The 71,796-nt window shown below is 49.0% G+C and overlaps 1 protein-coding gene and 1 long non-coding RNA gene across 4 annotated transcripts; one reads left to right on the forward strand and one right to left on the reverse strand.

The window, feature by feature from the left end:
• The first annotated feature begins 29,893 nt into the window (after positions 1 to 29,893).
• LOC144112452 (uncharacterized) lies at positions 29,894 to 37,852 on the forward strand. 3 transcript variants are annotated; one of them, XM_077645285.1, is made up of 6 exons: positions 29,895 to 30,002; positions 33,242 to 33,289; positions 33,405 to 33,433; positions 34,413 to 34,574; positions 35,142 to 36,447; positions 36,859 to 37,852. In XM_077645285.1, the coding sequence occupies exons 2-6, from the start codon at positions 33,256 to 33,258 to the stop codon at positions 37,119 to 37,121; spliced, it is 1,794 nt and encodes a 597-aa protein (XP_077501411.1). In that variant the 5' UTR covers positions 29,895 to 30,002; positions 33,242 to 33,255; the 3' UTR covers positions 37,122 to 37,852. The 3 variants fall into 3 exon arrangements, with proteins under 3 accessions (XP_077501409.1, XP_077501411.1, XP_077501410.1); XM_077645283.1 differs by having other exon boundaries at positions 29,894 to 30,002; positions 35,142 to 37,852; XM_077645284.1 differs by lacking the exon at positions 29,895 to 30,002 and adding an exon at positions 30,014 to 30,158 and having other exon boundaries at positions 35,142 to 37,852.
• On the reverse strand, positions 37,667 to 39,704 carry LOC144112453 (uncharacterized). The gene is made up of 2 exons (XR_013310263.1): positions 39,093 to 39,704; positions 37,667 to 39,047 (listed from the first exon to the last, which is right to left on the reverse strand). It is a non-coding gene; the product is annotated as an uncharacterized LOC144112453 (long non-coding RNA).
• Positions 39,705 to 71,796: the final 32,092 nt, after the last annotated feature.

Raw genomic sequence — 71,796 nt, forward strand, 5'->3', positions numbered from 1 at the left:
GAAATAAAATGAAAGCGCCAACTGTCAGACGGAGCCGTGGCTCGCAGCCAAGTCGCTGGCACTTAGCGTCACGCGCTCGGCCGATTAGAACTAGACGGTGGACATGCGCCGCCTTCCTTGTGGCGCTACAACTTCTCATCTACTGTTGCAACGTTCGCGAACGCACGTACGCATAGCGCACAACAAATGCACAATTCAAACCATTCGCTGGTTCACTTTACATATGCCAAATGGGCTCTGACAGCTAGATTACGTCGTAGTAGCCCCGGTCAAACAAGCTTTCCCTTCTAGTGAGCTACAGCAAGAAGAAAAACACCCAGCGAGGCTTGAGAAAGGTCGGTAGAGCGTGACTTGCTCTCCGACTGTGCGCTCAGTTGTCAGGAAATTTTGCGGGGAGAGAAGTGTTGTTGTGTTACGCGTAGCGCCAGCTTTCACCTTGCCTCAAACGAGCTGGCCATGCTGGCAGCTTATGGCCGCTCGGTTGCCAACAGCAGCTTTTGCACGTATGCTCATTGAGCAGCCCCGCAACGTAGCGGCCCGTGCTGAACATTTTTCGTGCGGACTGACGCCTGTTTGTGCTCTGAAGGACTTACTAACTCTTCTAACCTCAACTTAGCACGCCTCGTGCAAAGAATTCGTCCAGAAGATGGTCCAGAAGATGTCAACTGTCAGGAGTTGATCACTAATGCTCCCTTGTTGCTTGGGGCCTTGCAGGCCACAGCAGTCGAAAAAGTCATAATAGACAAGGAAATTCGAGACAGCTGTAGACCGAGTAGAATAAAATTTGTTTACAAAGGAAAAGGAGGTACGACTAATTTTAAATATTTAGGACTAACTACGATAACGTCGATTACTTATAGGTTTGAAACCGAGCCTATAAAATTATAGATGCACGCACGGACAGAAAGTAATAAGATATTGGGAGAATTTCAGGATTTGTTGAGAACCGGCAATACAAAAACATATCAGGAGCTAATGTCTAAGTATTTGTATGGAAATAGAGTTGACTCACAGTGGAGGCAAATACTATAAAATTGAGTAAGTATGCCGGAACTACCACGGGAGAAGGCACAGCACCTGCCTCCTACCGATCGGGAGAAACCGCAGAGCATTTGATGCGACTCAGCCAGTCTCAGCGGCTGCTTTGAGTCGCAAATCTTTCTAGCCAAGGCCCACCCTCCTTCTACGTACAGCGTACTACTTACATCACTCGAGCCAGCATATCACCTCGCCATTCTTTTGCATGAATCGGAAGAGCTTAAGTCGGTGGCAATTTTTTCTCACGGCAAGCAGAGGCCGTGGTGCCACATCGCCGACGCCGCGGCGCTGTTCCGCGACTGGGGACCAGGTGAGACGAGGGCGCGGAGCAAAACTTAAAGTGAAATGCGTGCACAGTGAGCGGCAGAGCTCTCACTTTCTCCCTCGTCTGGCTGGCTGCTCTTGCGTCACCGCGTCTTCGCCTTGGCGAGGGCAGCCTCTCTTCTTTCCGTTTGTTGACACCTCGGCCGGCCGCATCCTTGGTTCATTGTCAGGGCCACGCCGATTCTGGCACGGAGACGGGTTTCGCAAGCGGCCCCTGCGCATAGCATCCGGGCCAATTATACCTCGCGCATCTCTCGGCACTGGAGGCCGCCCGCGGGGGAATCCCGCCGTTGCGGGAGGCGCCGATCCTTCGCAACTACTCTTCTCCCGGACCGCGGACAGCGAGCGCTTCCTGGTTGTATTGTGGGGGCCGTGGGGCGTGTCTCCGATTGACCCCGGGGCATTCGCGTGCGTCAAGAGGACGCCCCGGCTGCCACCGGCAGCGCAGGGAGCGCCGTGTCGTGCAGCTTCCGGGACTTTGTTCTGCGTCGTAGTTTTTCGACACGCGTGGCGACACTGCCAGAGGGGTCCCACTTGGAGGATTGAAGGGCGAGGAAGATGTTGCCACACGCGGCAGTCGCGAGAACCTTGACGCGCGGACCTTGCTGGAGGGTGCCCTTCTGGCACGTGGCGAACAGATGCTCCACTCCGACTCTGTCAAACTCGTCTCCGTAATATACATTTCTGAGAAGAACACGCCGGAACTGCGCCTACTGGGCAGCACGAATCGACCAGCAGAGCGAACGCACTCCCCACGTCTGAAGCGGTCGAAGAACGTGTGCGAAATGGGCTGCTCTCCCTTAAATGGAGCAAAAATTTTCGCATCGGCTGGCTAGCACACTGTGTACGGTATGTTAGACGGAGCGAGCGCAACAAGAGCGGTTTTCGACAGCAAAATGGCACCTGACATGTGGAATGAGCGATAGAGAATTAGCTTCCCGTTTAATTTAAACCGTATGGAAATTTTTAACGGGCACAAGGGACGGCGCCAGAACATTCGTAGCAGGATGTCATGGGGAAGGGGGGACTGAAATTCCTGGTAGGTATGCCGTGTCTATGCCTATGGCATTCCTTCGTCATAAAAACGTATATATTCTTCAGGACAGCCGTACCGCGGTCGAAACATCGGCAATAAAAGTGTCTTCGCAGAACTGTCTACAGCACTTAACCTTTTCCCTGCGGAAGCCAACGGAGCCTACTTTCACGCACGCATGCACGCACGTACACACATACACACACACGCACACACACACACACACACACACACACACACACACACACACACACACACACACACACACACACACACACACACACACACACACACATATATATATATATATATATATATATATCAACAGCAGCATACCGCTGTGAGTGCTGCACATACGCGAGGAGGCCTGGGCTGCATTGTCAAGTAGCGTCCTCCTCGCAGGGTCCTTAAGAAAAGATGCAAAATTTTTTGTATGATCCGAAAAATTTTTGGGATGGCCGTTGCCCCCCTCACCTCCCCTTGTCGCCGCCACTGGACGGGGAGAGCTTCCAGCAAAATTGTAGCCTGCGGACTTCGCCCTGATTTGGTGAAGCCGTGAAGTCCGCAAGAAATCCACAGGAAGTCCACAGGATCTGGAGGTCACATGCTCAGAACCGACAAGGCTTTCTTTTCTGCGTTGAACTTTCCAAGAGGTGCCATGATTATCTTGAGTCTTCTTGCCGTGGCTGTGAAATGTGTGCTGTCGTTTCCTTAACTAGGTTCAAACAAAGCGCGGGGCAGTGGTGTCCTTGGCGATGTCAGTGCATTTTAAAGGACCCCAGGTGGCCAAAATTATTCTCGGGCCGTCCGCTACGGCGGCCCACATAGACTGAGTCGCAATCGGGCCTTAAACCCCATGAACCAAACCTTCACAGCCCAAGTCCAACGACGGGACGTTAAACGCCACATACCATGCCATACTTTCTGCAATTTCATCTGGCTGTCTAACGTACTGTCGACAGCTTAATCAGAACCCGCTCTATAAGCTGCCTCATTGGTCGGCGCACGTAGGCCAGCACTGACCAAGTGTTCGCATATGCCGTAGACGCTGTGGTGGTGGTGTCGCACAGGCGGTACCCGTGAGGCTGCTCAAGTCTTTCGTGCGCGTTGGTGTCCGGTTAACAATGGGATAAGTCATCTGTACAGGGTTGTTGTTCGCATGGGCCCTTTCACCGCGCACTGCGGGCATCCATTATGCCCTATGGTTTCGCAGCCTGTATTCTGACTTAAACTAATCCGCCGCATTCGGTGCGACTCATACCCAACATTTCTGGACAAAAGCATTTCTAGAGCGGGAAAGCGGTTATGAACGCTATATATATATATATATATATATATATATATATATATATATATATATATATATATATATATATATATATATATATAATCACCAAAAATTGAAGAAACATAACAGGATTTAATTCACGACGTTTCGGCTCGAGGACCAGCCTTCTTCCAGTGTAGTACAGCGTTTGAAACACGCAGCTTTTATAGAGCGTGCGCGAGGTACAAAGTTACAGCAAAGCACGAGTTCAGGAAGAACAATTTTTTTTTTACAGATGAAGAGAGAGAATCAGTGACAATCTAAGAAGGCGTCTCCTAACCTGAATGTAGGTGTTCCCAATAATATAATAATAATTGGTTTTTGAGGAAAGGAAATGGCGCAGTATCTGTCTCATATATCGTTGGACACCTGAACCGCGCCGTAAGGGAAGGGATAAGGGAGGGAGTAAAAGAGGAAAGTAAGAAGAAGGTGCCGCAGTGGAGGGCTCCGGAATAATTTCGACCACCTGGGGATCGTTAACGTGCACCACAGCACACGGGCGCCTTAGCGTTTTTCCTCCATAAAAACACAGCCGCCGCGGTCGGGTTCGAACCCTGGAACTCCGGATCAGTAGTCGAGCGCCCTAACCACTGAGCCACCGCGGCGGGTGTTCCCAAGGTGCCCAAGAAATGTTTTTTTAATAAAGAAGAATAAGAAGACTAAGATAATAAAAATATGAAAAGGGGGAGATTCTTTCCCACCACCTCAGGGCTGCCTTGGAAAGGCCCTCGAGGTGTCTCTCCTCGCAGCATTTTGGTAACAAGAGTGAAGGACTCGACCCCTGTACAAGGAGGAAGCAACATTCCAGAGAAACTGGTGTGTGTTTGTGCATACATACATACATACATACATACATACATACATACATACATACATACATACATACATACATACATACATACATACATACATACATACATACATACATACATACATACATACATACATACATACATACATACATACATACATACATACATACATACATACATACATACATACATACATACATACATACATACATACACACATACATACATACATACATACATACATACATACATACATACATACATACATACATACATACATACATACATACATACATACATACATACATACATACATACATACATACATACATACATACATACATACATGCCTTGAGTATTTCCATAAGAGTATTTTACAATTTTGTAATTTTCAATTGTTTTTTTTCCAAGCAAGTTGGACATGGGTACGCACGCGCGCAGGCTTCAGGTGACACCCTTCCACTGTGATGTCAGCGTAAAATGAAAAACGAACAAGCCAATTCAAGTTCGAAGAGAAAATAAAGACGGTTTTATTCGAAGGAGACTGATTACGAATACTCGAACATATGCTTTTTCTTGTAAATTAATTCAGCAGAAGAGCACGGCAGCACTGAAGAAGACCCACACAAGACCAGCGCGTCTTCATCTGCCCCCATCCTTTAGCCCTGAATTCGCTTCAAATGACATCATCTGTCCATCATGTGTAGTTTCCTTCCAAATGTGCTGGTGTGGTTTGTACAGCTGTGTTTTTCATGCTTTTTTATATTTTATATATCTCTAAGGGAGCCGCCGCGGTGGCTGAGTGGTTATGGCACTCGGCTGCTGTCCCGAAAGACGTGGGCTCGACTCCCGGCCGCGGCGGTCGAATTTCGATGGAGGCGAACTTTTAGAGGCCCGTGTACTGTGCGATGTCAGTGCACGTTAAAGAACCCCAGGTGGTCGAAATTCCCGGAGGCCTTCTCTACGGCGTCTCTCATAGCCTGAATCGCTTTGGGACGTTAAACCTTCACAAAACAAAAAAAACATATATGTAGGCTACTCGCTAGGGTGCTTAGCCTGAATTACGCTGTAAATAATAAGAAACAAAAATAAGATTCGCCCAGCTTTCCATCTTTTTTTTTTAGTAGATTTCCGCTTCGAATACCGGTTTTTGGATGTGTTAAAGGAAGCCTTCTGTATGTGCTTTGCAGCAGCGGACTATGTTGTGTTTTTGGGTTCGCCTTTTTTTTTTTTTTACTCCGATAGTGCGTACCACGATGCCGAGTTCGATGCACGCTATTAACGAAACGTCCACGCGTACGTCGAGTATGGCACCCTATTGGCGAATTTACGCGTTGTGGAAAAAAATGCGCGCGCATTTGTCTCCTCTATAATGCGGCTGCGTTTTTCGTCCGAGAGGGGCCGTTCTCTCGCCACACTTAGCGCGTCGTCCCTGGGCCCGGACTAAAGAGCGTCGTCTGTCAATGCGCACGCAGTCCAGTAATCGCCTCAGTGTGCGGACGCTCACTGCGGCTCGCGGCCGGAGAACCTGCAGATTGCTTTACAAGTGCTTGGGGATTTGCCAAGTGACTCAAGTGAGGGACGCCGCAGATGTCGGCTGCTGCCTGTACGCGGTGGCGCGTGGTAAATTTGTTTTACGGCGGCATCACTCGTTGATTATAGCCCCTGCGCTTATGGCCGGCACCGCATGCCGTGCATTTCTCTCCCCTCGCGGTGCTAAAGGACGCACGAGTTGACTGCCTGTTGCGCGCCTGTTTACAACGCAAGGGTGATTTTTCGGCACTTGCGTAACCGCGTAGCTTCTCCACCCTCACTTATCTTGGACAGATAGCGTTGCCCTCCGTAGTCGTCGCCTGATCTCGCACACCGTGCACAACCACGGACGTCATGATATACGGCCCTGAACACGCGGGTGTGTTAATGCTTTTGCGTGGCTCGGATGAAAAGGTTATTATTTTTCTCTATTATATATGTGCTTGAGTGCGTAAGTGCGTCTTGGGCATGTAGAGATGCGTCTGTTGTGGCGAGTTTCGAAAAGACACATCAACTGACGATGCTGTGTAACGTGACTCTAGGTTTCTTTTTCTTCTCAGGCGGAAACCTTTACTAGTTTTCATATTCCAGGCAGACGCCTTAAATTTGCTTGACGCTCACCTGGCTATAGATTCTTCTGTCGCGATTTTGACGAATTATATGAAAAAAAAAAGTTTTCATTTGTGGCCGCGCTTTTATTTTGTTTTCATATGAAGGGCACAGATTTGAATACACTGCATGAGAATGAAATGGAAATTTTTGAAAAATTGTACTCTTGCGCACGAAAGCCATTTGCGATTCAATAGTATCCGCCGCGGTGGCTAGGTGGTTATGGCGCTCGGCTGCTGACCCGATTGACGCGGGTTCGATCCCAGCCGCGGCGGTCGAATTTCGATGGAGGCGAAATTCTAGAGGCCTGTGTACTGTGCTGTGCTGTACTGTGCTGTACTGTGGCCAGTGCACGTAAAAGAACCCCAGGTGGTCGAAATTTCCGGAGCTCTTCACTACGGTGTCCCTCATAGCGCGAGTCGCTTTGGGACGTTAAACACCCATAAACCAAACCATTCAGTAGTAACTCTGGGCCCGGAAGGACAGCGGCCGAGAAGCATAAAAGCGACTATAACAATAGGGCGCTATAAAATGCCTTTATTGCGCCGCATTCCACTTGTACATGTAATGTTAAAACAAACAGCAATTAAAAAAGACCCTTTTTTGTATAGCGCATTAGTGAAGCTATTTATTCAAGACCAAATAGCCCCACTCGCAGCTTTATTGACGTTGTACTCGCAGATAAACTCGCAAAAACTCTGTTGCGTAAGAATTCTGTAATAACGTAGCCTTTATTTTAATCTCTTTGTTCACTAATCACTGTTTTATACACAAATAAATAGTTTTTTAACATAATTGAGTTTTTAGTGCTCATCTTAATTCTTGAGGGTACATAAGCAAACATTTGTGAGGAACATAGAATTGCTTCTTCCTTATTAATTTCTGCGTCTATACCCACTGGAGACTTGAGCGACGAATTCTTGTTTTGTATTGTCAGTGTAGACAACCTTACTATAACTATACATAGTTATGCCCAAGTATTTATCCGTATTTTTTGTCCCATTTGTCATATTTTGAAAATATTTTTGCCGCTTCTTTCATATTGCGCGTAGTTGTTTGCATTTATTTCCCACTGGTATGCCTTGTAGCGGCTACCGGAGCCACATGAAGCTGTCTTTTGGCAGCTTTTAGCTCAGGTAGCCTACCAAAACTTCCTCAGAAAAGTGAATTAAAAAAAAAAAAACTCGTGTACTAAGTGCTTCGAAGCAAACACTTGGGGGTGTTACTCCCTCGGAAAGCATTTTCTAGCTCCAATGACAGTAATCCGGCGAGACCAAAGCCTTGTTCGCCCTCGCCTCTCCAGCAGAACTGCTAAATACTTGGCATCAGCTAAGACATGCGTACAGTAAACGCGAAAGCATCGATTTCACACAGCACGTGCCTGCACAAAATCAATAGAAAAAAAAAAGCAATGGTCTTTTCTTTTTACTTTCATGGCAAGCGAGCCTCCATCGGTTCAAAAATATCTTAGCGGCAGAAGAAAAAAAAAACCTGGAAAAGTTTATATCGCGGCAAAAACAAAACAAAACAAAACGGTGCGCTCATTGTACTACCTGCCCTGCACGTGTTTCGTTTGCTGAGATGAAGCGCGAAGGTGAAGGCCGCTACAGTAGCGTGCCACATGGACTGTGCATCGATAAAGAGGCTCGCACAGGGCTGCCGTATAGAATAGCCTTGGGCCATCGTAAGCCTTGATTGCATCCTGGTGAGACGCGCGCGCCTCGCGTAGTATCCGCTTCGGCCAACAACCACTATCAACCGCGCTGGTGCGTAGCCATTCTCCGCCTTGGGTTAGGCACGCCTCGGGAGGGGACTCGAGGCTTGCGAACGATGCGCACCCAGGTCACTTTCGAAACGCTGCTCGTTGCCAGGGGGAGTCCTCACGGGGGGCGCATTTTCCTGTCTTGGCCGAACCCGCCAGCGCGATTGACTGCCTCGTTTATTTCTGTTTCCCTCTCTTACTGTTTGTTGGTGGCAAGACTGCCATCAACGAATTGCAGGACTCGCGCACTGCAATCAGGCCGCCGGCGCGGTTGCGGCGCGTTGGTCAATCCTCGGGTACCCTCAGTTAGTCCCCTTTGTTCATTTATTTTTTTACGCCTTTAGACTTAACGACCGTGTCGTCAACAAACACAATGTAAAACAGTGCGACGCCCAGGCCGCGCCAGTGCTTTCCTCGTGGTGCGGTCTGACAAAACAGGAAAGGTGAGCCACCTGTCGCTTTACGAGGTGGGCTCTGCGGCAACGCGGCCGCGATGTCGTCACACCTCGTGACGTGTCGTTAGAGGCGCTTCGTGGATCCTTGAAGAAGAGTTGCGAGGTTTCATGCAAATGAGGTGATGCCCTTCGTGGCAGCCGCACATTGGCGTAAAAGCTGTATTAATGCGGGAATGCATTTAGCGGCTACATTTGCACCCCCCCTTTTGTCCGCAGAATGTTTTGTCCCACCGTCCACACCACAGGAAAATGACTCGGCGCCACTATCACTGCCGCGTGCAGACAGAAGAAAGGAGTTGACAGAAATAAATGCAAAAAAAAAATATTGAAAAAAAAAATACCCGCGTTGGCAGCAACCACGTCCAATCAAGAGATTGCGGCAGCAACATACCCCCAATACTCCCCTGACATCTGGCATGCAGGTAATAAAAGCTTATGCAAAGCCCACTTGCTCATGTACAAGCTTGCAATAAGTACGAAGTAAGAACAACAGCATTGCTAAAAACTCCTCTAATTTAGTACGCAGCGACGCACTACAAGAGGAGACCAAAGATGTATATAAAAGACACCGTACGAGAGATAAATTTTATTCGCTTATGAATGCAAAAATATCTTCACGAGATGAGCAAAGGGAGGCTCCTTGAATTGGTTAAAGCCTTTTATGCTTTTGGAACGGGCGGTGCGTGTTTCGTCTCTGTTGCGTTCCAGCCCAAGTTTTGTAGCCTCCCTCGCGCGTGTGCTCTTGTCTGTGCTCGCGCGTGCTTGTAGTGTCCGCTTCACTCCCTACGAGTGCGGTATATACTTTTGGTGTGCCTGGTAGCGTGCACGAAAAATCTATAAATATGCTGAAACACTGACCAACAGCACGCATACATTTCTGCAGTAGGGTAATCTAGGCGCAGCAGGGAGTAGACCGCCAATTTTTTTTTTTTAACAATGTACAGGGTATTTAGCCCCTTTGCAGGGCGAGGTTCTGTGGACGGCGACATTTATATTTGAAGATGAATTTCAGAAATGATAGTTGACATGCATTTATTCACTCCTGCCGTAGGCTTAGACTAGCTGATAAAGTGGTAATACAGTCAGTGGAGGGATACTTGTGACTGGCTGAGGAGATGTGCACTCCGAATGCTGACAATCACGCGAATCCTCGCTCTCATTCGTCATCCGGAAATGTTATGACAGACTTGCGTAAAATGCCTGCTCATCCGCAGACATATGCCATGCGGATACATCAGAGAGGGTGATCAGCGCCTAAAGGATGAACACGGCGACGTTGGCAACTTTCCGGATGTTCCATTTACGCTCAGAGCGGGAATGGCTATAAGAGCAGAAAGAGAGAAAAGATGGCAAAAGGTGTAGCAGTCATGTCAAGGACATTTCTGTGCACTTCCGCGATTAAATGAAACGCGAACACTGCTTCAGCGAGCACATTACGCGAGTGCTGGCGTGCAAACATTGGCACGTAACCAGATTATTAGCATGCCGTAGACATCCGCACTTCCTACTCGAGCGATAACCAGCCAACTGTTGCATAATAAGTAACACGCAGTAAAACGCGAGTTATGGCGTTCGAGCTTTGTTTCGTCCCTGCAGGGCATACAAGGGCCTCACTATGGAGAACACTATGCAGGAAAAAGGTGGATGCAGCTGGCAAAGGACAGGGTTAACTGGAGAGACATGGTAGAGGCCTTTGCCTTGCAGTGGGTGTAGTAAGGCTGCCTCTGCTGCTACTGCTGATGATGATTATGATGATTATGATGATGATGATGGAATCTGATAAGGCGGCCCGATACGCACGATTAGATATGTAACGACAGCGCACGCATGTTCGTTGGTGCAACCGTGCGTTTCTGCGGGCAAATCGCGATAAAAGAAAGGGAAAGGTTGATAACTTAGGGAGTTTAACGTCCCAAAGCGACTCAGGCTATGAGGGACGCCGTAGTGAAGGGCTCCGGAAATTTCGACCACCTGGGGTTCTTTAACGTGCACATACATTGCACAGCACACGGGCCTCTAGAATTTTGCCTCCATCGAAATTCGACTGCCGCGGCCGGGATCGAGCCCGCGACTTTCGGGCCAGCAGCCGAGCGCCATAACCACTGAGCCGCCGCGGCGGCTAAAAGCGAAATATGTGCACTAAATTTTTGATCACGCGCTTTCACCTTTGAAACGATGCGTTAGCCATTACTATACATGGATCAGCGCGTGGCGTTCCTCTACGACCGCTAATTAATTTATAACAAGAATTTCTTCTCTCATGCTGTTTCAGTTTTGGTGTCAACATCAGCGTTTCTGCTTTATAAACTGCATCCGGTTTATAGCCCTCATCACTCTGTCGTCGCGCTACCAGTCTACCTTTATTTCATAAAATCATCAACAGCGCCATGTGCACCCCCGCCTTATATTCTTCCTTCCTCAGCCCGCATATCACACCCGATCATTTTCACTTTTCTCGTCCACTCTCACGCATTGCACCTTCGCCCATTCTTTTCTTTTCCCGCACAACGGCAGACTGGAACGGCCTTCCAAGGGTCATTGCCATCGTCACCTGCTCATCCAAGTTCAGTGAAAACGTATAAAAATATGAACTATCGTAAGACTCGATTCGTAATAGCTTCCACTTCTTATGTAGACTAATACCCCACTCTTGGGGCCAGTAAAGAACTATAATGAAATGAAAATGAAATGAAACCGGAAGATGGCTGTGACGTCAAGATCAGTTTAGGTCACGTGAGGCATGAAAAAATGCGATATAATCGCTCCTTTTTCATTTTAATTTATTACGACACTAAACCGGCCTGAATCAAGAGCCGTAATGACAACGAATGGAAAGCAGCGATTATATTGCGTTTTTTTTCCTGCCTAACGTGCCTACAATGAGTTTCGACGTTACACCCTTCATTCGGCTGTCGAAACCGAAGCCAAAAGATGGTGAGAAAGAAAAATCAATTACATATTATTTAGCGGTCGTTGACTAACATCACGTAGTGATCCTTGCATATATTTCTTAAACATAATTACAGAAAAGAAAAGATGCAACTAGAATTAATTGTTCTTGCGCCTTTAACATAAGTTTTACTGTGCACATTGTCCCATGAAGAAATCATGCGCCGCTACGTAATTTTGACGTTTTCCACTTTCGAAGAAGCGGATATCGTACGTAAAGGCTGCTGTAGCGAATGTATGACTAATTATCTAAAGTACATAATATATCTAATTACCGTTGTGGAACGCGTGTGTGCATTGCGTAGCTGAAGGCTATAATTATCTAGGACTAACCTATGGTTGTTAAGGCACTCGCGGCGAGTGTGCGCTCTGAAATATATCCGTCGCAAACGCTGGCGTGCACTCAAGGCGCCTAATTACGCAACCCGGCATGCGCCTCTGGCCCCGCCGTAGACGAGGCGTAGGAGGACATCTCCGCCCGCGACGGCGTAGCGCGACACGCCGGAGCTGACTGCGTTCTATCTGCCAGGGAATAAAATAAACGAGCATGGATAAATGCGCATAATTCCTTCTGCAAAAAGCCTCACTAAAAGGTCACCGCGATGCACAAGGAAAAGGCGTGGTTGTTCAATCAGGAGCCGAATTCATAAAGCTCGTCGCGCGAGAGAATAGTCTATGATTGGAGATAGAGAGTTCATAGGCCAATCGCGATGGAGACGCAGAGGGTGCCTATCGAGCAAGGAAATCTGCGAATTAAGATTACGTGGTTAGATTAAAAATCATCCGCAATGCTTCACAGCTGAATAAAAAGAAAAGAGCAGGCAGAGAGTACATGGGCAGTATCTGCGAGTGAATGCTGAGAGCAGCCGAATTACGCCTTTATCGACGGATTTCTCGAAGTACAGGCCTTATAGTAAGACAAAAATGGAATTGCTCTGCGCTAGCGGTTCAGATCTATAGCCGAAAATCAGTGATTAAAAGAGGATCAATGCACTGTAGCTAATTATTCACGTCTCCTGGAAAGCTAGCCCTGCTGGTAATAGCGAAGAGGTGCAGCCCGTGAGGGACAGGACACGGTTAGCGACACGGAGGAGCACTGGAAACATGGTTGAAAAGATGAACGCTGAAAAGAGCACTCCGTGCGATAAATGAAATTCACTTAGTTCGCACCTTGGGCTAGTTGGTGCCACAGCGAAGAAGAGAGAGCGCGTGGAAGACAGTGAGAGACGTGGCCTCTCCCCGCGCTGTGTCTCTTCGCTGTGTCACACCAGCTTGCCTAAAGTACCGCCTTGCTGGTAATGTTCCTTCAGCCAACCAGTGAAGCTACAGTTAAGGAAACCTTGTGGCGACCAAAGCTTTTTGTGGGAATTTTGTCTCGAATGTAGAGTCGCTAACTGCGTCGACGGTGGACTCGGTCTGTAAACAGAGTCAGGCTCTGCCCACAGTTTGTTTAATTTTAATTTCTCTCCGGATGCAACAAAGTAATATGATTAATTCTAATAATTGCCAGTCAAACTCAACGTCTCACTGCAGGCCGTGCAAAGATACGCAAGTTGCTAATCGCTCGTACAAACAAGGCATGAGAGAATATTGCGGTCGCGTTATACAGGACGTCGGGGAAGCACTCTAGTTCGCTTAATCTGTATTGCCACCACATGGCGTATGACATAAAACTAGCGGCTGCATTAATTTTTTTGTCAGGGAAAAATACGTGGTGGTTCCGTCTGGGAACCTATTCATCTTTGCGGTGTAGTGTGCTACGGCGCGACGTATGCGTGCGCCTGGAGGCACTGCATGGCTTGGTGGCAATTTTTCCGACGTAGAAGGGGCGCCTCAGTTCTTCCAATATGGCGGCGCTGTGGAGGACTGTTTCTGGGCACAGCCTAGGCGGAACAGTGCGTGTTTTAAAATTTCACCCAAAACAGGCGCTTGTTTCTCGATGGTGGCGCCGTGCCGTTAGTCAGTATCTCGTTGCTCGATAGTGTTAAATGAGTGTACGAGACACAAGAGAGGAATCGCGGTCTGGCGAGTAAAAACGACTGGCGGGGCAACGGAGCGGCGGACGGTGGACGTGCACTGGGAGAGAATTTAAAAATCATTAACATTACCGTTGGAGATTTGTAGGACGGGTGAACGACATAACTAGAAGCGCAGTTGTTTTGCACATAACACTACAGTTAAATAAGAATCAGAGACTGTCATGTGGCTTGCACAGAAAACAAGTTAGAAGAGTTCTTATTGTCGCATTGGTTTGAACACTTAAAGCTGCCCCCGTTTTGTGGCCTACCGGTTTGAGCATCCGCCTCGCATGCGGGAGGTGCGGGGTTTGATCCCCAGTTCCGCCGGGTACCCACCGGTGACAAGTGGGTACAAGCTTTCCCCCGGCCTGGGGCTCGCCTTATCTGGGGTGAAATGCTCGAAAAAATGGGCCTCTGACCTCATCTTGTGTAAGAAAAAAGGACCACAGTAGGCTTTACTGCGCAAGGCGGATTTCGATTCCTCACGGATAGATTCTCCATAGGGGGAGGGGTGAGGTGACCAAAGGCCCTTTGCCAAGCATTTTACACCAGAAGAGCCGAGCATTAGGCTGGAGGAAATCTTGTACCCATTAAAGATTTTACTGACCACATGGTACTTCAGGTACAAATATAGATTTTTAATCGAATGTAAATGCGAAAGGCGAGAACATAATGAGATCGCTTTCCCCGAGCACTATTTTCCCGCATCAAACGCTCAACCGCGCCTTCCGGAGTCTATTCGTAAGCACAGTAGATGGAAGGCACCTCATCAATTAAAGAACACTACAATATAACCTTTTCGTCTGATTCTATTAGGTCCTTACCATCCGCTTGTCTTAGTGCATGTTTCATGTCACAGAGAAGGCATGGAGCAATAACGAAGTGCAGAAAGATTTATGACGAAATAGAGCATGAGTAAATTACTGTACCGCCACTTCCCTATCCGTGGTAAGAAACCACCGTGTGCATGCACGTCATTATAAGGCCTGACATTACAGGAACATTAATGAGCAGAACTCCTCGCGCTTCCATCAGTCGTTTGTGCTCTGCGGTGGCTGCTAACAAATATCGCCTTGCGTTTACATTTGGTCCACATAAATCATATTTTTAGAAATAGAGGCTCGGTGTCTGATAAAACCTGTGCTTTCATGGTCCCTACAAGCTCTCGACTACACAGCATGCAAACTTCCTATTCACAAGCTCTCTCTGTATTGGTCGTACCAGAAAACCCGCGCAATGACGTCTACCGCTTCCTCTGTCTCGCCAGCGTCCAAACATCCGCGTAAGGGGGCCACTAAGATGCACGCTTGCAGCAAAACTTTGGCAAAAACGCCTGAATGTGCCGGGAAACCACTCATAGAGGCGTGTTTCCGCGCCGGTACTTCTAAGACTAGTTCGCGAGGGTGCAGCGCTGAGAGCAGACGTGTACGTAACGCGCAAGTATTTGTTACTTGCAATAAATTACATTTCCTTAATGCAGGGGAACTAGAGCCTACAAATAAACGCCACACAGTAGAGAAGACACGTGCACAAGGCTGACCAACAACTGAGCTCTACTGATGCAAAGACAGGCGCATATTTTGTGGAATGAGGGAGAGGAGGGTAAGAAAAGGGGAAGGCGCACTGAGCGACGACGGGCGATCGGAAGTAGTCGCGTCATAGGGTAAAATCGAAAAAGGGTCACTCTGATGAAACCAAGCAGAAACAAACTAAAAACGAGTCTAAAAAAACAGGGAAGATGAAAACTAGAGAACATTTATAGAAAGTTAAAAGCGCGCTACCACAAGTCACACGTCAGGTGAACGATGGCCTAGGCCTAAAATGATGAAATTGACCCAAGATATTTGAATTCTTTATCGGTAAGCGCGACGGACGGGGTGCTAATGCAAGCCCCCTCGTCATCAGCAATCGCCACTGCCTCCAAGACTTCGCGTGTTAACACATCATTCTTTCTGGCTGGGGAAACAGAGTCCTGCAAGAGGGGACTGCATCCGCCTGGCAGGCAGTGCGTGCAATGCTGATGGAGGTTTCTCCCCGAAACGTTCTTTACCAACCTCGCATGTTCCATCCCGAGTTCGTTAAAGCATCTACCGGTCTGTCCAATATACACCCTTCCACACGGCACAAAAAAACTTGTGGTTGTAGACCACGCCTACCTCGCACGACGTGCACGGTTTTTGATGTCGCGTGTCACATCTTGGCTCAGATTCACCGTTGTTCCCTTTCGCGCACATTGATATAGCTTTCCTAGGTGCGGAAAAGAGAACTGAGAGACCACGCCTTGCGGCGATCTTCCTGACGTTGTGTGCAAGCAAATGTGTGTAAGCAATGACGACTTTTGGACTTTCGACACTCCCTTCCGTGGATGAGCCAGACGTCCGGCCGTTGGGAATGCCTTTTTTACCGGAGCAGCAACTTTTTGCACGCAGTCGATAAAATGTTTAGTGGTTTTATTCTATTTATCTAACTTTTTTTTCAAGTTAACCCTACGACGCGACTACTTCTGATCACCCGCCTCCACAGAGCATACCTTCCGTGTTTGCTGCCCTCCTCTCCCTCAATCCGCTATATATGTGCCTGTTTTTGCATCACTAAAGCTCAGCTCTTAGTCAGCCTTTTGTACGTGTCGTCTTTATCCTGGGGCGTTTATTTGTCGGCTTAAGTTCCCCTGCGTCATGAACCACGAACTAAGCTCAGAGACAAATCCCTCTATTTTTTTTTTCTCGGAATGCACTGATTACTTTTTGCGAGGAGTAACGTTCTCGGTAATCCCTTACTAGTAACCTGTTCCATTTTTTTTTTCAAAACCATGTTGTAACCAGTCGTACAACTATGATCACCTGAACTCGGTGGCAAATACTGGTCTAGCCCCGAATTACCTCGCGTTAGGGCGACAACGGTGGAGCTGCGGAGAAGCCACCCGCTGGCGCGAAGATGTCCCCACGTTCAAGCCCGAGCGGCCTGCATTTTGACTGCCCCCTGTTCCGCGCTTCACAGTTCGCATTTCACCGCGACGGCACCACGGAATGTCATGTCCCAAGCAGCACAGGTCATCGGCCCAATATTTCAACAGGATGGTCCCATCCATGTCCTTTGTAGGGCCAGCTTTGCCAATACAGTTCCAATGTTGGGCCAATCACTTGTGCTGCTTGGGGTTTAGTGATATTGGGCTTTGCTCCCCCAGAGCGCGAACAGCGAAGCGCGGGTCTTTGCGAGGAGGTGGTGGGGGAGGTCTGCGCATGTCAAAGCAACGCGCTCCCTTCCGGCACGAACATGGAGATGCTGTGCAGTGTCGCTACTGATGAGTTCAAAAGTAAACATGCAAAAAATGCCGGAGAAAACTTGGAAAAACAACAGCACAACATGCCAACGTATGTTCTGCAAGAGACTACAGATCAAACAAGCCCCACTAACCCGTTCTGTTTCGTGTATGTTTGTTCTGTGCTAATAAAAGACGAATTGAAAATGACGTAATCATAATCGATTACTTCTATGTAACTCATTGTGGGTGGTACAGGCGAACTAGACGACGGAGGAAAGCAAGAAGGCAACACAGACGACCGCTTCTTGCTTTAGTTCATCGTCTGGTTCGCGCTCTACCAGCCACAATGAGTTATTACCAACTTGCCCAGGTGTTCATCCTTTTTTCTAACTGTTCAGTTACTTTTCATGGGCTGTAATTGACCACTGAAATCAGTTACATTTCAGATGAAGTAATTTTAATCGCTTACTTGTTTTCGGTAACGTGTGCGAGACTGGCTTCATCGTGACAGTGACCCTCAAGCTACCCTCGCACTCATTTATATTATCTATCTATTCGCATCTACGTGCTCAATCTTTGAGCAGGCTTCACGCAGGGAGAGTGTGTGTCACAAGGACAAAAAAAAAATGACGGGCGATTTAGCGTGGCTAGCCCGAATGCGAGACTAGGTGCGCTTGTACTTCGGTTTCGGTGTTGGGATGCATTGCGCACAGATGGGAGACTACGACCTCAAAAGCCCAGCGCGAGAGACTGCAGCAGTTAAGCATGCGGGATGTTCCTCTGCGGCGATGGCGTATAGTGGTCTAACGCAGTGGCCAGCGAAGCTGATGTGTTCCCACCGCCGCAGGTCCGAAACCCACTCGCGACCACGGAGTGTTTTGTTTTAGTTTATTTTATTTCAGGGCAAGTTTAGCCAGCCGGACAAAACGATATCGGTGAGTGGGGATCTTAGTGCTCGCGCGCCAAAAAAAAAAAAGAAAGGGGGAACAAGAACGAAGCCTTAACAGTTTTCCAAGGAAGGTCGAAAATTGTATCGAAAGAAACATGCGAGGGCATAGTGGGTTTGGAAGAAGAGAGAACGCAGAGCAAAGCTAAAGGTATGCGGCTGCGACGCAGAAGAACGTTCGGCACGCCGCGACACTTGGCCCCTGGAGATGTCCGCTGCGAACCTGACGGGCGAACAAATGACCACTGCCGACGGCGAAGGCCGGCCACCTGTTCGGCGCACTGCAGTCACGGCGGATGGCGGCTGCACAGCCGCTGAGTCACTCGAGAGGCGCGGCTGCCTTTGCGGAGAGACCCGAACACCGCCAACGCAGACAGGCGCCCCGCTCTCGGGCGCAGCCGATGCGGCACGGTTAGCAGTGAAGGGGGGAGTCCGTGGAGCGGGCCTCGCTCTTAACTGCTGCCGACGGGGGGCCTACTACGTTGTTTGGAAACAGAGAATGCTGCTGGAGAGCGTCCCCGGTCACCGTGCAACGCATCCTAATTAGCCGGAGGAGTCAGCCGAGCGCGTGGTGTCCGCGGACCGCTTCGGCTCCGCGGGGCGCCCTTTATTTAGGAAAGCCTATATGTCGGATCGGCGCATCGCGGGACGCCAGCGCGCTTACAAAGCTTGCGCGCCGGCAGGCACCCTTTTCTAACGGAACGGCAGCTATCCGACCCCAATCTCGTGGGCTTCGCTTGGGCACCGTGTTTTCGTTTCACTGCGCATTGTTCGTCTTTCCGCGCTGCCACATGCAGCAGATTTTGCGCCTTTGAACTTTGAAAACTACACTTCCGCATGGAATTAAGCTTGATTCAGCCTTCCAAAGCGAATGGCGCCGAGAAGTCGTGCTACTTCTGTTTTCCCTTTTGCTCGAATATGTCCTCTCACCCGTTATGCTTTATAGCGAAAGCTGTATTAGCTTTGTATAAGCCATTCAGTGGGTACAACGGCAGCCGTAACGCGTTGCACATGACGTTACGCTTTTAAGGTTGAAGTGTGCGAGGCAGACACTGCGCCGTTCCTTTCCTCAAAACTAACCGGCGGCTCTTACTCCCTCACGTTTCGCCTCTATCGAACCGGGGTACTCCATCCAGGGGTACCGCGCCGGCCTGAGCCCAATGGTACTATGTTGCCAAATTTTGCCAAATTATCAAACACCATAATTTTCAGGCACCTTCCATAGAGCGAAGGGCTTCCAAAGGCTCGGAGCTTTCCTCTAGGACTCGCGACATACGCGAGCTGTTGATTAAACGAGATTCAAAAAAATGCTGTTTGCCGTTTATTCTGAGTGTCCGTTCACGTAATCTTCGAATTGAGCTTTGCCAACTGCGCGTAAGTATAATTTCACTTAAAATAAGACATTGCGAAAGCGGATACACGGGGAACAACTTATGCGATTTCAGTGCAGAGAACGTCGGCCGGAGTCGGCCATGAAGCTTTCAAAAGACGCAGAATAGCGCCGAGAGCAAAAGGAGAAAGGAAGGAGCGAACGAACGTAGGAAGAAAGAGGAGCCCTAGTGGAGGGCTCTGTCGGAGCCTCGGCCAGGCGCGGCACGTTTCTCTTTCTTCTTTCAATCCTACCTCCCCCCCCCCCCCCCCCCCAGGCGCTGTCTTGCATCTTTTCTTTCCTTCCTGCACTCCTTGCCACGTCTATTAAAAAAAAAAGGCCGCCACCGTCTGGAAGACGAAGTAACAAGCGTTAGCTGTTTGGTTTACTAGATAGAAGAACGCGCCGCTCGTCTCCAGAAAAGGAATGTAATACCCTTTGAAACGGGGTGGATTGCCCCCATGCTCGGTTGGATGGACGGATGGATGGATGGATGGATACGGATACGGCTCCCCTGCTCATCGCAAGCATTGTGACTACGACCTGCCGAGCCAGGCTTCTTGGGTTCTACCAGCGAAAAGGCCTCATTCCAAGTGAGGTCACTGGCCTGTTCGGTCTTTTCAAACCGTCCTTCGGTCATGCCAAAAGAGTATGCAAGATCCTCCGGTCCGAACTATGGAACCAAGTGAGGTTACTTCAAGACCTTCTACGTGCGGCATGCTATGCCCAAAACCAGGAGTGGCTCGCGGGCATCAGACACCGCCAGTTCATGAAGCTCGCAGTCCAGACAACGGAAGTTTGGTGGAAGTGCTCCATCAACCAGGCGATAAGACGCCTGGAAGAATTGAGGAAAGTCAAGATGAAGGCACCGGAACGCCAAGATGTGCTAGTCTTGGGAGGAGCCGAAGTACCGGAAGAGTTTGCGTCCGTCCTAAAGGAGGGGCCGAAATTCAGCGTCCCAGCCATTCTCAAGCCTCACGAATGGCTGTCCCTGAACCGACGACTTGCGAACAGAACGGAGCAAGAAAACCAGGAAAGGTGCCTCCTGGACGGCATCGACACCATCACGAGGTCAGTCTGTAATAGGAGTACTCCAAACCACCGATCCGATCCCACCGCAAGGGTTGTTGCTTTTTTCAAAGCCAATTCGCTCGAGCTTATGGAGGCAGACAAAGAAAGCGGTTTCGTCGTTATTCCGTCAGGCCTTTTCAACGAAAAGGCAGTTGAAGCCGTCACCAAGTCTTTTAAGTCAGTGGAAGTGAAAAGATCTTCAGTGAAGAAAAGTGCCATGTCACTCTGCGAGGAACTTCAACTGCACAGACTAGCCGGCGCCATTGGGAAGGCTGAAGGGAATTGTTTATCGGTTTTTTTCACCGCAAAAACCCACAAGAGCGGCATTCCTTTTCGGACCATATTTAGCGAAAAGGGCACATGGCAAAAGGAAGTCAGCCAGTTCCTGCTCAAGCACCTCAGGACACTGCAAGATGCGGACCCTTATGCCACTAAGAACTCTGATGAAGTGATAGCCTTTGTTCAGTCTGCGAGGAATATTAAGACCGGTTTCTCAATCGATGTTAAGGATCTTTTCTATTCTATACCACACCAGCCCCTGTTCACCGCGGTGCGTGATTGTATAGATAGAAATGGTATCACCGCGTTTCAAAATGCCACTGGTTTGAACGTGGACAACTTTATGTCATTACTAGAGCTTTACATGAATGCCACTTTTATTGAATTTAATGATCGTACCTATCTTCAAAAGCAAGGTATTTGCATAGGCTCTTGCGTAGCGCCGGTTCTTTCTACTATTTTTTTATCGCAAGTTGACCGCTCTTTGAGTGAAACTTTTGACTCAGACCGTATAGCTCATGTCTTCAGATATGTAGATGACTACCTGGTTCTGTTGAAGGAAAGTGAGTTTAGTTTTGACGAGGCCGTAGCTGATGTTTTAGATACGTTTGGTAGGAAAGGCATGGGACTCACCTTTAACCATGAAAAGCCAAGCAGTGATAACCAACTGCAGTTTTTAGATATCACCTTAACATTTAACCCTTCACATGTTTGCTGGCGGTATTGTCCGCGCGCAAAGAAAGATTTGCTACCATTTCTTTCTAATAATTCTAAGACGGTCAAAAGGGCTATCGCTTTACAATGTCTTTCATCGGCACTAACGAAGTCCTGTCACCACGCTGTGTACGCTGGCTTCTTGTCACAGGTCTCAAGGCTGGAAAAGGCAGGCTTCCCTGATTCCCTCAATCTTGCTGTGACGCAGTCCTTGGTCAAAAAATTGAAGGGCAGCAAGCAGAGCAACGCGAAAGACCCAACGAAGTGTTCAAGGCCGGAGGTGGTACCATACGTACACAGAACTTCCCACAACATCAAGAAGGTGGCCAAGAAGTACGGAGTAGAAGTTGTTTTTTCTGCTCCGCAAAAGTTGTCCGGTCTGTGCGCACGCATAAGAAGAAAAGAAAAACGGCAAGAGTGTGGCGTAAAACACCGTAAGCCCCACGTAACCTGCAAAAAAGGAGTTGTGTATGAGTTCCCGCTCACTTGCGGGAAGGTTTACGTTGGGCAAACTGGACGCTGCCTCAACCAGCGCCTTCTGGAGCACAAAAATTCTTTAAAGAAGACAGGCTCCCATCTCCCGGACCATTGCCAAGAATGCACCAAGAAGACTAAGGTCGCCTGTTTTCCCCGATTATCGGACTGTAGAGTATTGTTGAGAAGCCGCGATCAGATTGAACGGGAACTGGTGGAAGCCTATTACATCAGAAAAAAAGGAGATAACTGCATCAGTGATTCGTCTGTAATGCTTCGCCGCTCTGAAACGGTTTTCTTAGATAGATTTCTGTAATCGCCTACCTTTCGATTTCTTTTGGTGTTTTCTGTTACCCACGTGCTTGTGATTCGCACAGTGGCGCTTGGGTAGGCGAAAGTATATTAACGGTCTACGTCAAATAAAGCCTGTTGATAGTAAGCGCTCGTCCCTGTCTACTTCTATGTCCGTGTGTTTTTGTTGCGCCCCTGTGTCCTCCTGAAAAGATATGAACCAGCACGCCCAAATACAAGTACTTCTGAACCCTTTAAGTCGGGCGGTGACTCAATCCACCTAGCCATGACTTATGAAGTTTTACACTTCTCTTGATTTTAGCCACCAATCAGAAAACCTTCGCTTGGTTACTTCTACCCGCTTAAAATCGGCTACGCGTGCACGCACGCCGCCTGGCGGAACGATCGCCGCCTAGCGTCATCTATCAGAGAAATTACAATGCACGTCTACCCATTGTCGAGTTGCACCCCCTCAAGATGCGTCCCAAACGGAATTTGCTCCGTTTGGGAGGGGGGTGGGGGGTTGGGTGGGGGGGTCAAGGCGCTACCGTCCTGGTTGTATGCATGCGCGAGACCGGTCTTATCTGCCGGAAACGCCGCTATTTCCAACCAGCTTTCGTTAAATAATGTGCTGAGTCGGTAAGCTTAGCTCTACTAATTTTTTAGCTATTATATTCTTTTTTTATAAGCTACAGGAGCAGCAACGGTGAAGCAGGTCTGCCACTCCGTGCGCTGGAATCACGCCGCGCTCTTGCATTCTTCGTCAGCTTCTGCACCCTGGGCGCCCGTGACCATTCTGCTTACAGGCAGCCTAGAGAGCTTGTAGCAGCAACAACAAGAAAAAATATAATGTGTTGAGTGAAATGCACGACTGCCGTTTCGTCCAGCTGGAGCCTCAAAAAGCCTCCTCCCCAGATGAATCCTTGCGCGAAAGTGAACTCTCCATTATAATTATATGTTTGCGTTGAATAATTGTTTTTTGGGGGGAAGGAAATGGCACAGTATCTGTCTCATATATCGTTGGACAGCTGAACCGCGCCGTAAGGGAAAGGATAAAGGAGGGAATGAAGGAAGAAAGGAAGGAAGAGGTGCCGTAGTGGAGGGCTCCGGAATAATTTCGACCACCTGGGGATCTTTAACGTGCACTGACATCGCACAGCACACGGGCGCCTTAGCGTTTTTCCTCCATAAAAACGCAGCCGCCGCGGTCGGGTTCGAACCCGGGAACTCCGGATCAGTAGCCGAGCGCCCTAACCACTGAGCCACCGCGGCGGGGTGTTTGCGTTGAACGTTTCTGTTTTTGATTTTTTTTAAAATTCGGTGGACCTTTAGATCATCAGCCCTTATTAACGTTCCTCAATTTCGCGCCGTTGTCGGCGTCGCCGTCCGCAGCGCCACCTGCCTCTGTTGGCAGGTGGCAAAGTCATCGTCACCAGCCCGACTACGCTCACCGCGGAGCAAAGGGCATAGAAAGAAATCTCCCCTGAGGAGACAGAAGGATATAGGAGAAAGAGAAGAAGGAGAGAGAGCGAGCAGCGGCGGGGGACCTAGTGGCTTGGGCCTCCGCCTTGGCTGTGGGAGGTGGTTGGTTCGAAACCCACTGCAGAGTATCACTAAAGTCACGGGTAAGTCCTGATTCACCTCCGGCTGTTTGACCTTGCGAGAGAAAAAAAACGCAACACGGCTGCGAAAAATACTTTGCTTTCAGACCACAGCTAACGTAAACTTTCGCGTTACACAGCCGTAACCGTCCTGCGGTTGGTGTTTTACCCCGATAGCGTTTATGCTGCCTTCCACAGAAAATCTGGCGTCGTCGGCAGCGGCGGCGTTTTGAGCGAGAAAGCAGGTGGCACACCTGTTACCTAGGTCACCTGACCTTGTGGCGTCATCGCATCCTGCCCATCGCGGCAGGTGGGAGTTAAATTAATGATTGGTTGCGAGAGGTTACTCGGGAAGAGTGACCTGGATATCACAAGCACCACCGGTGGCTCTGTTGAAACAGCCACCTGCGTGCAGTGGCGCATCGCTTAACCGCTGCACTACTGCGCCAGTAGTGGCAAGAGGACTCCCCGCGATCTATGAATGTAGAGTTACCAATTCCATATAGCTGAGCATTAACCAATTAAGGCTATTTTGTCATACCGCTACCTCCTTTTTTTTAAATTTCAGAATGCAATTCTCTTTCTTTCTTTAGTTTCTGTTGATAATATTTCTGATAAAAGAAATGTCAGTTTTTACGGGGGACTTATGCAGTACATCCCTGTGCGATCAAAATTATTCAAGCAGATGTTTATACACGTCTGCTTCTTAGCCCGCGCAGTTGATGTACCGGTAATTAACGCTCATATGGCCGCATTTAGAGCAACGGTTGCAGGATGAAATGCTATCGCCATTAGGAAATATAACAGCGTGGAAGTTAAGTCACCGGGCCGCAAAATTTCTAAAAAATTGGCTTTGCATAAAAAAAGGAATAAAAACAAACAAGCACGAGAGAGCAACAGGTGAGCCGCGGGCATGCACACTTGCCACATTTATGCAAATGGAACCGAGACTTTCTATTTAGTTGCTTTCATGTCGGAACCACTTAACTGTGGCAGACGCACCTGTAATTCTTTCTCCCGAAACGTTGCTCACTGCTTCTCTAATTGAAGGAGCGGTGAAAACAGCAAAAGCTTCACAAGACCAGAGTTTCGATCTCCAAAGAAAGGAAAAGTGATTGTATCAGAAATGCAAACAGTTGCCAGAGGATCAATCATCACGTGGTTTGCGTGAGCGCAGCAGCGTTGGAAGTGCCGCTCAATCATCGCTGAAGCAGATGACCGCATTATTTTTTGTTACGCTTCAGCGGGGTTTCGCGCTGACGGCGGCCGTTTGCAAACATATGGTATCTACTACCCTGAAAGCCTGCAGTGAAGAAGTCCCTATCGCTCAGTAACGGTTTGTAAGTAGACGGCCCTACGCTAGCAGACGAATCCTGATAAGGAACCGGAGCTTCCCGGTCTGCACCGCCATGTGCGTGAGGTCACTGAGCAGTGGCCTCAAACGTACTAGCCCGCTACTACTTAATTACTTAAATTAGCTCCTTAATTAACTCTGTCACCGTGCCCTTGGCTTCCGCACTTTATTTTCTCTTTTCCTTTCGTTGTCAATAACCATCAAGCTGTGGTGTACACGCAAGGCTACTGACCTTTTACCGTTAAAACCGAATTTGAAAAAATTAATTCGGTGTAAGTTCACCGGTTTTTCTCGGTCTAAACCGAAAAGTCCAATCCCTAGCTATAAGTAAGATGATTTTATCCGCATTTTTGAGCCCATTATATCAGAAACGATGCTCAATTTACAAACTCTTACGAGTACGGTAGATCATCATATTCACGTATTGAAACAAAGTTGAAAGCAAGTACACGTTCTGACGCCTTCGCAGAGTACTGGCGGAGCACCAGCACTGTTATAATGACAGCCAGGGTGTTCGCGTCCATTATAGTTATCATTTAAGTGCTTCCCGTTCTCTTCTTTCACTGATGCTTGGGTGTGCAAATAAACACCCTGCAAACCGAAGACATAAGCAATCAACGTGCGGGCGAGAATAACTCTTTTTTTTTTTCGGCCACAATTTCCTCGGAGCTTTGCCGCCAATATTTTTTTTTTACTTTTTCACCTCAAGGTTACTGGTCGGGTTATGTTGTGGTTCGGTTTATATTCCGCAGTACATGATGGCCTGCTCTTAGTTGGTTTAATTGTAGAACCCGTTTAAAGACGTTGACTTCGCATGGTCAAACGAAATTATTTTCGCGGCATGTTGCAAAGCGGAAAACTGAAAGCTTGTTCCCTCTTCTCACTTTGTGCGCGAGAAAATACACATGACAACATTTACAGCTCCTTCGCGTTCCTTCGCGCTGCTTTCTCCTAGAGTGCCATAATTCGTGTTCCCTTTCTTTAGCACTGACATCAGATTTTCAGCGAGCCACTGTCGCCATAGGTTTTGAGACGCCCAGAGTGGGCGTGGCCAACTGCCGGAGTGGGCGCGCAGTGCAATCGGTCCGAAGGGCGGTGCGTATAGGCATATAGACGAGCCCAGAGAAGCCTTTCTCAGAATACACGATTGCCCGTCTGACTAGGCGGGCCTGCGCGTCATGCTTTGCACATGGCCATCATCGTAAACAGCGAAGGTGAAGCTATAAAACGTATTTCGATATTGGAAAGAGTCTACTCAGTCAACTTCCTTCTCCGTTAAAAATATTGACAGAAAAAATAAAATAAAAAAAACTGTTTAGTACCGTCCCGACTGCAAGGCTGCTGCCTGCAAACTTGTTCCAACATAAACTGAAATTGTCTTGCATCGCTGTCTAACATTGCGAACATTGTTCAGGGATTTGTGTGAGAGCTTACGAGCACCGTGCCGGCTGTGCATACCGTCTTCTACCACTATCCTTCAACCCCCGCCCGTCAAATTCTGCTCCTATGGAGTTATCAATGTGATCCCTAGAAACAGACACAGGTTGTGACGGGCGGAAGTCGGCAGATAGGTCTCTACATGGTTTTGCGCTGCTTTCAGTGTTCGTGAAACGCTCGCAATCCAAATGTTTTGTCGAGCGCAACGTGTATGGCCGCGTGCCTTTGTCCTGCTGTCACTTGTAGTGCCGCGTCGTTCGGAGCCCTCTGCTTCTCCTTCCTGCTCTCTGGCGCATATCGGTCTTCTGGTTATGCTTCTACGATAATTTATGTATTGCATATGCTTGGCATGGCACGGGAAGAGAAGAAAGAGTAAATTATTGTTATTCGTAAACGCATAAAAAACTATTGCGCTGTCTAAAAATGCCAACCAAGTAGTTTAGTGGTTAATTTCATTGCCGAATCATTCTGAAAAGCTATCAGTTAACGAAGCTGCCACTTTTGTCATTATGCTTGTGGTACCTGACTACAGTTATATTGCGTCGTGCTGGAATACGTTAGCCCTAGCCCGTGTTGACCGTTATCAAGTCGTGTTTGTAAAACATTACGCATACAGTCATAAGCGATTAAAGGAAGATATTATTCTTGGAGGTCCCAGTGCTAGAAGCCGTTAAGGGGAATGCCTAACACAAAATAAAAACGACTCAACATAGTACTAAAGCAAGAACAGCAGCTTCCTGATTGCAGGGGCTGGAAGAGTGCATTAAAGGTTTGAAGCTTTCTGGAATCATTTCTCAGGCGTCTTGGCGGTTAAGTGCGCAGAAAACAGACATTCTGCCTGCTTGCCTGCGACGATGCTGGTTGTATTTATTTCTGCCGAAATGAGCTGAAGATAGTCCGGGGACGATGGCATGGTTTTTCGCCTCTCAAGTAGCAGCCTTTTTGCGCGGGACTGCCCCTCCCCGAAGGGCAGCATATCATATCACGCCGCGGTCTGCGTCGTTAGAAAATTCGAGAGAGCCGGCTGCCGCCACTCTCGAGACCATCTTCCCCTTTTTGAAGTACGCGTTTTTCTTATCGGCGTTGTTTTGTTAGCTTGCCGGGCCCGAGCGAGAGAAAACAAAAGGAGCCCAGGTTCCGAGCGAATCTCGCAAGGAGGGAATATTGCTCTCGTTTCCGCCCTCAGAAGCATTAAAAATGCACAGTGAGTCTGCACACTACGTTCCCGGGTGCAATCGCGTAGCGCGCCGGCCGCCGGAGCAAAACGCCAGCAACCTGTGCAGGCCGGAACTCCTCCGGCGCGGCAGCTTCTGTCTCTCGCGAAATGAAGCGCGCCTCGAAGTAAGAGAGAATTGAGGCCATAACTCTTGCCCGCTTGAGCTACGTGAGTTCCCAGTGTTACGAAGTCACAATATTTTTTTCCTTCTTCGCTAACACTCTCCTAAATTGAGCATTATGTTGAGAGAAAAAAAATATACGGGAAACTAGCAGTATGCATGACTATTTAGCCCTTACACGAGCGTGCAATAGGCATTAGGAGGTAGGATCGTCGCCGCTTATTAAATTGGTGCGCCAGTGCGCTCAAGCTTATTTAAGAGACACGCCTTAAGCTCCGACCGCACAGCAACCAGCATGATGTGCGCGCGCCATTGTGGGGGGCGCATATATTCTCTCCTTCCGCCCAGCTATACGCAGTTGGAGCTGTGGGCGCTTGGTGCAGATTTACGACGCAGGAAGTACGAATCTCTTTCTTTGGTTTTGTTTTTCTAGCCGTTCTGTTGCTTCTTGAGCGACTCATTCGATTTGACGTCTCGCCCGGCTTTAACTTCCGCGCAGAAATTTGTCACTCTGGGACCGACATCGCTACATGACGGCACGTCGCAAGACTCGAAACGGCCACTTTGCCGGTGGCTTATGAGCGACGTATGCCATCATTCATCGTGTTCTTTTTTTTTTCCCCCAAATGGAACGAATGGAAAAGGGTGACAGATAAGACATGGGCTTTCGTTCCAAGCAGTCGGTGCAAGATTGTTCCTGGAACGTTTTCCTAGGCCCCAGCTTTCGTTCCACTGAAAAATATAAAGAAATGATACGGACGTATCATTTGTTTAAGACTTAGGCGCATTAAAAAGAGAAAATGCAGGATTAAAAACAACAATGCGTGTCTTCGTAAGCAACTATACCCTCTTGCTTGCAATGCACCGTCGGTTGCGTAAGAAGCAGTTATCCTTCTCGCGTAAATAAAAGGCCGGTCGAGGTTTACAGGACAGTTTTCAGAAGACCTCACCGCAACTACGAACTTAATCTGCGATAACTTGTACAAAGCACACGCGTAGTCTCGGTCACGGATAGCAACTCGTCATAAGATGAAACTATCACTGGAGGGGCGTGTTGTTGTACTATGGGCACCAACAGAAAATATACCAGCACCTTAACAGGATCTTTCCCAACAGGAACAGGAAGGATCGCGCAGTCCTTTGATTTCAGCACACGAAAATGCAGCCATCCGGCGCCTCATTGCGAACGTGGCTCGGCAGTGTCTCCCCAGGACACGGCAACCATGCATCAAAGCAAACGGCGTTAAACACAACGCCCTAGCCAAATATTTTTGCCTCCCGTTACCGTTCTCGGGCGAGCCAAAATAAACTCCTAACACCTAAGGTAGCTAAGCGCGGCTGGAACCAGGAGCCAAGACTACGCGAGGCGCCGCGGCAGTTTGAGCCCCGCGAGTTTCTCGGAGAGCGACTTGTGCAAGAGTTTCTGCGAGCCGCGATTGACGCGCTCGTCTACGCGGCCGTGCTTGGTCCACGCCGAGATGGACACCTCCTCACTGCTCGCGTGGGGAAACGCGAATCCGCGTGTGTGCCGCAACTGGCGCTGGCATCACTGGTTAAAAAAGCACGCCCATTAAAAGGCGCACTGAGCCAACAGCGTAGTGTTGGACGCGCATTCCAGGAGCCCGCGTACCCGGACCTGGCCACCACCTCACGCGGACGTGCTGGGAGAAGCCCTCCGGAAGCGAGGGTGCGGACAGCGCGCGGCGCCTCCGCCACGGCACGCGTGGGAGCAGCGCGATTGTTCTGCCGGCCGCCGGGACAGGGCGTTGCGCGCGACCCCGGCCTTGAACCGCGATGACGGCGGCGCCGGTGGGTGCTGCTCGCCGTGAGCGTCAGGCAGCGTGAGGAGGAAGGAGGAGGGCGACCACGTCAAAACAAAAGCAACCGGTTTCCAGCGGGGAAGAAGATGCAGCGGATCCCTACTCCTATAAAACGCCTGTCCCCGGGAGCCGGAGCCTCCACTTTTTTCGGCCCCCATCATCCGTACAAGCAACACCCGCGGATCCGGTGAGCTCGACAGCTGGCTTTGCTCTGCCCGGCGTGCTGATTCTTGGCTGCCCCCTCCTGCCGATGGGACTTGTGCCGCGCGGCGTACACCCATTCCCGATCGTTTCCCCATAGCGAGCCCTCACCGTCGGGCCGAGCGGAGCGGTTCGCGAAAAGGTGCTGTGCGCGTGTGTGCTTGTGTATGAGCGCGGCCCATGCCGGTGCGACGATAGTGCGCGCATGCTGCCCCAATGCATCGATAGCGGGATCGACTTCCAGCAGCAGCGGTCGCCGCTTCTGCAATAGAGAAACGCAGGAATTCCCTACGCGAGAGCATATGTCTTCCGTTAAACACACTGAGAGCGTTTGGGCTAGTTTGGAGAAGCGGTCAGGCAGCTGCGTCCTGACTCATGTACAACGAGTCTCGTGTCGCTTTCACGAATTCATAACGCTGCAGTTATTGCTGCCAGTTCACTGACGACGCTTACCATTAGAGCGGTATGCGTGGTACCCGAGTGAGCGAGTGAGTGACTGAGCAGTGAGCGAGCGTCTGCGGAACGCTTGCTCACTGGCCGCACTCTGTAAAGCCGTCACCTTCGAGACCTGAGGGCAGGACGAACAAGCGTTTGCTTTTATTCTTCGTTTAGTGAGGGGAGAGCTAGTTGGTGCTTCTCGCAGTTGCCGAATTTACACTTTGACAGACCCCATAACAGGTTAAACCACAGTAGGGGCACCAAAAGCGCAGTTGTATTATCTTGTACTCCTGTCGAGATACCGATAAAATGTAATGGTGAAGACTAGACGTCTTCAAGTTTAGCAACCTCAACGCATGCGTCCTAAAGGTCTTCCTTTTATTACGGCTATTAACTACGTGCCGCAACTGGAATATATTTTTTATTATAGTAATAGTGTAATCAGGAATGCGTTACTTCCCTGAGTACACATATTCTTATCACCTGTTGTCATGAGTTAACCTCAGTGGTACAATGGTTTATTATTTATTTATTTATTTATTTTTCTGTGAAGAGCTCAGGCCTTCCTGGTTGCGGTCTACGTACTTCGCTGCGGCTTTCCCAGAGCATGCAGTCTCGGGCGCATAGCGGAATTAAGCTAGAATTTAGAGCCACGCATAACGTGGGCAGAATAAGTGCACAGAGAGTAGGGAGCAAAGTGAAGGACTGCGCAGCTTCCTCGCTCCTTTTGATTCTTTTGGCAGTGATCCGAGCCGACCCTGTCATAAAATGCATGGAAAGCGGGTTCTGGCGCAAGCGAGCCGCTGCTGGGCGAGAGAGACAAGAGAAAAAAATATGCAATTAGAGAGCTCGTTTTGCTACTATAGTCCAATTTTTGTCAGAAATCCAATAAGCACAGCCGTATTTCTTCACCAACAGTTATGATGAAATATTCTGGCAGCCGTTTTTACCGAAGTGTTTTTACTCCAAAATGCGCGTCTCGTTCCGTTACGGCTAACTATTTTTCACTGAAGTCTGAGCTTTCTTCCCGGGCGGACTGAGTGGAGGAAGCTCATGGGATTGATAAGTTCCGCTTTGCCTTAATAACATCGTCTATATGAGTGTCCTTGTGGCCGTTAAAAGGAAAGTCAGAGCCTTTATTTACGCTTTCAGTGACCTTCACTCTTCTCCATTGAAGCGAAAACAATATTTTAGAACCTTCATTGTACTACTACGCTCGTATGGCCTGCAGCAAACGATGTGCGGCCGAAGCTAATTCACGAAGCAGTGCGAGCGAGCCCTAAGGCACTGAAACTGTTAAATTGTTGTTTAAATTGTTGTGTTGCTCAAATAATTGTGATGCTTGAATTCTGGTGCATTCAGTTGCCATTTCAGCTAGTGGGGTACAGTACAGTGCTTCCGCACGTTTTGTGCTGTGTACCAGGGCGCATTCACATGCTGCAAGGCGCAAACGTGCACCTACTGCCTAAACCAACATGTTTTCAGCGGCTTTGCAAGTGACGCTTCTGGGCTTAGGAATGCAGCGTGAGGAAAGGAAGCAGATAGCATCAAGATATTTCAACGAGCTTCTGCTTACATTATTCGGCTTCATGCAAGGCAGCGTGCCAAAATGGAATGTAGACGCTAACGTCAAAGAGCCTCGCGTCTTACTTTTGAAGCTTTTGCTACCCGTTGGGAAGAGATAGCATCATCTTCGTTTGGGCGCTTGGCAGTACTTCCTTTTCAAGTGCTGTGCTAATGGCGTTCTATGAGGAGGGAAACTATAATAAGAATTTAATGAGCGGCTATAGTATTGAAAGAAGTTCCATTACCCGTAATGCAAGTCAGTTCAGTGTGCATTGAAACAGCTCGAGCCTTTTTAAGAGTGCAAAGTTTCGAAATGCAGATTCAATCTGCGCGTCTTCGTGCATACAAAAGGAGCAAGCGCGTTTTACGTTTACTCTTTTCTAGCTAAATTGGAGGCAGTTGTTTAAACAGTAGGCAGCTTTTCAAGAAACTTGAAAGGATAAAGTATTCGCGATCCCTTTCGCAGAAACTTTCCTTAGCGTCTAACTATAACGTGCGCTTTAGTAGGAATGCGTGCGCTTGTGCTTGAACTGATGCGCGATAGCTCGTTCCGCACGAGTGCTCTCGGAGTCTCCCTCTTTTGGAATGGCTCTTGCCAACTACACTCGGTCTACGATGAGAGGCCTCTCGAGTTGGGCATCTCACTACTTCTGTGATGGCTCTCTAGAAGCATTGCCCAATGATTGAGGGGCGCACAGCCTCGGCGATACCTGCTTGAGGAAGCCTCGCGCAAGACCTTGGCGACACATGCCGCCCGATCAGGAACTAATAGTCGGTCGGGGCGAGCCGCGCTGCATTCACGTGGGGATCCCGCGAATACCGGACCTCTTCAGCGGCGGAAACGTTCAAATGCCTTCTTGTGCAAATCGCATTGCGGCAAGACACTTTGCCGGGATCATCAAAGCACGTCGATTTGCTCTTCGAGAAAGCGCGCAGGAGGCATCTGCGGCACGCGAGCATGCGGAAAACTGTGGCGGTCCTTCCCCGGCGGAAGCTATGCTGCGCGTTCCCCGTAGAGGGCGAGACCGTCAAAACAAGTCGTAAAGCCTCGAGGAAGCTCCTTATGTAAGGTCCGCGTAACGTACAAGGTTGGCCGCGCAAAGTGAATGACAGGCAGCGCGGCGGGCCTTTTCCTGTCCCCTTCGAACGCGTGTGGTGCTGCACGCTGAAGGCGCGCCAAATGGAGCCGGCGAATCATTTATACGCTCGCTTTTGTTTCAGATTGGCCATCAAAAATGAAGATTACCGGGGGGCTTCTGCTCCTTCTGGGTAAGTGCTTATGAAACGCGCGGCAAGGACTCCCTCCTTCGCCTGCCGGCCTTGGTTTTGGGACCCGCAAGTGATGCGTCGCCTTCTTCTTTCCTCCTTCCTTCCCCTCTCGCAGCCCTCGCATCACCTCTGCACTGTAAACGGGTAAGTGCTAAACCCGAGACGAACGTTCGCCTCTAACGTAGAGGAACAGGTGGACGGGCTTACCATCTCTCTGGAGGGACAGTACAGGAAAATTGTGCGTGCACAGAAGAGCAGCAGCTGTTCGGGCGTAGCGCTTTGTTTATACTGTTTCTTCAAATTTCTCTCGCAAAAACCACACGCACCCCTCTCAAGTTTCCTTTACCAACAAGACAAAAGCGTTGGCGCGGAATCAATTGCGGAAAACGGATGGTTTAGTTTGTTTAACAAAGTTGAAGGAAGTTGAAGGAAGGGCATCTGCGTTGGCTAACACAAGTGACTCACAGCGCCGCTACATTTTGACCTGAAGCGGTGGCTAGGCGACTTTGGCGTTCGGCTGCTGATCTTATGGTCGTGGGTTCAATCCCGGTCGTGGCGGCCGTACTCGATGGAGGCGAAATACAAAAACGCTCGTCTGCGTACGTTAAAGAATCCAAGGTGGTCGAAATTAATCGGGAGCCCTCCACTACGGCGTCCCTAGTAGCCCATGCGTCGCTTCGGGAAATTAAACCCCCAATTTACATTTTTTTTAAATTCCATATTGGTTAAAGAAGGGGAGTTGCTGGTTTTTCCAGGCATACTTTAAGCTAGCCTATAATCTTACGTATGTGAGCTCGAACAGGCTTTGTCTGGGGAATTGGATGCCAGGAGGGCTGCACGATATTATATGCTCGCGAGTGTCCTGTTCGACAAAGTGGCGAGAACAGGCAGCATTGCACACTGTGCTTTAACATGTCCAACGCTGCTCAAACGAGGGCATTTAGGAAGCACTTCGATGGTGCAGGTACCGACAGTTATGCCTTTTAACTTCTGGTACTGGCTTCTGGGACCATATCGTATGCATAGCGATCGCATGGGCATAATGCCGAATGAACTAATTCTTTTACAGAATTTTGGTGAAAAACGCGTTTGAATTCTCCGTTTGAATTCTCCGTCGATGCAGACAAAACGATGGGACGAAAGCAAGGGGCAGAACCAAGAAGGTTGGGTTCGAGGTACAGCTGGTGTCGACTACCCAGACTACAAGGAAATCCCCCGCACAAGTTTTCGCTGCAGCCAGCAGCCGTACGAAGGCATGTACGCTGACTTGGAGACACAGTGTCAGGTGAGGCTATTCAGTAGAATCTGCATGTATAACGCCGTCCAGACAAGCCGAGAACAAAAAGAGGATAGTTGGCCGAAAAGCCCTTTACTTTCAAATACTTAACTTTCTTAAAGAGCAAGCGCATTTATTTTCAAGGTTGGGGATTCTTTGCTTTGAACGCTTACTTTTATTTAAGTAGCACCAGAAAATATTGTACAGAATTTTCTGGAACCTTAGCTCACAATGACGTCCTAAAGCTTCCAACTGCTCCATGACTCATAATCACAAATGCACGTTAATAACACCACGTCACACTTTCCAATGTTAGCCGAAAGTATTTGCTGTTTTTTAAAAGTTGCACCAATAAAATAACTCTGATGTTTTTGTTACTGGCGCAAGCGCCGCCAGACCGAGGTTCAAGCTAAAAGATCGACGAAGCGGACGATAAAGAAACAAAAACAACCTACAAAAATTATGTATTTTTTATACTGATTACAAATACTATCACCTTTAGCGTTAAGTGAGAACATTTTGGTGCTAGCCTCTTTTCTACCTTTAAGAAGCATGCGCCTTGTGCTGCTTTTCCAGGTTTACCACGTGTGTCACAACGGCCGTAAAGAGAGCTTCAAATGCGGGCCGGGAACCATCTTCAACCAGCAGATCCGCGCTTGTGACTACTGGTACAGCTTCGAGTGCGACGAAGCCCCCAACTGGTACTACCTGAACGCCGAGGTGAACGTTGAGAGTCCGCAACCGCTGCAGCCTCTGCCTGGAGGCACTGGAGGTGCCGGCGGCGTTGGCGGCGGAGGCCGTCCAGGGCCTGCCTACCTGCCCGGTGGCACTGGAGGAGCGGCGGGTGGCGGAGGCGCACCCGGCGCCGGTGGCAGACCCGGTGCCGGCGGCGCGCCCGGAGCCGGCGGCGCTCCAGGTGCCGGCGGCTACCCTGGCTCAGGAGGTGCGGGCGGCTATCCAGGACGTCCTGGCTCCCCAGGATCAGGCGGTTACCCCGGAGGTTCCGGGTCCCCAGGTTCCGGAAGATACCCCGGTTCTGGTGGAGCTCCCGGCTCTGGAGGAGCCCCCGGTTCTGGAGGCTACCCTGGTGGGGCCGGAGGCTACCCTAGCGGAGGAGCCGGCAGACCCGGTGGGGCCGGTTACCCCGGCTCTGGTGCTGGAGGTCCTGGTGCTGGCGGATACCCCGGATCTGGCGCCGGTAGACCCGGCGCAGGCGGTTATCCCGGAGCTGGAGGATATGGGCCCGGCGCAGGATCTAGGCCAGGCGCTGGTGGGCAATACCGCAAACCCAGCGATGGGCCCGGCGGCCCTAGCTCCGGCGGCTATGGCGGCTCAGGTGGCCCTGGAGGTCCCGGTGGATATGGTGGTGCAGGTGGTCCCGCAGGACCCGGAGGACCAGGAGGCTCTGGTGGTTATGGTCCTAGCGGTCCTGGAGGACCCGGAGGTCCAGGAGGGCCCGGTTGCTGTGGTGGTCCTAGTGGTCCCGGAGGGCCCGGTGGACCCGGAGGTCCTGGTGGGCCCAAAGGGCCAGGAGGCCCCGGTGGACCCGGAGGACCTGGAGGACCCGGCGGACCCGGAGGCCCAGGGGCTGCAGGAGGTCCCGGTGGTTATCCTGGTTCAGGAGGTTACGGTGCACCAGGATCGGGAGGTGCGGGAGCCGCGCCTGGTGGTCCAGGGCCTTACATAGCAAGTGGTGGTCCAGGATCTGGGTCTTATCCGGGGGCTGGAGGTGTAAGGCCGGGCGGTGGATCGCGTCCTTCCGCTGGAGGCTACGGCGTCGGTCCGTCAGGACCTGGCCCAGCGCCGTCTACGTATCCGGGGTCATCTGGAGCCGGCGGTTATCCCGGCGGTGCAGGCGCCGGTCCAGGCGCATCCGGGCCCGGTAGCTATTCCTCCACCTACAGTGCACGCTCTTCATACTCCTCCTCCAGCTCGTACAGCAGCTATACCGATTCGGGCAGTGGTAGTAACTATCCTGGCTCTGTCGGTCCGGGTGTGTACCCCATAGCTGGAACAGGAGGCGCCGGGGCGCCGGGATCAGGCGGCGACGTCTACGGCAGTTATCCCAAGTCAGCGGGCTCTCATTTCCCCAAAAAGGGCTCCCACGAGTTCGAGTCGCCGTCTTCGCCTGGTCCCGGCTCTGCCGGCTTTCCCAAACCGGGCGCCGGTGCCAGGCGGCCGGGTGGTGGTGGTGTAGGTGGTGGTGGTGCTGGTGGTGGCGGAGCTTATGGTGAACCCCTGTCTTATCCGGGGTCAGGCGGCTATGACACGGCGCCTTTGTCGCCGATTCAAGGTGCACAACCCGGAGGAGGTGCAGCGTGGCAGGGACCCGAGTACCCAAGCCCCAACGCTGGCGGCGGCGGCAGCGGCGGCGGAGGTGGCTACTACACTGATGCTAGCGGGGGCTACTCGGATGGTTCCGGGTACCCTGGACAGGATGCGGCTGGCCAGCAGCCCGGCGCGACACCCCAGAGGCCCCGAGGTGGAGGCCGGGGCCGACGGCCTCAGGGCGGTTATGGAGGGCCGATGATGATGGGCGGTGCCGGTGGTGACTGAGAGCTGTGCAGCTGCCGTCTAATTGTCAGGTGACCGCTATGAGGTTACTTTTCCTAGACCTCGATACCACCGGAAACTATCAGCAAGGCTGCGACGCCGAAAAGAGAGATTTTTTTCAGTATTTTTAGTCAGGACAGTATTTCCGCTAGAAGACAACACAAGATCTCCAGCCTTGATTCTGCAATGCTTGGTTTAATACTATAGAAAAAGAATTAGGCCTGCCCTGTCTGAGTTCGGCTGTTAATGTAGTCATAAACGCGCTTAGCTGCCAATAAGCAGTGTACTTTCGAAGGAAAAGCAAAGAAAACGCATCCTGCTTTCCAGAGCCGGTTTGGTTCGGCTGCACGCCGAAGGAAAGTGTTCTTTCTGTTGTTACTGTCGATATTAGCTGTTCATTGTTGCCGTTTTCGTTAGCGCATTTTCTCCTCAGTTGTTGTCATTGTGGTTACCATATATGTCATTTGAAGTTCTCATTGTTTTACTTTGTTAACGACGTTGCTCTGTAGCCATGCTTAGCGTCGTTAAGTGTTCGTTATAGAGATAGGTTTGAACAAAAATCACATTTGATGGCGCGACAGTGCGAGCTTCGCATGTAAAACGAATCGCCTGGAGCATAGCTTTACTGGTCTCTCTAGGAATACATCAGCGCATGTTGGGCTGTAAACAACTTTACAAGCAAATAATGTGGTTATTTGTTGAATTTGAACGTAATAAAGATGTTAATGAGACGATCGCTGTTTCTTTACTGGTGTTTGTTTTTGAAATTAACCACAATATTCTTGCGCGAAAATAATGGCACAGCGAACGCAAGTGGCACAGCTCTGGGGATAACACTTTATACTTTCGGCAGCGTAGTGTGCAAGCTAAAATAAACGAACAGCAGAGAACACCAAGAACAGCAAACGGGAAAAATCAAGCGGAAGTACAAAACTTTGGCTGTCGATCCTAGTTTCTCAGCCAGGGCAGGGACACTTTATTTATTGTTTTTTTATGTCTCACAATAATTTTTGTCGATCCTAGTCTCGTTGTATGGCCACATCACAAAGACATACATGCAAGCACACTCTGCGCGAACAACCAACCGGTTGGTAAAAACATGCGCCAACCAGCCAAGCAGAGCACGTTATTGAATAAAAAAGGCTCTCCGCCGAGCTTCCGAAAGATGTGCACATACGTAACCCAGTTTTTCAACCCCATTATTCAACTCTGAAGACAAAAAACAACGCTTCTTTCAACAAAGGCCGGAAGAAATTAGCCTTCAGGGAAATAAAGACTGCGGAAGAAATTCAGCAACATTTGGGTGGTTATAAGCAGTTCAGTAATTGGGGGTAGGCAAAATATCTTCTTGGGGCAGGTCCAATATGACGGCTCCCTGGAAGCTGTGGTGAAACTTTGTTCGTAAATAAACTGTTTGCGTATTAGCGCGAGTGCGACATTTCCAGCGCAAGCCTTTTCTTGCGTGCACTTTCGTGGTAATGAAAAACCAGTCGAAGTAGAATTTTCTTTACATAATAAATTACGCTGACAGGAAAATGTGCTGGATCTACAATGTAGCTACTTCTTAAGTTATTTGACCCACTATGCACAATGACAGCATATTGCAATGAAGCGAAAAAGCTTCAAGCAGCCATAACTAAAGCCCCTCAAGATCAAGAACGAAAAAAAAAATTTTTTGAAGCTGTGAGCTTTGAACAAGTAACCATGACTGCAAGCGTAAAAGCAAGAAGTGACCTGAGAAGCAGATGCGATTGAACCAGTGTTCTACAGAACTCCGGGAATGGGCAAATGTTATATTGGGTAGAAACAAAGAGCTAAGGATATTATGGTCCCTGTCCGTGCCGCTAGGCATAACGAGAGTGGGAACAGATTCAAATACTCTGCGGCTGGCGCGCGTGCTTTCAGCAGGCTGTGTCATGGGGGCGGCACCTGATACTCGCGTGCTTTCAGCAGGCTGTGTCATGGGGGCGGCACCTGATACTAGCAACTGCCAAGACAAGCCTAGGTATGCGCATTTTATAATTTATGACCACTAATTATTTAATCAGTTGCAGAGAATGCTCCAGTACGCTTTCCTTTTTTCTCTCCTTAAAGTTTGGTTTCGCGTTAGGCACGCTAAAAGAGGACATGGTAAAAGCAAGTCTGGTATAATCCAGCGGTTAGGGAGATGTGACGTCCAGTGCATGTAAGTAACCAATGAGTCAGTCCCATCCGAACTGCAAATGTCCGAAGAAGTCAAGAAGCGTAAACTAGAGCCGTCACCATGCTGGCGAATAAGCGCTGTCTCATCTTCAGTCTAGACATTCTAGTTTGTGCAAACAAGGTGACGCAGGTTCTCGAAGATCGAGTCAAGCGTAGTAGAGCCCGTGTAAACAGAGCAACGTCAGCTGCCAGTCGCCTTCGAGAGGACATTTCCCGAGTCTGAGCGCCTGTGCCACTTCTTCGCGAGGCTGGAAGGTCGTTTACTCACCGAGTAAACGCGTCAACTACGCACTTCCCTCGGAAATGCCTGCACGGAAAATGACGAATGGCTGCAAAGGAAAACCTTATTGAGGAAAGTATGTCACTGTAACGATTAAAATGTTTCCTCAGCACTTAATTTCATGTGTCGATTCTGGTGGGAACTGAAATAAAATTTACAAGTGTTTTGCCAAGCACATAGATTAGAATGCTCGAAAGGACAAAACTGACGGAACTCATGACGCGCCGCGCCATTTTGCAACAGTGCGAAAATTTCTAGTTAGAATATTCATGTCAATTTTAAATACAAAAAAGCTTGTTACTGCAATGCAACTAAGATATGCGTAAAGTTGTGTGAAATAACAAGGAACTTTTTTAATAAGGTAAAAATTTACGAGTAACAGTAAAAACATGCGCAATATACAATCCAGGTATTTTTTATGCTAACCCTGAATTCAATATTACTAATTCGCCCTTTATTACTGACAACCGTCTCCAGTTAACAGCACTACCAGTCGTTGCTCCTGAAAAGTTTGCTTCACCGCTCAAATATGTAGACTGCAGGCAAGCCCATTTTTACTTTTTCTGTGATTGGAAAGCTGAAGAAAAAAAAAAGAAAAATATGACTTTATGATACGCTGTTGTTGTACTCCTGTACCCTTGGTTAAGAAGTGACAAAAAGCAGTTGTTTGGAGTCTCTTAACAGAAGTAACACGGGGCACACCTGGAGATTGATTAGTTTACAGTCGATTTATATATCGAAATCGAAGGTGATTGCGAAATAGTTCGATATATCGATAAATCGATATGTGAAAAATGGGAACAGGTAATCTTACCTGTAACCTAGAAGCCAGTATACATTCCACCCATGCTAGTGATACGCTTCTTGCAGCAAAATGGCGCTCACCGGTGTGCTGCAGCGAACTGCGCGTTACAGCGTTTATCACCTGCTTCGCATTTAATCCTCAGTGGGCGGTGCTTGGGAACTAGTCGCTGCCTGTTATAAGATGTGTAATCTTGTTACCTGTGCACTAAAAAGTAAAAAAAAATTGGGCATACACACTTAGGAGATCTTACGTGTGGGAATGCCAAAGCATTACCAACACTGTCGTGCTTCTTCGGCGTTTGCGTATTTGCGCGGACGACCACGTTCCACTACGGGGGGTGCCGATGTCGAAGCTGTAGACGTTGATGGTTCACTGTTAACTGCACAAGCACACATACAACTAGGCGCAATGTAATCCATCGACGATGCATGACACCAACCATACAAACACACGCACGACCGTATGGCAACGCCCGGAACGCTGTACTACGACCGGTTGCATCACAATTTTGACATGAAAGTCTAGAAAGGCATGCAATTGAAGGTGCGTATGTCGTCGGTTCGAATCCCAGTCACAAGCTAGCCCCTAACTTGACTAGCACATGTAAGCTATAGGCAACGTGAAATCGCATGACACCACCCAGAACGCTGTACGGCAGACGATTGCGTTACAATTTTGGTACGCGAATTTTGGGATATCGGTGCCCCTTGGAGGCCGGCCAGTTACGAATATATATAGACGAACGACAAGTAAAGAATTGTCTGAAGTGGCGGTGCTCGGCTTGCAGTGTGCGTCATGCGGCCGCTTGATGATGTCACCCTATTTTTATTGCCATCGGTGAGGTTTTCTGTACCATCTTTATTCTTTATTTAATAATTTCCCAGCATTGCCGGAAGGCACTATAGCAGGGGGTTACTGACCTGCAAAAAACACGTCTTCGTTAACAGAGCACATTTGCATTTCCGATAGCTGGTTCCATTGTTGCACAGTACACACACAGCACATGTGTATGTACTGCTTTTCTCTTAATGGAACAAGTAATGTAAAGATAATTGCTCATATAAACTAAGGTACAGTAGTTTCTGCAACTTCTTTGGCAGCGAAGCGGCAAAGCACGCTAGGCAAGGGCATTCGCTAGCCTTTAGTTATTTCGTCTCCACCTCATGGCAGCGATGTGGCGTGGAAAATCAGCGCACAGACCGAAGGGCACTGCCAAGCACACCCCACATTCACTTCGTAACGCGGTTTCAGAGGCCTAGCGCTGCCCAAGGCCGCGCAGCCGACCCGTCTCCGCACGCGAAAAGTTATCGAAGATCGTCGATAGGCGAAGTGCCGCTTGCAGGGTCTCGCCGCCCTGTTTGACATATCGAATGACCGACAAAATTGGAGTTCAGTATGCTGCGCGACTGCCTTGTTCTTTTACACAAGATTTTGGAGGCGATAATCTGAGGGTTCGATGAAACGAGAGCAATTTTGAAACATTCGTCGTGAAGCTGGCAGCAGCGATTACCTGCTGGAGCGTTCATTAAGAAATCACGCCATGTCCAAATAATAAAAAAAGTTAACAGCTAGTAACAAATAGCTGGTCAGCGAAAAAACAACTTACCCGTTTTAACGGCTGCGGTGGCGCAGCGGATGCGGCGTTTTGCCTGCAGAGTAAGGTCGCACGTTCGATGCCTGGCGGTGGTTGTTGCAATCAATAGTGGTTAAAAGTAAAAACAAAATAACGTGAATTGAGAATGCAGAGCGCAAAAAATCGCGACGGTTGAAATTTTCTTCCCCAATAAAACATACACAGTTTTGGTACTGAAAAGTCGATAAAAAGCTCATCTCAATCCATTTAAGCTTACCAAAATCTTCAAAACTTGAACTAGTTTCACAAAAATCGAGCAAGCTATGAAACTCAACAACGGCTGTGACGTGGCAGCCATAAGCAGAAGAGTAAATAATGTGAAAGGGTAAAAAGCAGGCAGAGAGTACTGCGTTACTCTAGGTGGACTGTTTGCTAGCACCATCGCATTTTATCGCGAGTTCATAGGGCCTGCAGGTAGGAAAAATGTACTGCAAAAATCGCCATTACACTATGCAATACCGGAGCCTGTCAGTGGCACACCAACACAGTACTTACGCCAAGCTTCCAATGCTGCCTGCCTGCAGTAAAAGAACACGCACACACACACACACACACACACACACACACACACACACACACACACACACACACACACACACACACACACACACACACACACACACACACACACACACACACACACACACACACACACACACGCACGCGCACGCACTCGCACGCACGCACGCGCACGCACGCGCACGCACGCGCACGCACACGCGCGCACACACGCGCACACACGCGCACACACACGCACACACAGCGACCGCAGCGGTGGCCAACTGGTTGAGCATCCGCCTCGCTTGCGGGAGGTGCGGGGTTCGATCCCCAGTGCCGCCGGGTACCCACCGGTGTTACAATGGGTACAAGCTTTCCCCTGGTCTGGTGCTCGGCTTATTTAGGGTGAAATGCTTGGGAAATGGGTCTTCGACCCCAACTTGAGAATTTGAAAAATACCTTGTGCCATGGCGCTCTTTGGCCATCGATGCCCTTGCGCCATTAAAATCCATCATCATCATCATCACACACACACGCACGCACGCGCGCGCGCGCGCGCACACACACACACACACACACACGCGCGGTCCTTCGGTAGGCTCCTCTAAGCCGATGAGATTAATTACAACTTAACGAAGTGATACGTCGCTGATATTTAAGACGCATTTTTTTTCCAATACTTCGAGGGATTTTTCTGACTGAGCGGCTGCGCTTTGCATTAATTTAGTGACATCTTACGGGGTGCTTTCGACGAGAGCGTGATGAGATTATTTGAAATATAATAAGAAAATTTTACAGCTTTTGTAGAGAAATTGTTCAGCCTACAAGCATTTCGGAGGCACCGATATAACTTGATTACGCGGTGCATTAAAGAAGGAAAAGAAGGTCCTTAAGTTAAAATTTTCATATCAGGATTGGGTTGGGTTCATCGCAGAGAATAGGGGGTCTAAGTCATGAGGCACAGACTACGAGGAGCATCGATTCTTTCCTAAATTTATTGGCTTATCGAAATTAACGTTCGCGCTTCGTCACTTGTGACGTCAGAGATATCTCGTCCGCCAGAATCGACTACTTTATGCCATCACTTCTGTCTATATTCTGCTATATCTACTCTCCATCTATGCCGATCACAGCTCAGCGACCGTAAAATTCGGTCAAGTGGACGACCAGAAAAGGGGTAGTTACCACAAATATGTGACATATGTGACAAGATGCACAATGCCTCGTTAGCTTGGCCACTGTTCATCATTTAAATCAGCCAGACACGCTGTACTTATCAGTACCGACGTTGATTAAGAGGATAGTTTGCCTATGTCGGCGCATGACTTTGTAAGCAAACGTTATTTATCCGTTAACCGCGCAAAATTATTTTATGAAGGCTTTAAGTATCCTTGTTACAGAAAGAGGTGCACTGCATCACGGCACAAGAACAAAGGCACTTCCAAGTGATGTTTGTTTTTCAATGTAAATTGTTTTTAGTGCGACGCCGAAACCTGCGCCAAGCCACGTGACAATACATCAAAAGCAACCTGGCAGTTAGCGCAGCTCCTTATCAGCTAGAATGATGCATTTGATGCTGAGGGTGCGTTAATCACATCATTCTACCCCAACTTAATGATAAAGCCTTCGAAGACTCTCGACTTTACCTACGGCTCGTCTCGGGAACTTGGAGTGCTTGCAGGCTGCACAGGCACTTTTCGCAATGCTGCCCTGGGTATGCACCCATTTGGTCTCTGAAATTAACCTTCCTCCCTTATTCCCAGTCCTTTCCTGTTATATCTGGCTGGCTTCTCGTGAAGAGGATCAAGCTCGGCCTGGTGTGGCAAGCGAGGCTCATCATTTGAGCTGCAAGTGAATTATTAAGTGCTTTACTTTTGCGCTAGCAATATACACTTGAGAACGGACAGGTTTGAAGAAAAAAGCTGCAAAAGCAGCTTGACAAGTCCTGAAACGCGGTTATTGCCAGCAGCAGCAGTGTGGGATAATAAAGCATACGCAAGGAAAAAATAACGAGACATGCAGAAAAAAAACAAGTGAATATATATATATATATATATATATATATATATATATATATATATATATATATATATATATATATATATATATATATATATATATATATATATATATATATATATATATATATATATATATATATATATATATATATATATATATATATATATATATATATATATAGAGAGAGAGAGAGAGAGTGACAGAGAGAGAGAGAGAAAGGAAGGACAGGCTCTGTCCGAAACGTCGACTCAAAATAAATCTATGGCTAAATGAAGCGTTTGCAACTTTGAATATATATATATTGGTTTGGTTTATGAGGGTTTAACGTCCCAAAGCGACTCAGGCTATGAGGGACGCCGTAGTGAAGGGCTCCGGAAATTTCGACCACCTGGGGTTCTTTCACGTGCACTGACATCACACAGTACACGGGCCTCTAAGAATTTCGCCCCCATCGAAATATATATATATATATATATATATATATATATATATATATATATATATATATATATATATATATATATATATATATGTGTGTGTGTGTGTGTGTGTGTGTGTGTGTGTGTGTGTGTGTGTGTGTGTGTGTGTGTGTGTGTGTGTGTGTGTGTGTGTGTGTGTGTGTGTGTGTGTGTGTGTGTGTGTGTGTGTGTGTGTGTGTGTGTGTGTCGGCGCATGACTTTGTAAGCAAACGTTATTTATCCGTTAACCGCGCAAAATGATTTTATGAAGGCTTTAAGTATCCTTGTTACAGAAAGAGCACCGGACGCGATATTCGGAGGTCGTGGGTTCGGATCCCACCGGCGGCATGGTTATATATATATATATATATATATATATATATATATATATATATATATATATATATATATATATATATATATCCGAAATGAAGACGTTGGTTTCCGGGGTATGTAGCTTATAACAAGAGGCACAAAAATTGAAGACACATAACAGGATTTAATTCACGACGTTTCGGCTCGAGGAAGCTGGAGGACCAGCCGAAACGTCGTGAGTTAAATCCTGTTATGTTTCTTCAATTTTTGGTCATTTTATATTATATTGACCAAATCAGCTGCCAGAAATCCCTTTATATATATATATATATATATATATATATATATATATATATATATATATATATATATATATTGTAACGTGGTGGTGACGTTGAAGAACACAGTAGCAATACTGTGAAAGACAAAACTAACTTTTATTGGGCGAACCTGTGCCCACAAAAAGCGGCTACACTTACAGCACAACGGTAGCGGCGAACACGGTCGGCGATCGTCGAAAATCTGATCCGCGGGTCAAGCGCGTCGGCTGTTATATAGCAGTCGTCGAATGTTCCAGATTAATCGTTGGGACCCGCGTGCCTTCCACAATGTTCTACACCATTCGCGTCAGGCGATGAAATCAGATAACATAAGGTTCGTCTACAACAGACAGAGAACAGAAGCATCGATGGCTTGCCAGAAACTTCGGATAGATGCAGGCGCGTCCCGCGCTGTGCGATAACACTTGTTAGGCGGCGAAACGTGGTCGCCCGATAAAGATATGTACACGTGTGAATATATATATATACAACATACGGCCTACAAACAATACAGAATAAACTACCCCGGTTACTAAATGATTTAAATCATAAACATGTCCAACTTGAAAAGGTGACGTTCAAAACACTCCGCCGGTATTTCAACATGTACTAGGACACTTCGCTTGTCATTCCTGTTTACTCTGTCACGTTGTTGTTTACCCTGACTGTACCGCTTGTCTGTATTCACTTTGTTTTGAATTTTATTTGAAGCAAAATGTGCTTAATTTATCTGTTACTTTCGCTAAACTCATTGCCATCGCACATGAATGTTTCATTGCTTTTGTAAGTGCTTTCTAACTTCATTCTACCACATTTTCTGTATAATTTTATGTAGTTCTTGTGAGTGATTGTAATTGCAGATGTTTTCATGTTTTGTTCTATTTAGTTTTTGGATGAGACATGCCGTTTCATTGCGCCTATGATGCTGTCAAGTGTATAGGGGGGCCTCCGGCTTTGTCAAGCTGTCGCTTGTGACAGCTTTTACTGCGGGTCTCCCGCGCCATGTATTCATTAGGCGCAAATAAAACCATTATTAATATATATATATATATATATATATATATATATATATATATATATATATATATATATATATATATATATATATATATATATATATATATATATATATTTTAGGGAGCCAACAGTCACCAAAACCAAGGTGCTTAAGGGAATGTTTAATTTTTTTATGTGTTGTGTTTATCAGTGGGATAATAATACTTCGATTAATCTATCGCTTACAGAAAATTACTTATAAAGCCGCAGAAAAAACAAGCATGCCGTCCGTGGGATCCGAACCCATGACCTCCGAATATCGCGTCCGGTGCTCTACCAACTGAGCTACGGCGACAGCTGTCCAATTCTGCTGCTCTCGTGGGTATTTATGTTTATTGGGTGTAACAGAACCTTGAGTGTTCACCAGCGCCACCCTCGCCTATATATATATATATATATATATATATATATATATATATATATATATATATATATACATATATATATATATATATATATATATATATATATATATATATATATATATATATATATATATATATATATATATATATATATATATATATATATATATATATATACCAGAACACCGGTGAATTGTCTGAAGTATAGTAAGCTGGTTAACTAATTTTTTATAATTAACTTTTTGACTATTAGAGCTAGGTGCCTAGTCACCATTAAAGACTTGTAGACGGTCGTTAGTAATAGCCATATCAGTTTTTAGAATTTCGAAAACGCGATTACCCTTGGCGCTGTGGTTCGACATAATTTGGCTTTTTTGACTAGTTCGTGCACTAGAAAGGTTGCTTTGCCTGCATTCTTTTTGAAAGCTCATCTATTTTGGCACAATGTAGCCAGATTTTGTCTAGCCACAGCGCTGAGGATAATCGCGTTCTCGAAAGTGCAAAAACTGATATGACTATAACTAACGCCCTGCTAGAAAACTCTAATTGCAACCAGTTGCCTAGCTGTAATAGTTAAAAAGTTAATTATCCGTAATTAGTTAACCAGCTTACTACTTAAAACAATTCCTCTTCTTTCCTGTGTCCGCCAACACTCGTAATCTATTCTGCAAAAGCCATATTTTCATCCCCAAAGGCTATTTTTGAAAATTGCTTAAAATATTTCCTTAAGCACCTGATATAGCTGAGCTAATAACTCGCTACTTGGGCGGCAACTATTCTTGGTATTCACCTCTATGACAGTTTGGGCAATCCTTGTTCGTGTGATTAAATGGAGGAGTTGAATTCACGCGTAGCACCCCCAAAAGAAGCGGGCTCCCTACTCCCGACTTGTAGATTCGACGTACAGCGCAACAAAAGACCTGCACGCTAGCGTAGGGCGCTGATTTCGAGCAGCGGTCACATTGCGCTTTGCTTCGGTGCACCATGTACGGCCGGGGGCGGCAAAAGAAAAGTGAGAGGCCAAGTGGAAGAGGGTTCACCGCGAGTCCCGCCTCCGTGACGCCGCACAGCGAAAGGCAGAAATTCTCACGGCGGCAGCAATTCGTGCGCCCGAGCGTCGCCCGCGCGCGCAGCGGGCCCGGTGGCGGCGCGCGCATCGACGGATGCCGGCGGAACCCGGGGCCCGGAAGTGCTCTTCCGGAGCGCGCGCCATCCTCCGGTGACGTCACGGGCGTGCTGGCGGCGGCTGCGCGCCTGCGCGAGATGACCCGGGGCTGCCGGCGCTTTCGGTTCCCATTCATGCTGTAGCGCACCTAGCAGACCAGGCTCCACCATGACCGGGCTGCTGCTGCCGCCGCTGCTGATGCTGCTGGCCGCCCTGGTCCCAGGTGAGCGGCGCCGCCGGGATGGAGGGATGCGCGCTAACGCGGCTGCGAGCGGCGCCGGCGCGCGCGGCGGGGGGGGTGCGCCCCGCGGCCGTCGCGCGCCGGCCCGCTTTGGCGGCATCGCCGGGCTCCCGACCGGCCATCCCCGGTGGTCGGTCGACGGCGGTCTGGACGGCTCGCGTCTGTTTCAACCAGCCCCAGCGACTGGGCCCGCGCTTGTCTCTCGGGACTTCTCGGGACGCGATAGTCACTCCTGCTTGACCACTGAAAGCAGACGCCGGAGTGATGGGGGAGCTTTGAGATGCTATAGAGCGATAGAACGCATGCAGAAGATCGACGCGTCGACCAGATGCGGCGTAGCGTTGACAGCTGGGCACGTGCGTCGGGCCAGCTGAGAATATCTCGATGCTCCGCCAAGGATAGCCCAGGTGTTGCCACATTCTGCGAAGCTGCCGGTGCAGCAGCGAGCCGAGCCCGAGTTGGGGCTGCGTTTTTAAGCAAAATAAATGGTAATGCGCGCATGCTCCTCTCTATTTATCCCTCTTTTGCTCTCTCTCCAGCTAAGCCTTAGCTGACTCGCGTGATTTATTTATCGCGTGCAACGAGGGGGTGCCGGCGAACGCAAATATTAATGCCAACGCAGCATGGCGGGCTCGGCCCTCTGTTGTGCTTCCTTCTTTGTGGAGCGACTGGCGTGCCTAGGAAGTAAATGCTCTCTTTCTGGGACGCTGTGCAAAAAAGTAGCCACATTTCCATCTCGTGAAAGCTCCTCAAGCGTAGCGCTTACGCTGGAGAAGACATCTTCCGACGCATATCTTGTGCTGGGTAGAGTCGTGTATAAAATTATCAGCGCGGCACACAGCCGAAGTATACCGCTGCACAAGGTCATTGCGCGCAAGCTTTTTGCGTGCTGTCGCAATCTGAAGAAAATCTGTCATGTTTATGCTGCGCTTTCGCAACCACTTGGGCTTCTGCCTCAGCGGGTACGTCGTGTGGCTTCCTTCCCTGCATCGCAGTATTTTATCCCACATCGCCCGGAATCCACACGATACGCCTAAAGAGGCGCCTTGTGCGCGGCCTCACCGCTAGCATAAGGCGTCGCAATTGTTGCTACTCACCGAAAGCGCTTCTCGACTGCAACAGGTGCTGGCGCTGCTGCTCCTTGCTTTTAAAGCTTCCCCCCTGGCTTGGCTTTCCGCCGCTGTATTTCTCTGCGCCTGAGGGAGCACGGCATTGTTTCTCTCCTCATGCGCGGTGAACAAAGCGCGCCGTTTGCTTGCAAAATGCGCTTCCAACGCCGGATGCGCTCTGCTGTTCGCAAGGCGGCCGGGCCGGACAGAACAGGGGGCTCATTCTCTGAACGCGCGCGTATGATGTGAAAGCCCGACATGGTTGGTGCTTACAAAAGGCTGTAAAAGAACGGTCATTCCTCTATTTAGCTCTTGGCTTTAGCAAAGCCCGAAAGAACCGGGGAGGGCGGCTTGCGGACTGTCCTTACATTCTTTAATGTGCTGTTGAACGGCTAACTTGAGCCCGGACTCGAAAACGCGTGGCGGAAGGCGCACACCTTTCTCCGTGTACTACGAGATGGCTGCCATAATTACTAACGGAGATGAATGCGTGATCCCTGAGTCAAAAGTAATGGCAGCGTAAGGGCTTTTGTTCGGTGCTCAGAAAATGGGACTCCAGTGAAGCGCCTTTTATTCGTTATTTAATTCGTGGACAGTGAGAACCACAAGACGGTCATGCTAGACAGGCATAGGATAGCCGGGGTGAAGCAGGAAAAAATACAAGATAAAGCAAAACAGGGTACATTAAACAAGGAGATGAGTAGGAAGGTTCGAAATGAAGCAGCGCTACTCAGAAAGTGATATGTGAGCCTCGATAAGGATTGTAAATGGAAAGTCTGTGTTGGTAATCCAGCGTGTTTTATGATTTTTTTTTTAAGGCGAAAGCCTTATTAGCCCCATTAGACGAAATTCCATCGGCAGCCATTGTTTAGGCCGAGAGATGGCCCCAAAAAGATTTCTATTAGGATATAAAGGGCGGAAATAAGGTAGTCATCAGCCCCTGCTCCTCATAATATGGTGGTTGAATGCTATCAATGACGACGAGCTGGTCTTGGGGCAGAGGGGACAAATGCAAAACAGGGGCTCGCGCTAAGCTTACGGCTACGGATTAGGTGAAGGGAGGGAAGGAGATGTGCACAGGGCCACGCACGGAACTACAGCGCTCTCTCGGATGCGTTCGGGCAGGCCGATCGCCTCGAGAAAGCCCTCACAGCGTTGTGAGCTGACGGCCGATGGGCGCGATTTTGGAGAAACCGTTTGCTTAGGCACTGGGCTGTCGGGCAGACGCATCGGTGTTGCGCAGAGCAGACGCATCTCTGAGTAGTGCGTGGGGAGTGGCAAAGAACGAGGCCTATGGTCTTTTCGTAACCGTATGGGCCTTAAGGGCTTGGACTGCCAGCCCCCTTGAGGCTTAAAAAAACTTTCGTAAAAACCACTCCGCGCCATAAAAGTCATGAGAGAGCTGCTTCATGTCGCGAGAAGCTGGAAAAAGGTCGAAGCTAAAGCGATGGACTGCAGGGCGTGCAATCAGGCGCACAGCATAGCTAGGGCATTCCACTTCGGTGATAATTGCATGCGGGCGAGATTTTAGTGCCGTCTCCATGCGTGCGTATCAGACGGAAGAATATCAATATAATCGACAGAGTGGAATGCCTGAGCAGCCCCATTGGCGGTCAGGGCTGACTATAGGAGCCCTTGCTGAAATGGCCACAGCCCGGTTAAGCATGGTGCAAATAACCGAGCGGTAGATTTAAACTATCCTGTGGTCATTGTACTTCTCATACCAGGACAATGAAGGGTTGCTTGAGGTTAGTCGACGGTAAGTCAGATTTATTCCTGATCCCTGTGATGATTAAGCGTATTTCAGGCTGGCTCTAGCACCACGGAGATAACAATGGTCTTGGTGCCTGTGCGATGTCGAACTGGCGGAAAACCCGATCATTTGAACTAGCGGCAAACCGAAGCCCGCGCGTGGTCTTTCAGTATGCAGATTGGCAAGGCGGTCGGAAGGAATCTAGACTAGGTGCCTCACATGCGATTCCATGGTTTCACAAGCGATGTGCACGGTGATTTTGTGGTCGTGAGCAATGGCTCTATTTTCTCTTATCGACACACTGCGCGGCACTGCACGGGTGCAACAGACAAACGCCTGGAGCCTGGGGCTGAATATCTTGCATTGCGCGGCGGATTGTTTTGTACGTATTAGAGACCACTAATTGCCACAGAAAATCACGAAACCGCAGGAAATCACGAAATAGCGCCGCATGCAGCTGCAGCATATATATATACGATTTTCCGGGAAAACAACTTTTGCAGATTGGATGTCGCTGTCAGCCGCTTTTTGCATGCGGATGTCAACGTTGATAGATACGTGCTGGAAGACGCTCCACGAGACCTCTGAGTGCTAGGCTCGAGTGCTAGGCTCAAAAGGAAGGGACCCAATACGCCGCCATGGGACGCACCACGGCGGCTGTAACGTGGAGGACTTGGGCCATCTTCTGTGTCCACGAGATGTGACCTCATTCATAGCTCCAGATTCAACGATCCTCTCGACACTCAAGCCCTACCGCTTCAAGTGCACTGGCAATGGCGCATTGGGTAACGTTGTCTCACGCCCCTTTTATATCCAGGAACAGCGCAGTAGCGAGCGTTTCCCCTATTTCTAACGATGCAATTACGTTACCAGGTAGACAGCGCTGTTACTGGAAGAACGGGCACGTGAGAAACTTGCCATAGCGTCTTGGTAAACTCCGCAATCATAGATGCTATTGCTGACAAGAATGGATGATCAAGTCCGTAGTTTTCTCGGAGCAACTAGCGAGTGCTATGGGGCGTGTTGCCCGGATGGAGAAGGACAAGCGGCTTGCATGTGGGATGTGCGGGGTTCGATCCCCAGCGCCGCCTGGTATCCACAGGTCTCCAAAGGGCGCAAGTTTTCCCCTAGCCTGGCGCTAGGTTTGTCAAGGGTGAACGGCTCAGAAAATGGGTATTTGGCTCCAAGTTGTGCAGACAAAAGACACCTAGTGGGTCTTCGGCACTATGCGGCCGAGCTGCTCTTGTGCCATTAAAAATCATCATCATCAGGACGGGAACCAGATGACTAGTCTTTCAGTCTCGAGTTCATCCATAAAGAAAGGAACACGCAAGACCAGTACGGCACCGATATTCTGCTGGAGGCTGCAGCGTTGGCAAGCCTTTTGCAGAGGTCACCGGCAGCTGCCTTCTTTCGACGGCGCCAGTGGACCGCTAGGGCTGTAAACGTTTGGCATCGCCAAACAGTTGCTTGTCGACCACGGGAAATTCTCTTCATGTAGCGCAAAGGCTTTTGGGGATCAAGTGACCCGCAGTCAGTCACCCATCGTTGCCAGTCGACTATTTGCACACAACGCTGAATCTTTTGCTTGAGCCTGGCGGCGTGCATCTAGGACACACTTCGTCCGCCGGTATCTCCGTTTCGCTCGCCGGCGAATTGCACGACGCTTTTCAATTTCGACGCCGAATTCCGCACGTTTCTCACACTGCCCCAGGGATCGCGTGGCAGCACCCAAAAAAATATTTGATTGTTTCATTAAAGCTAAAGGATGAACCGCGAGTCAACAACCCTCTACGAGAGACTCAAATGCGGCACAGTTAGTGCATTGGACGTAGTCACGTGAATTCAAGCTGCGAGCCCCTCAGCCTTGAGATAAATGGGGACATCATCACTGCTGTAATATGCCACAGTGGAAAGAGATACCATAACGGAGACTCCGGGCTAAGCCGATCACCTCAATGTACTTAACGCACACCGAAATCTGAGTACACGAGCGTTATCGGATTTCACCTCCGTCGCAATGTGACTGCTCGGATATCGAGCTCACGACTTCCAGCTCAGCATTACTGCGCCAGTCTTAAGAAAAAAAAGACACTTATTTAAACTGAAAGACGCAATATTACGTATTTCAGTATGCTGTCTAATCTACCTTTTTGTTCCGTGCAGCACTCTTCACATTTTTCGACAATCACATTGCGCGCACTCAGACCCCTGTGCGTGTGCTTGTGTGGGTGTATGTTGAGTGTGTATATGTGGGCGTGGAAGAAGGGTATGAACAACGCTTTTTAAAACGATTTCTTATCCTCGATCATATGCTGGTATGGTCCGGCTCGGCGCCACAATAATCCCCGCCCCACATGTTGGCACAGATCGAGCGTCAGGCGTCTGGCAGTATATTTTGAACTCTGGTCGGAAGTGAATACGGCTCGAGATTTGGCAACATAATCATTGATACTGTGATTGCGCGTTGTTCTTGTATGCATCATGAGCTGTTGCTGAGCTTAGCGCGGCGCCTGGGGGCGGTGATAGGAACCATAAACGCACATTCGAGGACGACTGCTCTTGGCCTCCTCTTCTGCCCATCTTTATTGTAGAGATGTTAACGCAGTTGCAAGCAAGAAATAAAAAAAAAACACCGCTTAGAAAAGACATTGTCGGGAATGTGTATACATTCGCGCCGGCGCATAACATGGGCAGCGGCGAGGTATTCAACAGTTGCACATCGGCGAAGTCTGTAGCACCCGCGCGCCACCTTGTTATTGCCGTTCGGGGAAAAACCTAATTTCACCAATTCATCAAAAAAAAAAGAAATGGAGAGGAACGTTGCTTTGCACTACCACGATTCCTTTGGAGCATTCCGGTCTGTCGCAAACAAAAAATCGAAAAAAATGCTGCCACTCGTCCGCGATCCAACTTGTACTTAGCCCTTTGATTCTTCATGATATCTGCGACCTCAGCTTCTCGTGAGTGTAATGGGTGCAGAACGCGGTGCATGTTGGGATCGACTCTATAAATTGCGGAGCGTACATACGCAGTAGTCAAAGTTTATGAAATAAAACAACGGCGAAATAACTTAACCACAACGTCGCCTATGCGTGCAGCTTGGAATACCTGCAACCCAATAGTGTGCACATTATGTAATCCATAATTCAATCGCAAGCAGTGCATCATGGATGCAGGGAAATAAGATATTGTCGCTAAATTCGCGTTCCATAAGCCTTGGACGGGAGCTGTACCTACGGGTCGTTAGGCATCGGTTCTAGCGACATTGCAAATGTCCGACGAGAGTACGCATCGCAGCCATCTCTTCATTATGCATATAGCAGATGGCAAGGAATACTGCGAGCAAGACTCCGCAGATCCGCTACTAGCGCCCAAGATAATGTACACTAGGCGCTTAATTAAGTCAAGGCGCCCAGCGCCGCGGCATCAACACCTCCATAGTCGAGGGTGCTGTCCTGGTCGAAGAGCATCCCGATAACAAACATCAACTGCAGCAGACGAAACTCGTCTCCGGGTTCAGATGTGGATGAGGACAGACGACGATAGTAACTGCAGTCAGACGAGCTAAACCGCCTGTGAACGAATGATGCAAAACTTGCTTCGCAATCCGTTTATAAACGGAATGAGCCCAGGAAAAAAAAAAAACTGAGTCCTCTTTCGACTATGGCGCTCACTTATAATCCGGATGCCATCGCATCAGGCGGCACGTTTCATCCTTAATCCCATACTTTGGGGGTCGATATAGAGTTCGGTGAAATTTTATGTTTACTGCTCAATTTTGCACCGCGTTCTTTCATCACCACCAGCCGCGGTGGCTCAGTGGTTAGGGCGCTCGACTACTGATCCGGAGTTCCCGGGCTCGAACCCGACCGCGGCGGCTGCGTTTTTATGGAGTGAAAACGCCAAGGCGCCCGTGTGCTGTGCGATGTCAGTGCATGTTAAAGATCCCCAGGTGGTCGAAATTATTCCGGAGCCCTCCACTACGGCACCTCTTTCTTCATTTCTTCTTTCACTCCCTCCTTTCTCCTTCCCTTATAGCGCGGTTCAGGTGTCCAATGATATATGAGACAGATACTGCGCCATTTCCTTTCCCCAAAAAACCAATTATTATTATTATTCTTTCATCACCCGATCAGGCCTTTAATTTTTTTTCTATTTTTGCATCGCATCAAAGCTGCTCGATCAGCATCGGGCATCGCGATGACGGTCGCGTCCGGCTTCCGAGCGAGCACCGGTTGCGGTCCACGGGCGTGGACCCGCCTCATATTTGCCAGGGATTCGGGGCCGCGCTCTCGGCACCTTCGAATAACGGGCGAGGCAACAGAGACCTAACGCGTCGCGCCCACTCTGGGACATGTGGAAGGCGCGCGCGAGAACCTTTCTCGAACCGGGGGTAGCATTTCGCGGCGTCCACTACAACCTTATTCCATATTTCTTTTATTTTTCTCAGGACGGTGCAACTGGAGCATTTAAATGTCGAGTACAGCCTCAGTTAAATGGATGGAGAAAAACACTAAGGAAAAAAAATGACGCAGCGTTAAGAAGAAGAATGAGCGTCGAAAAGCTGCTTCGACGATCCCCATCAATCATCGAAGAATGTAAACGTCCAGGGCCCCCGCGAGGGCCCCATTTTCGCTTCCTTCATCGATTATGCCTCTGCGAGAAACAACAAGGAAAGAAGGAGGAGGCGGCGGCAAGGAGAAAAATAGCGGATATGCAGATGCGGAATCACCCGGCGAAATCCGGCTTACGCGCCTCTTTGGAGGAGCGTGCGTAGCCGCCGCGTTCGTGCGGGCTTACCAGTGTCGTCGCTCAGTTTTGTGCCCAAAGAAAACACCGGGTCAAGCACTCGAAAGCCCTTGCTCGCCCGAAAGCGGGCCCGTGCCGAGCGATGAACGGCGCCGGACGTGAAATGCGACCCCCGACACCGCAGGCGGCTACATCTGCGGCTAAAGCATTACACGAGTGATATTGTGCCTACGCGCCTCTTATATTTTCCCCGTACATTTCAGCTTTCATATGCTTTCTCTTTAAGGCTTTTTTTTGTTCTTTTCTTTGCTGGCTGGCCATATCGTCCTCGCTTGCGGCGTTTTCGAGCAAAGAAATGCCTCGCACAAAAATGCCTGACAAACAGTAATATTTTTAAGTAAACTTAGCTCCATAAAAATGTATGCTGTTATTGTGCGCAGTGGTTAATTCAGAGGCCAGTAGTCAGGCTCAGTGGATCCTTGATTTTTTCGTTTTCTTCTCTTTTTTTAGTACAGAACAATGAAGCAGCGAAAACTTAAAGGAAAACCATCACTTGCGTCAGTTTGGACAAAAAATCTCAGCAGACGAGAAGGCGCACGTAGAAGCGGTTATATCAGAACTAATAAACGTCCGCAGACAGAGAAACGAAGCAAAACAAAATTGTGTGCTACCAGCTGTAAACAAAAAACTCGGAAACATTCGTAGCACGCTGTGTTTAATTAATTCGCACGAATTTTCTTGCAGGAAAACCGCCATTCCAGTTCAGTAATTTTTATGTGAACCTAGTGCACTTCTTTATGTTGAAGTTCGCGCCTTGTTCTCTCTCTTCCAGCATCCCTGTTTGCTTGCGCGGTTGCGATAAGCATTTGCACAACTGTTAAATAGCGCTGCGGCAGTAATGCAGTAGTTTGTACTGAAAAGAAAGTAAAAGACGTGTAATTTTAAGTTCGAGAAAAAGAACCTATTTCAAAAGAGAAAAGAGATCTCACTTTATAGGTAGAAATGCTGGCGAACAGGTTTTTTTTTTCTGCATTGTACTGGCTTGCAAGTGGCTCAGTAAACAGTACAACGCGTTCTAACAAATATAAGTTATAATGACACTTCCTAATACTTAACAGGACCAGAGCAGCCAAGACATTACAGGCTGCGGGCTAGGATGCACATGAAATTAACTTAGAGGTAACTATTTAAACAACGACACCTTTAGTTACACCAGGCTTGTTGAATGATCATGATCAGCATCAGATACCGAAACATCTCTTCTCGGCATTTTAATTTATGAAATGAACAACCGGTTTTACACGTCTTCATGCTGGCGCTAGTTGCACCTTTTATGCCGGGACTGTGAAGAACTCCCTGAAATAGCCTTAAGATCCCATGCAATGCACGGCATCGTACCCTTCTGGTTGGTGTCATTTGTTTGTACACGGTGCAGGCATGGTCCCCAGGCCAAGCATGTCTAAAATGGAGGAAGTGAACTAAACACGAGCTTAAGAATGGGGAAAGCATTTTCTATTCTCATGAGGCACTGCGTAATGTAGCGGAGTGACGGTCCAGCGTAACATGAAGGTCTCGCGCTAAGATACTTCTCTTTCTTTTTTTATGAATAAAAACATGGCGCGCAAGAGATGAGCAATTTCTCAAACAATTGGCCCGCTTCCTGCACCGTCTCAGCAAGACCAGCAAGCCGCGTAATGCTCCTTGCGATGTTCCCAGGGAAGCCGATCCGGAGGCCGACCGCTTGGGCACGGGGCAGTTGGTGGCAGCATAGTAACAAGTGGCCGACAAGGAACGGCACGCGGAGCGCATTCTTTTACGGCATGCTGATCGCATGGAATCTTTTCGCGAACGTGTTGGCATCTCTGCGCCCAACACAAGCGCCGTTCTTAGACTTCGTATACACTAGAGGAAGCAAGTTGGCGCGGGTTCTTTCTTCTTTTTCTTTGTAGTTCGCTGCAGTAATTTGCCTTGTCGGCATCTCCACATGCCTGGCTCTTTTTTTTCCCAATACGCACTAGAGCTTATCTCGCTTTGTTGATGTGCACTCTAGATTGCAGCGTCCGCCCCGTCGGTGCTGTGCCCGATTGTGAATCGTATTCGGTGTTGCCTGCGACGCTTAAGGTAAGAAAAAAATTGGCAGTGGCTTAGCTCGTCTATGCCAGGATATACGTAGCGAAAGCCAAAACATAACCTGGTTAGCCTTGGTTAATCTTGATTTCAAGTCCAGGTTAGTGTAGTTGTCTAGCTATGTTGTGGCATTATAGACGACACAAATGTGGTGGCGGCGCACGCGAGCTCTCCTCTTCAATCCTCCGACATGTTATCGGGCATGCGACGCAGCTGGCGAAGCGAGCGGAGGCGGAGCGCAACGACGAGGAACGCGGTGTGGACGTCATACCAGACGGCGGTGGCGGCGAGCCGCGCGGTGTGACGTTACGCCAGAGTGCGCGGCGAGCGCGCAAAGCATAGTAACCGTCTCACATATCTCGGTGGACACCCGAACCGCACCGTAAAGGAAGGGATAATGGATGGAGGGAAAGAAAAAAGCGCGGTTTGGGTGTCCACCGGGATATGTGAGGCGCGCGTTGGGACGTCATGTGCCTCCTCGGAGTGCGCCCACGGCAAAATCGCAAGTTCGCAGCCAGTAAAGCTTTCGCTTTAAAAGCGGGCGCTATTCCCCGTGATACGGAGGCTTGGAACGCATGGAGAGCCACAGGAGCTACGTGGCTTCTCTAGGACAAGCGGTGCTGTTGCACAAGTTCGCCAGTTCATGACAGCAGGCATCCTATGTGGCCTCTAACAAGGCGTGGCCCTGCGAGCAGTAAAAATCCAGGAGCAGCCACACTAGTCGCCACCTGCCCTGTAGTTTCCAGGAAGTCGGTCAGGTACAGCGAACATAAAAATGAACCCCTTACCGGTTGCCCTTAGCAGCGGTTGACACGATCTTTGCATAGTACATTCGCATAAAGGATACCATGGCCAGCTTGGAATCTCACGCACTGGTCTTCAGTTAGACTGAAAAGCGAGAATAAAAGTCACCTCATTACCCTGTCTCCCTAGAACGGGTCACATAAGGCCTAGATTAAATGTCTAGATGAAGATGTTGGACGGATAGAAATAGCAGGTGCTTACTGGCACTTGCGGGGTTGGCAAGTGTCCTCAGAAGGCAGAAGGGGGTTGAGTAGGAGTGGCTGAGCGAGTCCTTCTTGGCAATCGAAGAAGGCATGGTGGACAGGCGCGTACTAGTGGGGATAGTTCGGACATGTAGAGAATAAAGGACGGCTAATTTGGGAGAGACGGACAGGAGTGGGGAGAATCTGCTTTTGGGCCATTCTATGCAGACTAGCCAGGTGTCATGGGAGAGAGACAGGTGGAGGAGGAGGAGGCAGTCGTCGGTGTAGGAGGGCGGACAACTGATGTTGTTTGAGAAAGGATATTTGCTCTTTGTATTTCAGTCGTCAGGATACTGCCGATTCACTGTTTTATGGGTTCGATGATGTCTCACGTTTTACTGCCGCCGTCCCTCTAGCTACCTCGGATCCATTTAAGGTGTGAGTAGGCACTGTAGTCGCTCGGTTACATCCAGATGTTCTGCGAGCAGTTGGGCAGAGCACCTCGTTGTATTGATAGTGTGGTGCCTCGAGGGTCGGCGTAGCAATAGATGCGAGTTTTCGGATTGTTGAGAGACTCAGTTCTAAGCGTTACAGCGTGAGGACCAGAGGTAACCGCTGTAAAGAAGATAGTGGGAACCGGGGGGGGGGGGGGGGGGTTATGGCAGAAAAACCAAAGATGATGGCGTAGGATGTTTCTCTCCACAGGCAATAGAAAGGGTACGAGGACACGCACGTGCTCCGGTAGCAGAAGGGAGTGTGATTAAATGTGTAATTAAATGTGTAGGCCCCGTTTATGCGAACTCACGAGGAGGAAGTATTTTCAGTTGATGCCTGCGGAAGTCCCCATGTAGTGAAGGGTCGGTGCGCCTGCGGGTGGGCCAGAAGATATGTAAATTAGAGATACGTGGGGAACGTGACAATTTCTGGTAAAGCGGGAAGGTTGAGATGTGCTAGTTTGAGAGAGTATGCAGTGTCCCTGTAGGATAAAGCTCAGCCTTATGGTCTGTCTGTGCATGTGGTCTTGCGGAAGCTTCTCAAGTGTGTGGATGAAGGCGAGCAAGTGTAAACGTTTGTTTGAGGTGGAGAGAGGGCGACCATGCACAGTTTTGTAGAGTATTTGTAATAAGAAGCCGATTTGGCTGCTCTGAATGATCGTGAGATTGTATTGAAGTCCTACTGTGCGGAAGAAGCGGGGGTTGAGGACATCAGTCTGCTTACCTCTTGCACGAGCAGCACTCTAATCTTGGTGGAGATACAAGAAGCCAATTCACTTTAACGAGGGTGGTGGGGTTTTCTGCAGGCTAGTTCATGTTTTCTATTCTATTGGACGGTAAGGGTAAGGACAGTGTAGGTGACATAAGAGGCTGGGCGTTGGGAGGCTGTAAGGGGCAGCGCGGCAGAAGTGCGACTGCAGTTGTGGTAAGCCAAGTGCCACATACAGATTCCACGCTGAGCATGTGAGAGTTCATTACCGCGTGTTGCCAGCGTCATTATTGACCCTTGTAGCCTTGTCCGGATAAGCTATACTTCATCTCAGCAGTTCCACGCAGCGTTTTCAAAGGTATGAGAGTGCAGAGGGGAAGTTGTTGCACTGCGAAATGCGGAACCTGTATAAAAGTCCGGTCTTGCATTGCAAAATCACGATGCGTACAAGGGGCTTTTATAGTGGTATTGATATTGGCGTGTTCCTACGTGTGCAAAGAAAACGCAGCTTTATGCTATTTGAGGTTAGTTTTTCAAGATATTTTCCATTCAAGAGCCGTAACATTACAAAAATAGCTCTCTTCTTTCTTGCGCGTATCCCAGAAAACAACATCAAAAGAATACATCACGGTAAAACGGAAAGTTGAGCTTGCAGTTCGTACACCTTTGTATAGAAAAACATCGCTACGACAAAGGACCTCTTATCCTTCCTGCTTCATCGCCCGTCGCAGCGCTGTTTTTGTATTCAAAGAATACACCGTTCAATATTACTCAAGCATAGTATTTAGGCGTCATTAGAAGAAAATTTAGCGCAAGTTTCAAATGTCATGACCATTTTAGTCGGATTCACCTCGGGAATGAAGCGGCAGATGCCCTTCGAAGGAGGCCGTCCGGCCAATGGCATCGACCGATTCCCATGACGAAGTGGTTAATCCCCTTGGACCTACTATCATCACTCCACAGGGGGTGACAGATGAAAGGAGATTAACCACGGCTTAACCGGATTAATCGCGACGTCATGAAAATCGGTCGACGCCATTGGCTGGAGGGGCTTCATTTGAGGGGTATCTTCCGCTTCGCACTTGAACTCTATCCGAATGTAAATTCCAGGGAACCCTTCATCCAGGCACCTTATAAATAACCCGAGCACAGCGGGAAGGAGCATAGGGCAATGTTTCTATCTTTTTATTTATTTATGCTGTTTATCAATGGGAATTAGTAGTGTAATCATTTTATCGCAGAAAGATAACTGATTAGCATGCAGAAGAAAAAACCGCATGCCGTCGGTGGTATTAGAACCAACGACCTCATATGTATGTCATAACGAGCCCCTCATTTACCTTCACTTGTCTGCTTAGTAGTCTATCGAGGGCATCGATTCTGGCAGTCTAGTTGCCCCAGGTAGCATAAGAGGATTCTCGCACTGCTCCCGGCCTCACAGTTCGAGCAGGTTCCTGCGCGCGACTCGCGGCAATACAGGACGTACTACGTCCACCACTTATGGACGAGGGTGGCGCTGGTGAACACTCTCAAGGTTCGCTGACACACAACAAAAGTACCCCGGAAACTAGAAGATTGAACAGCCGTCGCCGTATTGCATGGTCGGTTAAGGACCAAACGCGAAATTCGAAGGGTGTCGCTTCTGATCCCACCGGTGGTATGTGGTTGTTCGTATTCTAATCGATTAAATTTCAGCGATGAAATAATGCCACTATTAATCTCCCATTGAGTCATAAATAAAAAATAGAAAAACACTCTCATATGCTCCTTGTTTTCGGCGACTTGGTTTCCTTCATACAGACTGCTCCGCAATTAAACGCGCGCCGTAGAATGCTTCTCTCAGCTAAACCGCAGTATTAATAATAATTATAATTGGTTTTGGGGGAAAGAAAACGGCGCAGTATCTGCCTCATATATCGTTGGACATCTGAACCGCGCCGTAAGGGAAGGGATAAAGGAGGGAGTGAAAGAAGAAAGGAAGTGAGAGGTGCCGTAGTGGAGGGCTCCGGAATAATTACGACCACCTGGGGATCTTTAACGTGCACTGACATCGCACAGCACCCGGGCGCCTTAGCGTTTTGCCTCCATAAAAACGCTGTATTGTTCGAGCTCAAATTTCGCGCAGAAATGGCGTTTGGTAGGTAGAATTGTTTTATACCGCACTTGTTTGCGCTACTTGCCTGAATCGATCAAAAGAAGTTGGATATTCGCATCGTCTGCGACGACGGCGACGACGAAGCAAAACAAGCCACTCTCTTCTCAGAGGTTCCGCCGGTGGCGCCATCTCGTTGGCGATTAGGCAAAGATGAGGGGTGTTCTTTGGGAGGCATGAAGATCGACGCTTCTTCAACTGCTTTATCAATGACCACAAAAACTTGGTTAAGCCGAAACTTCGCTAAATTCGAAGACGTTCGTGAAAAAGCATCTTCAACCCTCCCCCAGAACACTCCCCCCTTTCTCTGCCGAATCTCCATGGCAGAAAAATGAGAAGGCGCCATCGATGCAACCTCCGAGAAGAGAGTGGCTTGTTTTGTTTCATCGTCGTCGCAGACGATGCGAATATCAACTTCTCCTGATCGATTCAGACACTTACCTCAGACGAGCGTGGTATGAAAAAATTCTGCCGACGAAATGTCATCTGTGTACGAAATATGAGCTCGAAAAATTCACCGGTTTAGCCGAGAGAAGCGTTCTACGGTGCGCTATTAATTGCGGAGCACGCTCCATGTCTCTCGCTCTCGTTAGGCCTAAGAGGTGCCGAATCATCAAACGAAACAAAAAGCTGTAAAGACTTGTCGCCCGTCAATTTTGGTACACGCGAGAAAAGACGAAGCGATAGCTCGATGCGCCATGTATGGCCAGTGGACGTACCAAAAAAAAAAACAAACGCTGCAACAACAACGACTAATTCGCTGCGAAGCGAGGGACCCCGCTTCATAGAGCGTCGCCAGGTTGCCACGCAGTTCTGCCTTATCTATCTTCTGATCTCCGCGGCGTAGTTGCGCAGAGCTCTCGACTAAACGCTGCCACTGTTGCGCTAATGTTCATTGAGTGTTTCTGGAATCGCCGTGGTGTTTGCATAGACGCGTGCGTTCAGAAGAAAAGCAGACGACGAGGCGCGCAGGAGCACAGTGAAGAACTGCGCGCTCTCCTGATTGCTTGAAAAGGCCTGTAGCTGCAAGTTAGTGCTGAGACGAAGTACAGGCAGCTGATGGCCTGCATGCTGTATAGTATAAGCCTGTTCGCAGATTTGCGCATTTTATGAATCTTTACCTTTGAGTTAGAATTGATTGATTGACTGATTTATTTATTAATTTGAATTTGTGCCCTATATCATCTCGCGCATTGGGACGGCGAAATTTTAAGCAACCAACGAACTTCCTTTTTTGGGCAAACATCCCCGTCACCGACCACGTAATGGGCGATAAAAAGGGATTGGCTGCGAAAGTGGCCGTAGCCGCCATGTATCACTGATACGTGGAGGCGCTTATCCGCCCGTGCCCTCATTCCGACCCAGAACGCGGAGCACGGGCAGAGCACGGAGCGCGCCACGGCCGTCAGTTGGCGCCGGCCTTTCGTGAGCTCGCCGGCCGCGTTTGCGCGCGGAACGCTCCGCCGTGCGCTCCCGCGGTCTCTTCCCTCTCCCCATGGCGCCGAGCGGAGCCGCAGCGAGCGATTCCCCCGTCAAATTTCCCTGCGGCCTGCGTAAGCCGTGCGACCAGACGCACTGATTTAATTGGGTTCGCCATCGGAATCGGTTTCGACACTCGACTTTTCTATCCCATTTTTTATTCATGGCCCGCCGACGTGCCTGGTCTGCGCCGGCGGCGGCAGCCACGTGATATAGCCGCGTTCCTCGCGAGCGCCGCACTCGGGATTTCGACCCCCCCCCCCTTTTTTTTTTCCTCGCTAGTTGCTTCCTCCCAAAAAGTGAAAAGTGCGAAAGAAGAGGGAAATGTTACTTTTTTCGAACGTCTAGAGCAGGCTCCTTGAATAAATGGTCGGGAGCGGCGGGATGTCGTGTTTAATTTACATGTTCCTTTATCCCCAGGTATTTCGGATTCTGTTTTTTTTTTCGTATTCCCCTTATTACATTTATGCCGTCCAGCTCGCAATCCAATTCCCCAGCTGGAACGAAATGAATTAAATCTCGGCAACGTGACGACACCTCTCTGTATAGATTCCCGAAATCGCATTCACGTTTGCTTTGCCGTCTTTTTCCTAATTCCCCGCGCAGTCGCTTCGGCGCACGTACGCACTGCGTTCGAGTGCTGACGCTTGCATTCTCAAGCTGCTGGAGCAGCCCAGCGTAATTGTGTTAAGAACTGTTTACTTTCTCTTTCCCTAATTGAAAGTTGCCTGGCTTCCTTAAGCTCGTTCCGCTTTTCTTCGTTTCCGCAATGAATAATGAGCAGCGTCTATACGAGAGAAGGAAACTTGATTGCTTCTCTGCTTCATTACAAATGGCGACTCCTGAGAGGGCAATATGACTTCCTTTTTTTGTTTTGTTGCACGCGGCACTTCGGGCACTTCGTTTAAACCACGCACAGAGGGCGTGGAGAATACACGAAGTTGGAAATTTAGTTTACACGACTTCAACTCTTTTGCGACAGAAGACTCCAGCCTGGCTGGTGCCAGTTGAAAACAATTACGCGGCGTTTCTTGTGGGTGTTTGTGATTTGCTTTTGTGTATACGACAACCATATCAGGTGATGAGCACACGAAAGAAACGTATACAGCCAAACATTGAGAAAGGCCAGTGGAGAAAGACGCGTAGCTGGGGGGGGGGGGGGGGGGGGGGGGGGGGGGTGCGCTACCATGTAGGCTGTAATTTGTAAGGTCGTGTAGGATGCGTGCGGATAGGGAGTTTGGGGCGGTCTCGGAAGGCCACTTGATTATCTGCGTGTATGGTTATGCTGCTGCTACTGTCCGCATTTTCTTGGAGAATGCGGTTGTATTTTACCATGTTGTCTGTACAGCCCTCGTTCGGCGAAAACGCCGCTGTCTGTGCGTCCGAAATCTCCTCCCGCTGCCCCCCCCCCCCCCCGCACGCACACACACAAGAGGAAAGAAAAAGCCACGGCGAAATCAAATTCAAAGACAAAATGGAAAGGCCATCATTGGAAAAGCGAAAACGTGAAATCGTCATGTAAAACCAATACTGCTAACGCAGTTTTTCGCATCGCATCGTATGATTTTCACCTTCAGGACCCACTGAAACGATAGTATAGAAGGACCGGCGTTGAAGGCAGCCTCAGTATGCGGTAGGCGAAATGCGGTGTTGTGAGAATATGGGTGCACTGCGCTCTGGCGTCTCTCAGGGTGCGCGGCTTGCGCCCGTGTGTCTTGTAATGCGGTTGGTCCGTGACTGAAGGCTATAGTGTTCCCCTGCAGGGGTCCTTCAGCGAATGCGGGCGGGTGATCAGTCATTCATCCCTAAGTGCGACAAAATAGTGGGTGGAGTTGTAGCCACGGGTTTACGTCGGCAGTGTGTTGTCGCGTGCGCCTGTATTCGAACTGTGGGAATGTGGATATGCCGCTGCCATGACTAAGAGGCGAGAACATTCGGGGATAAGGATACAGTTGACCCATAGGCAACGGGTGTATTCTCTGGAAACTCTATTCACACACTTCTCTCTACGCAAAGCGACTTTCCGCTGACGAGATGATTCCATTGCTGTACCCTCCGTCAGTCACTGGGTTTTGTGGTGAGTGGCTCATGCTAGTTTTCAAACCGAAAGCCTGCACCGGAGAAGACCGTTAATTCTCAGGCTGCGCACGAGGTGAAACAGAAAACCTAACACACGATTGCCTGAAGGAATGTTCCCACCAATGTACTGTACAATGCGGACACACACCACTTCGGGAACAGAACTAGAGTACGTTGCACAGATTTAGAACGAAAACGTCCGATACTATCCACAGACCATGCAGAACCGCTTCCCGTAATTTAAGTTATTCATTAGGACTAATGCTCCCACATCTCGATAAACAACGTACTGTTACAGACACCAAAAAGCGCGTACTTCCACAGCTTCTGCCTCAAAGCCAACGTTCGGCTTTGAAGCCGAGGCCTGAAAGTTTTCCTGAAAATCTGCTGACCAGAACTGTCACGCTCTCTAGCTTCCTGAAAGGGCGCCTGTTTATTTTAAGATGTCTGCGAAAGTTCTCAAGCGCGGACAAGGGTTTCCACCAGGAGTAAGTCTGTCACTTTGCACCACTAAGCGTGAATCACATTAACAAACGTAGTGTGTTTGCGATGCGGCTCAGTGGCGCAAAGCGCCGAGCCGATTGTAGGCGTAACCTTGGGGAGGTGGGCACTACAGGGTGTTCAAAGTTGGGATTTAACGATTAAAAAAAATGCCCAGAGCAGTACAAAAAATCAATTATTGCAAAACTCGTTACGCGGCCAGGTGCGCATCACTAACAGCCAGGAAAATTGTCATCGTAACCTGAGCAATTAGCTAAAATTTATTAATAACTTTTTATTCACTGGAATTAACGCTCATGTTTATACTGAAAACTTAGTGGCAGTAGCAATCAAATACTATTCTTTTTTGTACAATTTTAGTAACGCTCATATGTCCTGAGACATGCACGTCTAAAATGTCAGCCCAAACCGTGTAATTACGCATGCGAAATCATGGCATTCGGAGTGAAGTTTCTCCCTGACGTGACGCAGCTGCGGCGTATGATGCTTCGACTGACAAGAATGTAGAATTGTAGGCAACGGTTACAAATTTTCGCTCTTGGCCAGCAGTGTGTTATCGGTCCGCCTCAACCACATGAGAAGTCTAGAGCAGCACCACGTCTTATCACGTACTCGGGAAGCAATCGCTTAAGGAAACAGTGCTCGCCGCACGCCGCCGGCGCAGTGATTGTTCGGCTCCGCCGCCGCCAGCAACTCCTCATTCTTGTCAGGCGGAGCGCCATACGCAACAGCTGCGTCAGGCCACGGGGGTGCCTCATGCCGAGTGCCGCGGTCTAGCATGCGTAATTACACGGTTTGAGCTGAAATTGTAGACCTCCTTATCTCAGGACAAAGACGCTTTGCTAAAATTGTACAAAATAGAAGAGTCTGTGAATGCCACTGCCTCGAAATTTTCTATATTAAGCACGCACGATAACTGCAGCAAACAAAAAGGCTTGGTTTGGTTTATGGGGGTTTAACGTCCCAAAGCGACTCAGGCTATGAGAGACGCCGTAGTGAAGGGCTCCGGAAATTTCGACCGCCCGGGGTTCTTTAACGTGCGCTGACGTCGCACAGTACACGGGCCTCTAGAATTTCGCCTCCATCTACATTCGGGCGCCGCGGCCGGGATCGAGCCCTCGTCTTTTGGGTCAGCAGTCGAGCGCCATAACCATTGAGCCACCGCGGCGGCCCAAATGGAAAGGTAAAAAAAAAGGTAAGGTAACTAATGAATCGTAGTTAATTACTCTAGTTAAGATAACAATTTTTCACCCAGTTTGTGTTCAGCTAGCCGCATAACCCATTCACAATAATGGCTTTTGTGTACTGCTCTTGGCATTTCTTTAATTGTTAATTCCTAACTTTGAACACCCTGTATATGCCAAATACCCACAAAATACCGACGAACGAGAATCTTTGGTGCGAGCACTATTCTTAGTGGACACTAATCCTAGAGGTCTGATCATACGCCTCATATGCGGGAAGTTCGGGGTTCGATCCCCAGTGCCGCCGGGTAGTCATTGGTAATACAACGGATACAACCTTTTTCCTGACTATAGTTCTCGGCTTTTATGGGGTGAAATGCTTAGGAAATTCCACCTTTAGTAGACGAACCCAGATTGTGCTCGGCGCTTTTTGGCAAAAGCTCACGCTTTGCGCCATGAACATTCATCACCATCACTTTTTTAGCCTCCTTACATACTGGCCGTTATTACCGCAGAAGCATGTGCTAACTTTTCAACGGACGTCCACAAGATTTTATTAAAAGTCTATTGAAAGCTGACAGAATTTTTCTATGTGATCACGGGTCCAATCAGCAGCACGGAACACAGGAGAGGCGGCGCAATACGGCCATGGCCACGTTTCGCAGGTCACCTGATGCTAATACTTTAATCGTCCTGACAATATTCACATCCGTACGAAAGTACGAATTCCAGAAAATATCGGTTAGTGAATAGAGGCAGTGTATATAACACGTAAATGTTGAACCAGGTGTCTAGATGAGAAGTCAATACTTTTACTAAAGCCCTGTCTAACGTTATTTCATGTGCCGTCGCATCAACGAAAGGTGCCGGACGCATCCCGAAAAAGTTAAAAAAAAAACGAACCCGACCGCGGCGGCTGCGTTTTTATGGAGGAAAAACGATAAGGCGCCCGTGTGCTGTGCGATGTCAGTGCACGTTAAAGATCCCCAGGTGGTCGAAATTATTCCGGAGCCCTCCACTACGGCACCCCTTTATTCCTTTCTTCTTTCACTCCCTCCTTTATCACTTCCCTTACGGCGCGGTTCAGGCGTCCGCCAACATGTGAGACAGATAATGCGCCATTTCCTTTCCGCAAAAACAAATTATTATTTTTAACGACATTGACGCCACGCGTCAGAAAAAGATCTCTTGTATACCAAAATGGTTTCCCTCCCAACGTCAGCTTTAATTCTGCAAACATAATGATCATCCCCAGGCGCTTAATTATGTCCGACAAATACCGCCGCGGTGGCTCAATAGTTATGGTGCCCCGCTGCTGAACCGAAAGACGTGGGTTCGATCCCGGCCGTGGTGGTCACATTTCGATGGAGGCCAAATGCTAGAGGCCCGTGTGCTGTGCGATGTCAGCGCACGTCGAAGAACCCCAGGTGGTAGAAATTATCCGGAGCCCTCCACTACGGAGTGGCTCATAGCCTGAGTCGCTTTGGGACGTTAAATCTTCTTAATCTTCTCAATGTCCGGCAAATGGTCGGCGCTCCTTTCCTTCATGCTGGTGTCATGTTAACAAGTTTGATACAAAGAAAGCATTGCGGCATCGTCTCACCTAGAGTCACTAAATAAAGACTTAGATTACCGGCACTCTTTTCTCCTATTGTTCTGTGCCGCCGCCGCGATCATTGGTCAGTTTGCATCACGTGATATTTGTTTACACTGCGACGGTTCATGGGGGCTGCCATTTTGTGGCTTATGCGTTTTCAGTCGGGCAACTGTGGTAGTCCTAGTGCTGCCGGTGACCGACTCAGTGACCAGGGATTCCGCGCCTCGCAGCATTTCAGCTGCACAAGAGCATACGAGGATGCCGTTTTGCTGCGTTGTTGGCTGTTTCAACTCGCAGAATGATGGGAAACGCTTCATGCGCTTTCCGCTTTCCATGCCGTACGGCTACGATCCCCCGCCGCAGCGCAGGGTGGCTAACAGCGTTGTTTACAAAATGGCCGGGCCAAAGTTAGCGGCGAGGTCGCCGAAGCGGCAATCTGGCAACAATGATAAACAACAAAATGGCCGCCCCTGCTTACCGCCGTGCTGCAGTGACGGTACTCTAAGTCTTTATTTAGTCACTCTAGTCTCACCCTTGCACGCAGTGCAATGGAATCGTTTGTGCGCCAATCTGCCAAGCGGCGCTGATAGTGATGCGATATTTTACTCTCATGCTATTCTCTTCGAAAGCAATGCTAACATTCTACTGCGGGTTTCGTCCACGTGGCTCTGCACTTTGCTTCCAGTGTTTCTCTTTTTATATTTCCATAAATAATACCTTGCGTCTCGCACTCTTTGTTTTCTACGCCCTGCGCAAGAGAACCTTCATGCGTAGCGAATGATCTATACTCAGGCTGCCTGTGGCCTGAATTGTAATCAGCTTGCGAAGTGACTGCGCGTGCGGAGTCTGGGCTTCCATATAGTTAGCGTTCAAGCCGCCGCTTGCTTTAGCGACTGCATTACAGGGCTTCAACCACACTCGGCATCAACGGCTCATCGAGCAGTAATTTCGTCTCGGCATAGACCCCGCGTAATAATAATAATTGTTTTTTTTTTGGCGGAAAGGAAATGGCGCAGTGTCTGTCTCATATATCGTTGGACACCTAAAGTGCGCCGTAAGGGAAGGGATAAAGGAGGGAGTGAAAGAAGAAAGGAAGAGAGAAGTGCTGTAGTGGAGGGCTCCGCAATAATTTCGACCACCTGGGGATCTTTAACGTGCACTGACATCGCACAGCACATGGGCGCCTTAGCGTTTTGCCTCCATAAAAACGCAGCCGCCGCGGTCGGGTTCGAACCCGGTGGCTGCGTTTTTATGGAGGCAAAACGCTAAGGCGCGCTGTTGCTTTTTTGCGCGCTTCGTTATTACTATATGTATTTTTTTTTTCACTGTTGAGAGAAGCAGATGGGCTTTGCTTTCCCACCTGACGTCTTCTGCTGCCTCGCCAGCGGCCCCCCGAGCCTCCCCATGCGCTCCTGGCCATGCGCGTGGCCCCGACGCCGCTCTCCCATCTCCGAGGGAAAGGGTGAGGAGGGCTCGGCACATAGCGTCGTCGCCGCGTTGCGCGAAAAATCGATCGGCCCAATCGGACGCGCCTGGCTCCTCTTCTCTGCGTTTGGGGACGCGCGCGGCCCCGGTGGGGGTAAGCAGTGCACGAGGGGGGGGGGGGAGCTGTCGCTGGACGAGGCGTGATCACTTTGCGATATCCGCTGTTACATTTATAAGGGGCACTTCTCTGGTGCCGAACGAAGGAGAAGCTTTCAGCGGCGCGGCGTCTCTTGGTGCAGCGCTCGCGCGCACGCCTCAAGCGACGGCGGATCTTTTGTTTGGCAGATTTATTTAGCAGTTGCGAGTTCCTTGGGGGCCGGGAGAAATGCCCTGGAGCGAGAGCTCGCGCCCGGAAGCTCACGGGACGAACCCGCGCACTGCGTCGGGCTCCGAGGGACGCAGCCCGCTCAGCGCTCGCTGCATCTCGCGGCGCTTTGGACGCTGTGGCGAGAACGCACTGCGCGGTCTCCGACCCCGTATATGTATACGCGCGCGCGCGCGCCGAGATTACAGATTAAACTTGGCTGCTTGGTGTTTATGTTTTTAGCCCTTGCTCAAACTGATCAGCGCCGATAGCTGCGCGCTTTATTCTCCACCCCCCCCCCTCTCCTTCTGCTGCGGTGTGCTGTTCTACCAATTATCTTTAAGACGGCTTGGCTAGATTACATAGGCCCTTCATGGTATTCAAGAGCACGAATAATTAGCAGTGCTGCGTAGGTGTAGGCGCCAATCAATATGTTTCCGTGTGTTATGAGGAAGGTGACTGGCTATAAGCGCCATAGTGATACGTGGCATGAAATTTCTTCAGCCCGAACTGACGTGGAAATTTAAAGCGTGCTTACTTTGAGAAGAGATAAAGCATGCGCTGGTTTCCGGGTATCATTACATTACAGACAAATAATCTAAAAAAT

This window comes from Amblyomma americanum, unplaced genomic scaffold, assembly GCF_052857255.1.
Source record: "Amblyomma americanum isolate KBUSLIRL-KWMA unplaced genomic scaffold, ASM5285725v1 scaffold_143, whole genome shotgun sequence".
Lineage (NCBI taxonomy): Eukaryota > Metazoa > Arthropoda > Arachnida > Ixodida > Ixodidae > Amblyomma > Amblyomma americanum.

Excerpts from the sequence above, each read along its gene's own strand:
- LOC144112452 (XM_077645283.1), top strand. The coding sequence starts at position 33,256 with ATGAAGATTACCGGGGGGCTTCTGCTCCTTCTGG. Across the intron at positions 33,434-34,412 it reads CACCTCTGCACTGTAAACGG|ACAAAACGATGGGACGAAAG; the intron begins GTAAGTGCTAAA and ends CCGTCGATGCAG. Across the intron at positions 34,575-35,141 it reads ACTTGGAGACACAGTGTCAG|GTTTACCACGTGTGTCACAA; the intron begins GTGAGGCTATTC and ends CTGCTTTTCCAG.